Here is a 70780-nt window from a genome sequence, read left to right as displayed (position 1 = left end):
CCATCACACCTAAACACAGAGAACTTTAATGGAGCAATGGAGATGAGAATGTGGGGGAGAGAGATGCGATGGAGCCATGGAGAAGAGAATGTGGGGGAGAGAGACGCGATGGAGCCATGGAGAAGAGATGGCCCTGAAGATTTGGGTTGGATTTGAATTCAAATGGAGAAGAGAGGTATGGGTGAGAGGGCTGGAGAGAGGAAGAGAACAGGTGAGAAAGAAAGAAAAAAGAGAGAGAAGCAGGAGCGTAGCCAAGAATTTTTACATGGGGGGCCGATTTGAACCATGAAGGTTGAAATCGACTACAATGAGTATCATCGTTGTATGGATAGTCTATATTTTTAGGTTGATATGGACCTTCTTTAAGATAAGCTCGTCGGATTTCATCTTGTTTGTTTATAGGGAATTCACATATTTGTTTACGTGATCCTGAGTCATGATCTATCTCTTCAGATTGAATTCTTGAACATTTGGAGAGGTCAGGATGTTCATCAGGCATTGAAGTATCAACATTTGTTTCTACAGTCACAGGTGTCCTAATTTCTAAATTGCTAACATTTTTTTTCTTAAAGAATGCATCAATTGTTTTTTGTTTACTCATAATTTTTTTAACTTTAAGAATATGACTCAAAAATTAACCTAAAAAGAAGTTTAAAAAATAAAATTTTAATTAGAAATTTTTACTTAGTTATATAGATGTTGTTCATACTCAAGAAAAAACAAAATTTCCACTATAATTTAAAAATACAACCCATTTTTAATACAACTTTAATTAATAATAACCCCTTAAATAAAAACAAAAATTAAACATACAAGTATTGGTACACAACATAAACCAAACAATTTAACAACACCCACAGTCACATCCACAGCCACATGATATCTAACTAATCAAAAATATGTAATAAATCAAAACAATTTTACTTTAGAAACTTTGTCTTCACAAATTGCAAAGATAGGTCACCCATGTGGCAATGCCTACTGCCTCTACCTAACTGCCTCCAACTTTAGATCTTCTCTTCAAGATTCATCACAAACAATCTCCCCATGCCTTCAATCATGTATTTCTCTAAAAATTTATGAAAATATAAAGAGCATGTGAATATTTAGGTGTAGATAGTTGAGAAAATTAAAAAAAGATACTAAAAAGAGATGAATGTCTAATGCTTAAGAAAGAGAAGAAAACTCACAAATCACCAAATAGTCACCAAGTTTCAAAACTAAAACTGATGAAGAAATAAAAAATTGGTCAGGATTTTTTTTTTTCTTTTTCGAATTGTGAGTACAAAGGAGTGGAGTTTTGGAGGTTGGTAGGTAGGTAACAGTACCAGTGCAAATGAAAGTGTATCAAAGAAGACAAAACAAAAGAATAAGAAGTAAAGAAAGGGATTTTGTGGGTCAGTGGGTGGATTTTTTGAGATAAAGAGAAAGTGATGTTTTGTTTTTAGTGTTTGGATTTGAGCAGGCCAGCTTGTTTTATTTGGAGTACATAAGGTGATAAGGCCTAAAACTAAAACTGGGCTTGGGAGGATAGTTGAGAATTGTGCATAGGGGGCCAGCTGTCCAATATTGGGGGGGCCCAATTTTTTTTTTCTACCTACTCTAATGGAATTTTTTTTTTTTTTTTTTTTTTTTTTTTTTTTTGAAGATTTGGGTTGGATTTGAATTCAAATGGAGAAGAGAGGTATGGGTGAGAGGGCTGGAGAGAGGAAGAGAACAGGTGAGAAAGAAAGAAAAAAGAGAGAGAAGCAGGAGCGTAGCCAAGAATTTTTACATTGGGGGCCGATTTGAACCATGAAGGTTGAAATCGATTACGATGAGTATCATCGTTGTATGGATAGTCTATATTTTTAGGTTGATATGGACCTTCTTTAAGATAAGCTCGTCGGATTTCATCTTGTTTGTTTATAGGGAATTCACATATTTGTTTACGTGATCCTGAATCACGATCTATCTCTTCAGATTGAATTCTTGAACATTTGGAGAGGTCAGGGTGTTCATCAGGCATTGAAGTATCAACATTTGTTTCTACAACCACAGGTGTCCTAATTTCTGAATTGCTAACATCTTTTTTCTTAAAGAATGCATCAATTGTTTTTTGTTTGCTCATAATTCTTTTAACTTTAAGAGTATGACTCAAAAAATAACCTAAAAAGAAGTTTAAAAAATAAAATTTTAATTAGAAATTTTTACTTAGTTATATAGATGTTGTTCATACTCAAGAAAAAACAAAATTTCCACTATAATTTAAAAATACAACCCATTTTTAATACAACTTTAATTAATAATAACCCCTCAAATAAAAACAAAAATTAAACATACAAGTATTGGTATACAACATAAACCAAACAATTTAACAACACCCACAGTCACATCCACAGCCACATGATATCTAACTAATCAAAAATAGGTAATAAATCAAAACAATTTTACTTTAGAAACTTTGTCTTCACAAATTGCAAAGATAGGTCACCCATGTGGTAATGCCTACTGCCTCTACCTAACTGCCTCCAACTTTAGATCTTCTCTTCAAAATTCATTACAAACAATCTCCCCATGCCTTCAATCATGTATTTCTCTAAAAATTTATGAAAATATAAAGAGCATGTGAATATTTAGGTGTAGATAGTTGAGAAAATCAAAAAAAGATACTAAAAAGAGATGAATGTCTAATGCTTAAGAAAGAGAAGAAAATTCACCAATCACCAAGTAGTCACCAAGTTTCAAAACTAAAACTGATGAACAAAGAAAAAATTGGTCAGGATTTTTTTTTTTTTTCTTTTTCGAATTGTGAGTACAAAGGAGTGGAGTATTGGAGGTTGGTAGGTAGGCAACAGTACCAGTGCAAATGAAAGTGTATCAAAGAAGACAAAACAAAAGAATAAGAAGTAAAGAAAGAGATTTTGTGGGTCAGTGGGTGGATTTTTTGAGATAAAGAGAAAGTTATGTTTTGTTTTTAGTGTTTGGACTTGAGCAGACCAGCTTGTTTTATTTGGAGTACATAAGGTGATAAGGCCTAAAACTAAAACTGGGCTTGGGAGGATAGTTGAGAATTGTGCATGAGGGGCCAGCTGTCCAATATTGGGGGGGCCCAATTTTATTTTTTTTCTACCTACTCTAATGGAATTTTTTTTTTTTTTTTTGCGGGGGCCGGGGCCCTCCCAAGCCACTATGTGGCTCCGCCCTTGGAGAGAAGAGAGAGACTGGTGAAAGAGAGAAGAAATAAGAAAGAAGAATCCAGTGAAACAGAGAAGACAAGAGAGAAAGAAAAAAGATATTTTAATTGAAGAGTATTATAAAATTATTATTTTTATAAGATATGAGTTACAGTGTGCTGTTATAGATGGCAGCCCACTATAACTTAGTTGCTAAAAAAAATTAACAATAACACATTTGTTGTAGTGTACTTTTTTAGAATAAGATGCTAAAAAATAACATTTTTAACTTTAGAGAGCTTTAATGTGAATAATCTTCTAATTATGATTTTTCCAGAGTTTTTGAAAGTACAAAAGTGTCAAAACCGGATAAACCGATTTCTGTTGTCAATTCCTTAGCCAATGAACAATGATGAGTCTACCTTATTCAGTTCAAAAAAAAAAAAACAATGATGAGTCCAATGACCGGTTTTGGTCCAGTCCGGTTTTGAAGCAGTAGTTAGTGTTTAGCGGTTACATTGTGTAGTCTACTGAGGTCCACGTGGCTGATGAGGTTTAGAGGTTTTTTTTTTTTTTTTTTTTGGAGAGAAAGATTTAGAGAAAAGATAATTGTATTTTTTTTGCAAAGATATCTTAATCAAATTAAAGACATCTCTGTGGTAACCAGTGTTTCTTTATGCCAAGTAAAAAAAAAAAATTAAATTTTTATAAGATTTACGAGAAAATGAAATTGAATGGTTGTAACTTTTCTAAATTATTTAACACTATATATTAAATTTAAACTCCAATCATATTTTAGTTACATTCAGTTTATGATAAAAGGTCAATTGAAAATTACAGTAATATGCAGGTGCAGGTGTAGCTAGTGTCTTTTTTTCTTGGATCAGGTTATTCTCTTTGGAGACAGCATTTTCCCAATTCACAAGTCTTCTCTCATTCACATCATGTATCATTCTTTACCAGTTGTTCTCATTTGATTTTCTATTTATTTATTATTATTAATTTATTATATTTTGGAATGATTGACTGACTATGAAGCGAGAAGAACTACAAATAGTAACCTTTTCTTTCGAAGGCAATGGCATAACCTTTTTGCTCTTTCCACTTTTTACTTCCTTTATTCAATTTGATAAGCAACTCTGATCTTTGAGTCAAACTCAAGAACTACACCAAATGACAAAGGATGACTGCTCAGATGAAGTGTTGATTGAAAAATGAAAAATTTAATTGATAAGTGAAACAGTGGTCAGCATATTCAAGAACTCAATCCCCATTTGGGCTCTGGTACTAAAAGGTTTGTTGAATTCATCAATCTTCATCCTCTGAATCTTGAAATGTTACATAAAGGTTAGATAAGCAATGTATAACACCTCTCTTTGAAGAACTCAGGGGAACAACAAAAATGAAAGAAAGAAAGAAAGAAAAAAGAAAAAAAAAAAACTATTAGAAAACAATGAAACAATAAATGGGGTTTCCCTGCTATCTGTACACGCTCAAGGGACAAAATATATTGCTCTGATAGTTATATGGAGAAAGGCTTTGCATACACATCAAATGGTTCATTTGCAGTAAGCTGTGGTTCCTGTAGCATAATACAAGAAGAAAAAAGTTAGAACATACTAATCGAAAATCAGCATACCATTTCTTACTTCAGCATAAATGATAAAATATATAAGTAATACAAAAAGACAGAAAGGCATGTGATCAAATTTCAATTTATTAGATATAATTTGAGGGCATACAATTTGAATTTATCTAGCTATAGTGCATCTTTAAGGCCTTTTAATGAATATTACTGGAGAAAAGGGAGACAACATATGTCTTGTTGAAACTTAAGAATTAAAGGGTATTTCTTGGTGCAATGGAAAAGCATATACCATCCTACTACAATTTTGAGTACACTATCAGACATATTCAAAGAGATAAACAAACAATTGCTTTTCTAAAAATTCATACGCATAGATGAGTCATCATGCTTTCTAACATTTGGGTGTTGCATCACATGAAACTTCCTGAATGTATACGACATGCAGAAAATATAAGGCCTCAAATACCATGTTGGAATCATAGCAGTTGCATAGAAAGTTTGTTGATGGCATACATGCAGACCTTTTTTGAGTCAATTCCATGGGTTGGATGAGAGACCACTGGCTACATAATACTCAAAATGAAGAAACTCACTTCTTAGAAAGTTTGTTGATGGCAAAGATGCAAACTTTTTTGAGTCAATTTCATGTGTTGGATGAGAGAACACTGGCTACATAATACTCAAAATAAAGAAATTCACTACTTAGAGATGCAGAAAGACACCATAAATCACCTACTAAATTCTAAGGACCTAAACAATCATTCACCACCTTAGAAGTATTTTCAAGGGCACATCAGAAACTGTGGGTAAACAACATTTTGGCCATGACAGAGAAGAATTCATATGCTGTTTTTATCCAACAGGAGAGGAGTAATGTGAAGAACATAAGTTGACTTAAAATATCTCATATAAGTATATATAACTATGATAAAACATTGATAACAGAGATAGATGACTCAAATCTGCTTCCTTTTTAAAAATTCTTATATTATGGATGAGGCTTAAAGCTTGTATTGACTTTTAGTGTGTCAAACTCTCATTTCAATATACTCAGGTAGTCTACAATTCAACAATGAAGATTTTTATTTTCTTTGAGAGAGAGAGAGGAGAGAGAGCAAAATTTCTGCAAATTTATTTAGTTTAGACTTTAGCCTTGAAAATACTCTGCCACCCCCGAGTTAACTTTTTGGCTTGTAAAATTTAGACTTTTCAGAAGTTGATGAACTGTTTGTGCAATATTCTGAAGTAGAAATTCAGTTCTTATATTACGGTTGAGACTAAAAGCTTGTATTGAATTTTATTATGTCAAACTCTCATTTCAATATATTTAGGTAATCTACAATTCAACAAAGATGATTTTTATTTGTGTGTGGGAGAGAAAGAGAGCAAAATTTCAGTATATTTATTTAGTTTCGACTTTAGCCTTGAAAATCCCATGCCACCCCCAAGATGAGTTTCTGTCTTGTAAAATTTTTTACTTTTCAGAGGTTGATGAACTGTTTATGCTATATTCTGAACTAGAAATTCAGTTCTTGTCTGTTAGAGTCTCAATGGCTTGCACAAGGCTGCTGCAATTGAAGGTGTGGCCTTGCCTTGTTCCTCACAAGTACTGCTGGACTGAGAGTGAAGTCTTTGAAAGCATCAAGCTAGGTTTTAGTTAGCAGTATTCTAGGTTGTCTGGTATGTGCTGGCAGTAGGATCATATCATGATCAATTAGCCATGTGCTTATTGTAATTCCAGCATGTGTGTGATCAAGAATTGGCATGTGAATCGTTAAACTCAAGTTAGTTACTAACTGTTAGTTGTTATGGCAGTTACATTCAGCTAGCTCTTTAAAGATTGTACTTGCTGTAATGGAATGAACAACAAAGGAATAACCAATTTCACTCTTTCTAATCTTCTATACTTTTCTAATCTCTCTCATTTCTTAGGAGGCCTAGCTACCTCAAAAAAGCCACCCTAATCCCAAATCCTACAAGTTCTAAACCACTAAAATAGAAAATCCCTAACATTGTCTAAACAAGCATCTTCTGTATATAAAACTAGTTTTCAGTTTTTCCATGAATAAATGATGACAATATTAACTTAGTGAAAGACACAATGCAGACAAAAACCAAGATAACGATCAATGCTTATATTTTTATTTATAATTCAAATAACTAGAGAATTATAATCCTATATTTCCTCCCAATTTTTAGTGTTTTAGATTTATAGGCTAAACCATACTTTGGCCCTTGATATACTAAGGGTCCGTTTGGATACAGCTGAAAACTGAAAACTAAAAACTAAAAAACACTTAATCAAAATAATTTTTAAATGTGTGAATAATACCATGAGACCTATTTTTAATGAAAAAGTTGTTGAAAAGTGAAATTTGTGTGCACTGTTCACGGGAAAAGTCAAACATTCCGGCTCAAACAAAAAAAAAAAACCACCGAAACGCAAAACGTGTGTTTGGGAAGCGTGTTTTTCAGGAACTAAAAGTATAGTTTAGCCTTTTTTTTCCTCTAATTTTGTTCAGGCAGCATTTGCAGTTTGCACTATGTGCCAATGAAAAAAAATACACTAACATCAGCACAATTGTCTCTTTTCACAATACATGTGTCCAAATCAATGTGATTGCAATGACAACCATACCTGTCTCAACCCGCCACCACTCCCTCCTGTCAAAAGCATGGTGAGAAGAGATGTCACTACACCACCACCACCTAGATCGTCATCTGTGTTACGAATGGTTGAACGCATTGCATTTAGCATGGCTCCATATGTAGTTGCCTGTCCACGTTCAATGGCTTGGATGAAAGAATAAGTCATTGCACCAGTTGAAGTGATCCTTGATAGAGCCTGTCCACATAAAACATTAGCTCAGATCTTAAATCACCACTATATTTAACTTGAATGAATAAACTGATGCCCAAAACTTTACCGCAGTATCTGCTGAGGTCTGATCATCATCACATCCACTGAAAGATATGACCTCCCCACCACTTGTTCCTTTCCACACACCTGATCTAGGGCGATGGTCCTCCCATACATACCTCCCAGTCCTACATCCACACACACAGACAGATATATAAAGAAAGTGTAAGCAAGAAAGGACAATGAAAGGACATAGTAGAAAAACTAGACTAGTACGCATCAATGGATAATATACACTGGCAGGGACTTATTAAGGTTTTGGAAATTGTCTTGTAAACTTATCACAATGTATTATCAAAGCTATATAACATAATATTTTGTGTGACAATAATATCCACTGAAAAAAAAGGGACTCACCTATCCATTCTACATAGAAATGGTAAATCTAAAACAGTGCCACTATGGCAAGCATCTATGATTGCATGGAGCTTAACTCCACGAGGAAGAGGCCGGACAATGGTTTCATTGATCTCATCATCAACAATCATTCCCTGAGTTTTAAAATCTAAGGGGCAGATTGTTTCATCATATCCATCTATCTCATCTCCAGTGTAGTTCCTTTTCTGTGAACCATGACCAGAATAATGAAAAACCAAGGAGTCTCCTGGTTGACAACCTTGCACGAGCCAATACAGTGCCATTCTAATGTTGCTTTTAATGGGATGTCTATAAGGATCAGCTTCTTCTTCTGCAAAGTAACTTTCACAAGAAGACTCAGATTATGGCATGGAAGAAAAATACAGGGACATCAAAGAGTACCAAAAAAAAAAAAAAAAAAGGTTTAAAAGGACGGATCTTTTTAGATTGTGGCTCTACATATAATTATCTAGTAACTTGTAATCAATTAAAACTTTGTATGTTTACACTTAAAAAGCATTTCTAAAACACATTTGATAATTCAATAGTTACAACAACAGGGAGGGGGATTCGAACCCTGAATCCCTTTATAAAGGAGAGGGGACTATTGGTTCTAAATTGTTAATGCTAAAGTAAGGATTGAGTGATGGTCAGTTTGTTGGTTTTAGAAGAATAAGTTTTTGCCTTTAGGGAAATGTGGACCGCATCTGAATTCAGATGAAGATAAATGTGGGTTCAATTAACTCAATTGGTAAATTCTCTTGCCATCATATAATGAACTTGGGATCAAAATTAACTTTCCTATAGTCAGGTAGAAACGAGTTGCCCTTCTTGATGCTCTGATTAGAAACAAATGAGTGGGGACTGCTTATCAATTTTAATCAAAGAAAAAAGACACATAACATAATAGGTATACAATAAAATTGACAAAAATTTGAGACCAAACTCAGAAAAGACATAGCAAGTATTGCAAATAATGCATATGCGAGCAAATAAGCATTAGGACTTGTTCAGCAACAATCTGAATTCAGAAACAGGTGAATAAAACAACAGCAACGTATGAGCAAAAAGGAAAAAAGAAAGCTCTCTCTCTCTCTCTCAGCCCAAATAAGACAGCAGACAAAACAAAAACACAAAAAATCCAACATAAACAACGAAAAGGAGGATCAAAGATGAGGAAGAGAGTACCGTTGAGCATAAGAATGGAGGACTCAGGGAAGTTGAACTTGTTGACCAACAAGTACTTCATGCACTTAGCATCATTGATACAACCCTTCAGCTCATGCCGTGAGTTCTTATAAGATATCCCACAAATGACAGCACGCTTGCGGCCGTGCACGGCCGGAGGCGGCCCTCGTGGCGCGTGGTTGTAAGGAGACGGAGCACTGAAGGGTGGTGGTGGTAGTGGTGGTGCTGGGTAGTGCGGTTGGTGTTGATGGGTGGAGTAAAAACCTTGTGGTGGTGGAGGTGGTGGTGGTGGTGGTGGTGGTGGTGGTTGGAGGCTACGAGGGTCAGCTATGCGAGTCACAGCATGGCAAATAGCACACCGGATTGAATGAGCACCTGGTGGAAGCTCTAAAGCTCTACGGCAGTTTGAACAATCTACAAGCAACATGTTGCTTATGACGATGATGATGATGATCGAAAGAGAGTTTAGAGAGATCAAAGCTAGCTTTTGGTGGAGATCGAGTATATTTGTACTGTATGTTAATAACGATATATGAAAACTTGAAAAGTATAACTTCTTTTCATGAAATGAAAGGTAAAGAGAAGAAGAAAGAAAAGGGTAGGAAAGAGAGAGGAGATGATACAGACTTGTTTTTTTTTTTTCTTTTTTAAAGATAATATTAATGATACAGACTTGTTGACTTGTAGCTATTGGTCTGCGACGTATTAAAATAGTCTGCAAGTTGCAAACGTGGGAAACGGGATCCGGATCCTCTCCATTTCTCTTTGAAATGGAGAGCGTCCAGTACATGGCCAAGATTTCTTTAAAAAATATCAAGGGTCAGATATGTGCCACATCATTTAAAGAAATTGTCCGGTTGAGTTAAAGAAATTGAACCCCAGTTAAGTGTGGTGTTTACATTTAAATAATGTGGCAGATATCTGGCCCTTGATATTTTTTAAAGAAATCTAGGCCATGTACTGGACGCTCTCCATTTCATTTTGAAATATTTAGATGGGTTTGGTGAGAGAGACCGTGGTTTGTCTTTATCCGGTTGAGTTAAAGAAATTGAACCCCAGTTAAATGTGGTGTTTACATTTTAAATGATGTGACAGATATTTGGCCCTTAATATTTTTTAAAGAAATCTTGGCCATGTACTGGACGCTCTCCATTTCAAAGAGAAATGGAGAGGATCCGAACCACGGTGTAGAAATTTTGGATTTGGAAGAAAAGCCAAGGAAATTCATTAGCAAAGCAAACAACTCCACATCAACTACTACCCGTGAATGACACGGATTTATTTGTCCACACGCTTATGTTTTTGCACCAATTGATTATATTTATTTGTTTATGAAAATAGTATATAAATATATATAGATGATTATTCTTTTTGGTTTGGCAATTAAACATATCATAGGATGGTCCTATGCGGCTGCTCAAATTAGGCGTGCAATCTAACTTTCTAGGGGAGGGCTACATGGGTCCAAATTTTCTGTCTCACTTTTTCTATTCCACTCTATACTCCACCAATAAATATTTGCCACGTGTTTACCTAATTAATTAAATACTACTATTAATTAATAACTGTAATATTAATAAGTCAATAATGATAATATTTAATTAATTAGATGAACACGTGGCAATTATTTATTGGTAGAGTGTAGAGTAGAGCAAGAAAAATGGGACAGAAGATTTGGACTCTATTTTGATGATATGATTGTTAATTTGATAGCAGACAAGTCATTTAAATTAAAATATGATTGTTTTTTTTAGTAAACTTCTCTCTTTTCTTAAATTGTCATTATTGAATGAAAAATTCTAGAGACATAAATAATTTGACATATGATATCTGCTATGCGGCAGATTATTAATGGAAGGTAAAAATTAATGCCAATGGTGTATACAGATAAGAATAAAAAAAAAATTTGTCAACTCAACCGGTGTGAAAAATGTTGTAAAATTTTTTGTTGAGAGAAATTTATATTATGTTAGCTCTATTTTATATAGAAAAATGCTACGTCTATAATAATTTTACAATATTTTTACAACAAATCACATGTGGCTAGTTGTTATTGGTTCAAATTTGAAACTAACACTAAGATTACTTTTTTACCTCAACAATAACAACCAGTAACAAATTTACAGAAAAGACTTTCTTATTATAATTACGTAATTTATTGATACTATAACAAATTTACAACTAAGGGTGGTGTTATTTCCACACAAAATAAAAAGGGAAACAAATTCTAAAGTTGTTCACAACTTGTTATCATGGATTAAAAAAAAAGGAAAAATTTATCACTTACTTTACCTATCAAATGCAAGCTTTTAAAGTAAATGCTATAAAGATATTGATTCAATTATTTGGTATCCAGTTTCCAAATTGAAGAATGAAACATAGATTTTCTTTTTTTTCATAATTTTAGTTCACAATTTGCTAATTTTGTAGAATATTATTGGAGCAACATCACTTTCACATAAGCATACAATTAACACAAATTTTATTATGTATTAATTATAATATGCCACCTTGGCAATAATGAAAAAAATGAAAAATTTATTGTCACCAATCTGATTGTGTAAGATATCTAAATTTACATATACACTTTATAATTAAAATTGTTGGTGCCCGAGGACCGATGATGGATCTGAAAAGTTGCAGTATAATTGTGGGGATGTCACAGTCCACGGGCCCGAGGAAGAAAGCTGTCTGAGAAAAGGAAGAGATGAGTCAAGGTACTCTAAGGCATTCCAAGTGGGAGCGAGAATCTGAAGAGAGAGAGAGAGAGAGATAGTGGTCATAGGGGAAATTTCTAGTTTGGAGTAGCCTGTCCCCTCTGCATTAAATAGTGGGCAACAGCTTTATCAGCTGTATTGATGAGGAAGTGACCTGAACAGTGTGAGTCACAGTCAAAGTCACAGCTAAGCAAACTCATTCCACCACCTTCTTCAAAGGTAGAAAGGGACAAGTGTCATGAGAGAAGGGACAAGTGTCATAAGAGAAAGCTAGTTAAATAGGAATGGATGGTTGAGATATGAAGAAAGGAGAAGTATATAAGGAAATGGGGGTTTACAGCAAAAAAATGATCGAGAGAGAAGAGTAAAAAAGAAACAGGAAGAGCATGGAGAGAAGAGAGTGAACAGTGCAACTTTTTGTGTAATCTTAGCCTCCTTGTGCAAGCTTATAGAGGGATATATGCTCATCTATTCTATAAAATTAGCCTTTTCTTCTCTATTTTCATCCTTGGGCAGAGCCCTCTCTTGTTGTTCGTTTCTCTCTCTTACAAATTTTATTGATTTATTCCAAGGGGTTGAACTGTACAACTCACTATTCTAAGTGGGTTTAGGCTACAAGATCTTTTAGTCCTTACAATTGGCGCCGTTTATGGGAACAACAAGGTGTAGTGGATCCATCCTGAGTATTTATGGCTAGCGTAGGCCAGGATAGGGAGGAATCAGTTGGCTCCCCGAAGGAGAACCAGTTCGTTAACTTAGAGTGAAGGAGAGATAGGAAACATACTCCAAGTGTTGTGGTGGAGTCTTACCACATTAAGCATACTAATCGGGGTCATTCAAAGACTGGGAGTCATGCCTCGCATGATCAAGAGATACAAAAGTTGCAACAGGAAATAGATCGCCTGCGCAATAAGCTGAGGCATAGGGAATGTGAAAAAAGAAGGCTCTCCCCCCCTACCAAGTGATGGTTCTGGGGGAAGCAGGGACTGTTCGTACCGTCGTAGGTCTAGAACTCCATCTAGTGAGTCCTATTCAACTTCTTTGCGTAGGAACAAGTAGAAGAAGAGTAGTAATGACCGTTAGAAAAGGCCTTCCCACCATGGCATGGGGAATGATGCAATGAGTAAGACCCTATAGCAGATTTCTAAATCACCCTTCATTAGAAGGATTAACAAGGCTAAGCTTCCTCATCAATTTTCTCAGCCAACGTTTGCCATTTACAATGGGAGGACTGATCCCGTGGAACACATCAACCATTTTAATCAGAAGATAGCAATTCATGCCAATAGTGAGGCTCTAATGTGCAAAGTGTTCCCTTCTAATCTTGGACATGTGGCTATGCATTGGTTTGACGCCTTAGAAGAAGGATCAGTGGGATCTTTTGAGGAGCTAACAAGGGCTTTCAGGGCTAGATTCATAACATGCAGTAGGGTTCCCAAGCCGATAGATTCTTTGCTGTCTATGGAGATGAGGGAGGGGGAAACCCTCAAGACTTACTTAAACAGATACTGGAAAACATATAATGAGATTGATGGAAACTTTGAGGATGTGGCCGTGAGGACCTTCAAGGTTGGGCTCCTTGCTGAGCACAAGTTAAGGAAGTCATTGACGATGAAATCCGCCTTGAACATGCACCAACTTATGGATCACATAGATAAGTATGAGCGGGTGGAGGAGGACTAGACATAGGGAAAGGCAAGGCTAAAATGTTCTCTAGGATGAGGGATCCTTGAAGAGGAGGATACTAAGGTAATCACCCCCCAGAGGAGTTCCATAATCAAGCACCATCCGCTAGAGCTCAGTTGGTCAACTCATTGTTTAAAGTGCCAGTATATCACATACTGAAGAAAATTAAGAATGAGCCTTATTTTAAGTGGCCCAATAAGATAGGCCCACTCATCCAGAAGAAACCAAAACCTTTATTGCCACTGCCACCAAGACCGAGGACATACTACGGAGGATTGTAGAACCCTGCGAGATCACTTGAGCCAATTGGCAAGGGCAAGGAAGCTCAATTGGTTTTTACATCAGCCTATAGGACAGTTCGATCACTTAGGAGCTAAGTTTCACAAGAGTAGCTCCCCTCAGCCAGCACTGGGTACCATTAATGTGATCCTTGCTAAGCCAAGGAATAATGGGACCTTGAGCACTGGGGTTATGTCCGTGGGTGGGGGCTGTGACATGGAGGCTGGTGATCAGGCTCCCAAAAGAGACAGGGTAATGGTCACCTCTACCATGGGATTCTCTGAGAAGGATAAGCAAGGAACTCTCTAACCATATGATAATGCTTTAGTGGTTACTATTAGAATTTGGGGTTACGATGTGAAGAGAGTGCTAGTTGATCAGGGAAGCGAAGTAGATATCGTGTACCCTGATTTGTATAAGGGGTTAAACTTAAGGTCCGAGGACCTGGAAATGTTTGATTTACCGTTGATGGGTTTTGATGGCAGAATGGTGGTCCCCCAGAGAATGATAAAACTACCTATACAAGTTGGGGATGTGCAGGTGCAAGTTAATTTCATAGTAGTAGAAGCATTTCCCCCCTACACAACTATCCTGGCTAGACCCTGGCTTTACACTATGGGTGTTGTGCCCTTAACCTTACATCTGAAGGTCAAATATCCTACTCAAGGGAGAGTGGAAGAGTTGATGGGTGATTAGGCCATGGCTAGGCAGTGCTTGGTGTCAACAACAACACGATAGCCTTCAGGTCCTACTGCGGTGATTAAAGATCCAGTCCCATAGTAACTAAAGGGGCCTGTAAGGGGCAGCAAACCGAGGCATTAGAGGAATTATCCTAGGAGCTAGAAAAGGTAATAATAGGGCTGGATTAGGTGCAATATTTCCAAGTGGGATCCTAGTTGCCACCATTGGAAAAGGCAGAGTTGGTGAAATTTCTAGAGGCTAACATTGATGTCTTTGCATGGAATGCTTATGATGTTCCAAGAATTGACCTCGAGTTTATATGTCAACAACTGAATGTTAATCCCAAGGTCATGCCACATAAACAACCTCCTTGGTGATCATCCAAAGATCACGCCGAGGCAGTCAAGATAAAGGTAAACAAGTTGAAGCAGGCTGGGGCCATTAAGGAGATTTTCTATCTCGAGTGGTTGGCCAGTTAAGAAGAAAAATGGGAAGTGGCGAGTGTGCGTGGACTTCACTGACTTAAATAAAATCTGCCTAAAAGACCCTTTCCCCATTCCTAGAATTTACCAGCTGGTGGACGCCATGGTGGGACATCCTTAGATGAGTTTCCTGGATGCCTTTCAAGGTTACCATAGATACCACTGTCATTGTCTGGCCAGGAGAAAATGGCCTTTCGTGCTCCTAATGGGAACTATCATTATCGGGTGATGCCCTTCAGCCTTAAAAATGCGGGATCCACATATCAGAGAATAGTGACGCGAATGTTGGAATCGCAAATTGGGAGAAATATGGAAGCATACATTGATGACATGGTAGTTAAGAAGAAGCAGGTAGTAGAGTATTTGGCCAACTTGGTGGAGACTTTCTCGGCCCTGAGAGAGCATAAGTTACACCTAAACGCGTCCAAGTGTTCTCTTGGGATCAGCTTGGGCAAATTTTTGGGTTACATGATTACTCACCTCCGGATTGAGGTCAAACTCAAGCATATTAAGGTTATTAACGGTTTGCATCCTCCTTGGAATCCCAAGGAGGTGTAGAGGTTAACTGGGATGGCAGTAGCCTTAAATAGGTTCATCTCTTAGTATGCAGATAGGTGTTGTCCTTTTTTCTAGCTGCTTCACAAGTGGAAGGATTTTCGATGGACCGAGGTATGTATAACAACTTTAGAAGACCTCAAACAATACTTGTCCAATCCTTCTATACTTTCCAATCTTGAGAAGGAGGAAGTGTTGTATGTATACTTGGCAATCACAGACTATGTTGTTAGCCTCGTCCTGGTCAGAAACAAGGACGAAATTTAGAGGCCTGCCTATTACATAAGTAAATCTTTATAGGAGGCTGAGACGCGTTATCTACCTTTGGAGAAGGCGATGTTGGCTATAGTGTATGCCACCAGGAAACTTCCTCATTACTTTCAAGCCCACACCATTGTGGTACTCACCCAGTTCCCTTTGCAAGCTCTTTTGAGGAAATCAAATTATACTGGCAGGATTGCTAAATGAGGAACTAAGCTAGGAGCCTATGATGTCAAGTACATGCCTCGGACTGCCATAAAAGGACAGGTCCTAGCAGATTTTGTGGCGAAGGTCACCGAGGGTACCTTCGAGAAGGAGGAAGCAGTTATGGGGATATTGGTCATGTCGGCCATTGCTGTTCCCCTGTGGGAGGTTTATATAGATGGAGCATCTAATCAAAAAGGAACAGGAATAGGGATTATGTTGATCACTCTCAAAAAGCTGATAATGGAGAAATCGTTACGATTACGTTTCCTAGCCACCAATAATGAGGCCGAGTACGAGGCCCTGTTAGTAGGAGTAGCTATGGTCAAGTAGTTGGGAGGAAAAGTGGTTAAGTTGTATTCTGATTCTAGACTGGTCATGGGCCAAGTCAATGGAGACTTTGAAACTTGAGATGAGAGGATGCCGGGGTACCTTGCTAAGGTGCAGAGTGTCTGAGCTCAATTTAAGGGTTTTGTATTGAAGCAAATCCCTAAGGGATAGAACTCTCATGCAGATTCTTTGGCAATACTAGCCATTTCTCTAGGGTCAATTTTTCCTTGGGTTGTTGTTGTTAAAGACATGGATAGCTTAAGTCTCATAAGGGTATCCTCAATCGGGGTGTATAAACTCCATGTGAGGATGAGTTGGATGAACCCCATTATAACCTTTCTGAAGAAGGAGGTATTGCCTGAGGACAAGTGTGAGGTAAACAAGGTGCGTAGAAACGCTCCTTGCTATTGGCTATCTGAGGAGCAGAAGTTGTACAAGCATTCTTACTTAGGGTCATATTTGTTGTGCATACACCCTAAGTTTGTGGAGCCTTTGTTGGAAGAGCTACATGAGGGCATATATAGGAGTCATATAGGGGGTAGGTCGTTGGCGCATAAGGCCCTTACCTAAGGATACTAGTGGCCTAACATGTAAAGAACCTCCTATGATTATGGGAAGAAATGCGACTAATGTCAGAGGTATACACCAAATATTCATCAGCTAGGGGGAGTTCTGAATCCATTATCTAGCCCTTGGCCATTCGCTTAGTGGGGCTTTGATATAGTGGGACTATTTTCCCAAGCTATAGGGAACCGAAGATGGCTCCTCTTCGGCACGGACTACTTTACCAAATAGGTGGAAGCTGAGTCACTTGCTAATATCCGAGATGTGGATGCTAAAAAGTTCATCTGGAGGAACATTGTCACAAGGTTTAGAGTTCCTCACACACTAATCTCGGATAATAGTCTTCAATTTGACAGCAAAGTCTTTTGAAGATATTGTGGGGAGTTAGGGATTAGGAACAGGTATTCTACATCTACCTATCCTCAAGGGAATGGACAGGCTGAGGCCACCAACAAGATTATAGTGTCTAGGCTGAAGAAAAGATTGGACGATGCCAAAGGGAAATAGGTGGATGAACTTCCCCACATGTTGTGGACCTATCGTACCACAACCCAAAGATCAACAGGGGAGACTCCTTTTTCAATGACTTATAGGGCAGAGGCAGTAATCCTCCTTGAGTTCGGATTCCCAACTTTGAGAACTGATCAATTCAATGTTGAAGAGAATAACAGTTTACTCCAAGACAGCCTAGATGTGGCCGAGGAAAGAAGAGAAGTGGCAACGGTAAAGATGGCAAATTACCAACAGAAACTCAAGTAAAGGTATGATAAGGGGGTGAAGTCTAGGTCATTAGCTCTAGGAGACCTGGTCTCGAGGAAAATGGTGGGGATAGCAAAGAACCTTGTCTGGGGAAAATTAGGCCCTAACTGGGAAGGGCCATACAGGGTCACTTCCATTGCTGGCATTGGGGCTTATTATTTTGAAAATTTGGATGAAAATGTAATTCCTCACCCTTGGAATATAAACAATCTACGATGTTATTATCATTAATGATTTTCTTTGTAACTTATATCTTGAATGGTTGTGTCTTATTATGGATGTGTTTGTTGAAACAATTAGTCTGTTAAATATTCTAAGTATTAAACAGAACCTAGGTCTTGTCTGGCTCATTAGGTCACAAGCCTAGTATAAATTAATATTGCAAAAAATATATTCTAAGTGTTAAACAAGACCTAGGCCTTGTCTGGCTCCTCGGGTCACAAGCTTAGGGTAAATTAACATTACAGGAAATATTCTAAGTGTTAAACAGAACATAGGCCTTGTCTAGCTCCTCAGGTCACAAGCCTAAGGTAAATCAACATTTTGGGAAACGTTCTAAGTGTTGAGCATAAATTAAGTCTTAAGTATCTGCTCGAGTTTTGGGATTATTGCTAATGGGTTTGCTGTGAGATTCCAAGTCCAAATTAAGGTAAGTGTTGGTTGGAGTTTTTCCCAAGTTCTGTGGATCAATCTATTAATTGCAGTTCAAATCATTCCAGATTAGATAGAGGGATAAGGAAATTCTATGAATAATTTGTAGGTTAGTACGATGAAATTGTTATAAAGGGAAGATAGGAATGTAAGATATAAATTGACAAGTACGAATTGAATAGTTAAAAAAAGCAGTAAATAAATTCTAAATCCTTTTCCATGTCCACCACGTCAGCATGAGAAGGCTGCTCTAGCTCCTTGTCTTTGGTAAGGGCAGCAGAGGGAGTAGGGGCAGACTAGTCCGAAGAAGAAGGGGGAGCAGAGCTAGGATCTACTGGTAGCTGAGAAGGGGCGGGTGCCAAGCACAATGCAGGGGGGTAGTACACCTTATCAAAAGCTCGGAGCTCTAATTTGATGCTAACCCCAGCAGCACTCAAGGCCTGGCCCCACACTTCCAAGCAGAAGGCCTAAGCCACATCTCTGAGTTGGGCAGTAAGGCTTTCAGTTGGCTTGGTCATACCCGCATCATAGGTTGCCTATTCGGCCTAGGATTTCTCGGCCCCCTTAGCCTCCAATTGCTTCTTTGCTTGTTTTAGCTCTACCACCGTTAGAGCCATTTTATTCTCGGCCTTCTTCTTGGCCTCTAAGGCTTCAATTGCCTGTTTCTCATAGCCTTTGAGGGCGAATTCAGCATTTCTATAAGCCTTCTCCACTTCAGCCAATTGGGCAAGAATCTCCTTGAGCTTCTTGTCCGCATCCGTGTGGGCCTTCTCAGCAGCTTCTAACTTATTCTTGGCCTCTCTGGCCATGTTTAGGGAATGGTCCACCCATTCCTCAGCCATAAAAACAGCTTGGATGGCCTACCAAAAAAAAAAATATAAGTGTTGATTAAAGCTTTTACAAGTCAATGATGCAAACTCAGGAAAGAGATATACCTTGCCAAGGTCCTGTTTCAAAGTAAGGAAGACTTCGCGCTTCTTGAAAGACCTCAGCTCCGCCATGTCCTCGGGCAGACATAATGCCTTCTCTAGGCACTCTGCCGCTAAACCTGGGCTACCCCTTTGGGGGTTCCTTAGGTTAGCGTCATCAAGCACTAGATTACCCAAGCTAAGGGTGAATAGGGGTCTCCAGATGGCGGGCTTCTTTGATTAGTCCCTTGCATCCATGGCAGTCCCTGTTAAGGAGGTCTTTTTTTGTTGTCCCCTCCCTATCCAGGCTTTTTTGGCAGGGGGCTGGTGGGAGGACTAGGTAACCTCCCCTCTTTGGCACCTTCTAGGCCTTTGCTTCCTTGCACCCTCTTCCGTTTCTTATCAGCTGTCTCTGCAGAAGAGATGCGTGTTGGGGCAGGAATGGATGGCCAAGTCACCATGGGCACGGTTGGGGAGGAACCCCCAGCGTGGGTAGTAAGTAAGGCCAGTAGGTTCGGAGTCTTCTCTTCAAATCCCACGCCTTCTAGGAAGTTTTTAGCCTCTTGGTTAGCGCTGACTTGCTGGGTTTTTGAATTTGCGTGAAGTGTTGGGAGTGTCTTCAAGGTCTTCTTGTTGATAGAAGACCTAGAAGTCCTTGTCAGTGACTTCCTGGAGGGCAGTCTCGGATGTGGACTCCTTAGCTTCGTTGTCTTAGGGGAGAGGTGGTTCTTGGGAGTAAAGGAGCCAGGCAGCTAGAAGGGTTGGGATTTGGGCATCCTGAGTTCCTTCTGGAGGAGGCTCAGACAGCAGAAATCTTGGGATGGCTACGTCAATTAAAGCTAAGCGAGGATCCCTGGCTCTAATGACATTTTTTGGACTTTGAAAGCGTTTGGTGGAGGGCTTGTATCCAAGGATGACGTGAACTGCCCGAAGTTGGCCGTCCTTATGCAGGAAGATCTCTGACCTGAGGATCTGGTTCAAGTCTTTGAAATTTACCAAATATTTAACTAGAGCGGTATGATATTCATCTGCTAAGTAAAACAAGAGAATTTGTGAGTAAAACAAATAAAGGAAGAACTTTCATACTAATAAAGCCAAATAAAGATCCTATGTATGACTCCAGTCCTCGAGAACCCTACTTGGTTCCCCTTCCTGAGTGGGACAATGCATTCCATCGTGCCAGTCTCCTGAGACGATGAGGAAGTCTTCGTCCACACCTTTGCTTGAGTCAGGTAGGTTGGAGATTAATATAACGGCGAGGACCCTACACTTGATGTAGTATTTGGTCTTTTCCCCCTTTTTGGCAATTGTACACCCAGTTTATGTCATGCCGTGTGAGGTTAGTCCCCATCTTCCTATTTAGCATATCTACACACCCGAGGACCCTAAAAATGTTCAGGGAACACTAGGTGGGGGTTAGCCTATAGTTTATTAGGAAATCCCTAGTGACCCTTCCCATGGGAAGTTCCATCCCACCTTTAATGAAGGAAATCATAGGAATCACTATGGATCTGGGGGGGTCTGTGCAACACTAGCCACTCTCCGTATTCACAGTGCTAGATTTCAACACCGTCGGGGATCCTGTATTGTGTCCTAAAGACTGCCCTAGCCTCGGGATTGTCCACTAACTTAGCGTATCTACCCATGGAGTTTTGTGGTGTGAAATATTAAGCTTGCGAAAAAGTAAAAACAGGAGAATCAACACACCTATGAGTAAATGAGGTTTCTTCAACTCAAATCACCAGAACGTAAAAATGAGCCTCAGCCAGCCCTAAGTTCTCCTTTTATAGGAGTGAAAAAGTGGGCGGTAAATTTCCCGCCCATAAGTGAGGGGAGATGGGAACTGTTGGATCCTGATCGAACCGTAGAACGTGGGGGACAAGCAGCCACCTGACATCATAAATGTGAAATCATGGATTCTGAAGTGTCAGGAGTGTGTTGGAGACAGGTGAAAGGACGTTAACATGTGGGAACACGTAGGGCAAGTGCATAGTTTATCTGTGTGACTAAAACTTCACTTTTGTCTCAAAAACAATAGCGAATGTTTTAGGGGGCTGTTATTGGTGCCCGAGGAACGAGGATGGATCTAAAGAGTTGCAATATAATTGTGGGGATGTCACAATTCACGGGCCTGAGGAGGAAATCCGCCTGAGGAAAGGAAGAGATGAGTCAAGATACTCTAAGGCATTCCAAGTAGGAGTGAGAATCTGAAGAGAGAGAGAGAGAGAGTCAATGGTTATAGGGGAAATTTCTAGTTTAGAGTAGCCTGTCCCCTCCGCATTAAATGGTGGGCAACAGCTTTATCAGCTGTATTGATGAGGATGTGACTTGAACAGTGTAAGTCACATCTAAGCAAACTCCTTCCACCACCTTCTTCAAAGGTAGAAAGGGATAAGTGTCATGAAAGAAAACTAGTTAGGTAGGAATGGATGGTTGAGATATGAAGAAAGGAGAAGTATATAAGGAAATGAGGGTTTACAGAAAAAATGATTGAGAGAGAAGAGTCAAAAAGAAACAGGAAGAGCATTGAGAGAAGAGAGTGAACAATACAACTTTTTGTATAATCTTAGCATCATCAGGCAAGCTTGTGGAGGGGTATATGCTCATCTATTCTATAAAATCAGCCTTTCCTTCTCTATTTTCATCCTCGGGCAGAGCCATGACTTGTTGTTTGTTTCCCTCTGTTACAAATTTTATTGATTTGGGCCAACAGGTTGAATTGTACAATTCACTGTTATAAGTGGGCTTAGGCCGCAAGATCTTTTGGTCCTTACAAAAATCAACTGATAGCAAATACTAAATAAGAATGTTATAATTTAAAAATTAAAATTAAAATAGGAAAAAGTTTACCTTCCACCCGTTATGTGGCAATTGATAAAATTATCTGCATATAATTTTAATCACAAATCGCATGACTCACTAAATAAGCTATATGATTAAGAGATTAAATTATATAAGGATGTAATGTAAAACCCAAGTTTTATACCCTCCAATTTTAACATGCCACATCATCTTATTATATATTAAAGAATAAGCACAACCACACCCAATCAATTCTAATACCGATCTAAAAATTCAACCAAATTGAGAGTTTATTAAGATGTTATTAACTATGACAGGATATACTGAGTTTTAAGTAAAAAGCTAATATGATAATCTCTTATTAAATAGTGTAAACTAAAACATGAATTTTATACTCCATCCTTACCAAATTCAGAGTCTATAATTTTTTTTTTTTTTAGAATACGAAGTATTTTAACACATACACACACACACACGAAAGGAGAGGGAAAGTCTTGAAGAAACTAACAGTGATGTATATCCAAAATGACCTAACTCTTGTATACATAGTATAGACTTTAAACCTTTTTAACTGACACTCATTTTTTGATCTCAAATGTAGGATTAACCCACTGTTTTTTCTTTTGAGAATACTAAGTATTTTAACACACACACACACACATGGAAAGAGGGGAGAAGGTCTTAAAGAAAATGTATATCTAAAAGAGGTTAACTCTTAGATACACAGTATAATTCTATGATTAAATGTACATGTGGATAGTTTTATAAATCTTCACATAATGGGTTGAATGAGATTCATTTAAACCTAGCTTGGAGTAAAACTTTGTCCATTAAAATATAGCCATAAATATTAATGCATGTTTTTAAAGAAAAATGTAACTCCTTTGTAATTAATTATGAATTAATAAGGGTTGGATTTTTCATCTTGAGGTTTCAGAATTTGGATTTTACCCTTTGAAGTTTAAGGGTGTTTGGATTTTACACCCTTAAATTCTAAAATTTCAGGGTGTAAAATCCAAACACCTCCAAATTTAAATAGTGAAATCTAAATAACCCTAAAATTTAGGAGGTAAAATCCAAATTCTGAAATGTTAGGATGTAAAATCCAAACACTCCCAAACTTCAAGAGGTAAAATCCAAAATTCGAAATTTCAAGGTATAAAATCCAAACACCTCCAAACTTTAGTGGTATAATTTCCAATTTACCTGATTAATGATTTCACATGACTTGTCAATTCTCCAGATGAAAGAGGAAAAATGTAATCCCTTTGTAATTAATTGTGAATTGATAATTTCTCATGACTTGTCAATTCTCCAGATGAATTAAGGAAAAATGTAACTCCTTTGTAATTAATTATGAATTAATAATTTTCCATGACTTGTTAATTCTCCAGATGAAAGAGTACACTGCATTAATTTTCGAGATACAAAACTTATATATATATATATATATATTTTATACAATATAGAAATTCTACTCTAGTCTAATCTAAATGTATATGTGTGTAAACATCCCTCTTAGAGACTTGAACCTCGGCTCTTACCCCTCACTCTCCACTAGTACTTGTACTTATGGAATGACTATCATACCAAGGGTGTACGATGGTAGATACAAAACTTATATAAAATCCTTATATGGAACTTTTCCCAATTACTTTATTTGTGAATTGAATAAATACAGTTTGTGCACATTCAAAGCAAGTAGTATCAATTAGGAGTATTAGTCTATTTATTTATGCTATTAATAAAGACAAGTGTGACATCATGAACTATTGTTAAATACCATCATCATTGAAATATATTTGGAGTTCAATCTCTACTTACATAAAAAATTGATTGATATCTTGGTTTGATGATAAATAACTATCATAAAGAGTGGATACCATAGGTTGAAATTCTCTAAAAAAAATTGATGAAACTAATAATTCTCTACTACTTAATTGTTACACTTCAAAAGGATTTATTTAGTTTCTCAAAAACAAAGATTTATTTTTAAATTAAAAATGAAATTGTAGCCCATCTTTTTATCATATTACATGAAAATACTGACATATATACACACAATCAATTTGTGTGTATTTACTATTTTATCTCCTATATCAATTTGTCTATTCAAACCAGTAATGCAACTAAAACATAAGGATTTCCGTCAATTCTAAATTGAATAATTTTATTGTAAAAGGAAGATAGATTGTGTGTGGTAGATTCCAGCTAGCTTAATTAGGAAATTTTTTTATCACTGATTAAGTGTTTGTGAATTGAATTCAACATACCAATAAATTAAAAATAAGAATTTTAATCTGACAATAAAGAGTAATTATTATGGACTAGACAGTATATATTCAATTCAAATCCTATCATGTATGTGTGTGTGTTTTTCAATGGACCATTTTAATTCTTCCTTTTTTTTTTCTTTTTTTGGAGAAACAATAGATCATTTTGGTTAGATATATGATCTAAAACGCAGTGATAGTTTACAATCTGATTCACTGAAAAAAATTGTTTTGGGTTACTTAAAGATCAATTTGAAGTAAATTTTGTTTTGTTATACGTGGCAAGATAACATATATTAAAACATACTATAGATATAGTTTACATACATATATATATATATATATATATTGTTAGAAATTGGGTTGGTTTTGACCCAGCCCATAAACCATGGCCCATTGATTGTCCACATGGGTTATCTGATAAGTAAGTTTAACTTTAATCTGACTGATATTGATATGAGTTGTCAAGATCAGTAGTGGAGTAATTTAAACTTAGCAGTTGAATACTTTTAGGAATAACATATATCTGATAGTAGGTGAGTTCCACTGGTATTTAAAGTACTCCTATATCAAATGAAGAGTTACAGTGAATGAATATAAGTATAGTTTTTGAGTGCTCTCTCAAAATAAGTCATCTTTCTAAGATACCATTTACTGTTCTCTAGAACTTGGAGCGTGAAAATTAGGATAGACTCTAGTAGCCTCTCCGGCGACTTGAAGGTGTTCCACAAAGGAGATCCTGAAGAGTTAGTAAAGTAAGCGAAGAATAAGATCTGTCAATTTGGTGATCCGTAATCCACCAAAGGTATGTGTCTATATGATCCATGGTATTTTATTTAATACATATAATATATATATATATATATATATTTTATAACTTGACTGCTAGGGGAAAAAAAAGAGCTTCATTACCATTGTTTTCCCCTCTTCAAGGTCAAGAAGACCCACAACGAGAGGATGTGATTGGTTGGCTTGCTACCAATTAAGATCCATATTTTTCGGTTCTCTTTATGATAATACATATCTATATGTCACACCAATCTACATGTAATTAACACAATGCATAATTTTTTTTTCGTCATGTTAACTATTGGGAGTTTTCTAATTTTAATATTGGTTAATCCCATTGGCAATGGTTGTGATCAAATATCATGATTTGAAAATTTTTGCTCCAGCAAAAGTGTGTCTTGCTCAAACAATTGAGAAATGTCACCCAAATGAATCAATAATGGATTTTGATACTTCGCCTACACCTTGTTCGAGGCTTACTTGAGCGAAATTGTAGAAAATGTTGTCTAATCCTATTTGAACTAGAATTTCCCCTGTTTTTATTTTATTTTATTTATATTTTTTACCTATTTGTTCAACTATATAAAGCGCGATTGTTTTATGGAAAAAGTTAACTAATGCTCTAAGAGCATTAGTTTATAAAATATTTTAAAATTATTTTTTTATGAAAAAATAAAAAATAATTAATTTTTTGACAACTTTTAATATTTCTCATAAAAATAGTGTTAAAACTTTCTTAAAATAATTTATTAATAATTGTCTTAAAGGTACTCATTATCATGAACCTTGCTTTATTTAGAGAAAATACAATCTCACTTGTTAAAGGTACTCATTATCATGAACCTTGCTTTATTTAGAGAAAATACAATCTCACTTGCCCTATGTTAATAAGAGAGAAAATATTATATCTCTTCTCCTTATGCTTCATAAATTTTATTTATTTATTTATTTACTCACTCATTGGTCCCAAAGAGGCTGTGTTGGAGAGATTGATACCATGTAATTCTCTTTTTAGTGACGTTCACTACAACAAAATCTACAAGGAGGTTTCTTTTGAGTACAATAAATTAATTTTGTTGTGACATTATTTTTAATGGTGTCTCTTATTTTGGATGATTGCAGGGAGTTAGTCTCCTAATTTCACCAAATTCATTTTAAGCATTGATATTGCAAAGCTAATTTGTGTGGACAGTTCTACTAAGATGAGATCTAATTAAGATTTAAATTTTATTTTGTATGATAGTCCGCTTGTGGACTTGCATGGTATTATTTGCTAGACTTTTGTTTTGTTTTTGTTTTTTTTTTTTTTTCATCTAATTCGTTTATGTGGCGTTTGGTATAGGGTAATGTTTTAGGATTCCTATGAATGTTTAAAGATTCCCATATTTGGTTGCAAATCACGCTAGGGAATTAGATGCCAGGGGAATCTAGATTCCCCCCTTAAACCTATCTCAGTAAAAATGTGGATTCTCTTTAAAACAGGTGGGAATCTAGATTCCCAAGTTTAAAGGAAATTGTATTTTTTTATAAATTGACAATTTTAACCCTTTTTCCTTATCATTTAAGCAATTAAGATGAAATATAAAACAAATCATCAATATCTTTTCCCTTGTCTTTATCTTTTCCTACCAAAATAACATAAATAGGATAGACATCTCTATTGATATATTCTTTAACAAAGTTTTATTTAGGTTTCATGTGTGAAAAAAAAAAAAAGGGTTTGAAGGGGACTCTCTATTATTGCTAAGTATTCACTTTTGTTGTTGTGTGTATGTTGCTGAACAAATTATTAATGGATTTATTTTCATGGAAAATAAATAATTTTAATGAATTTGTCATAATTAATAGTTTATATTTGGTTTTTCATTATTTATTTAGAGGAAGATTTTTTTTTTTTTAAATAACTTGGTAGTTCACATTTAAATCTAAGGATATAATGAGAAAAATAAATAATTCATTTAAGATTCCTGGGAATAAACCAAACATTATCATCTCACATTCCTAGGAATCTTAAGAGATTCCTAATGAAACCAAACATAGAAATAGCTACATTCTTAGGAATGTGAATTCCCTTGTATCAAACACCACCTTAATAAATCTCCCTTTTCGGTTTCAAAAAAAAAAATGAATCTCCCTTTTTTTTTTTTTTTCATGGGATGAATCTCCCTTTTATCCAAAAAGAAAAAGAAAAAAAAGGACATTATCTTTAGTGGGGTCAACCACCACTATAAACTGTTATTGCGGAACCAAACCTGAAACCGCCACAGCAAAATTATGCAGACCTTGTACTTTCACTACTTTGTAGCAGCGGCAGCTCCATCGTTGCAATAGTATGTAGTGTCAGATTTTCCAGCCGCCACAATAGAATGGAGACAACTTAGAATATTTGCAGCGACGGTTTATGTGAACCGCCGCTATAACACTTTTTTTTTTTGAACGGCATCGTTTTCCACATTGTTTTTTTCCCGCTACATCTTTACCCTAATACTTTCATTTCCCTCCCAATTCCCAATTCCCATATACACGATCACACACGCTCTTTCTCTGTCTCTCTCTCTCACACACACACACACACACTCTCTCTCTCTCTCAGTACAGAAAGCTCGCTCTCTTGCTCGTGAGTTACATCTATTTTCTTTAATGAATTTTGCTGCTTCTATCTTTTGATGCTATTTTGTAACATTGTCTCTAGTCTCTACCATGCACTTAGATTTAGATTTATATATATATATATATGTATATATTATTGTTCCATAGTGATTATTAAATACTGTTTATGCAGCTATATAATTTTTTATTTCTTACATTTTATTACTCTTTTTGTGTTGTTAAATTCATAGAATTTTTTATGGATGGCTATGCTGTTCTTGATTTAGAGTTAGGCTTGAACCCAACTCCTCATTACTGTACTAGGATGCTACTACTTCACTGACATGGGTCTCAATCATAAGTAGCTGTCTTCTGAAAAGGGTATTTGGAATGACAAATTTTTTTTTTTTTTGGGGTTATTTTTTTATTATCAATGTTTAAGCATAATTGTTGTTAAAATAGATGCAAGTAAATTAAAAGGTTTAGAGAGAGAGGAGTAGAGAGCATATGAAGGGTTTGCGTGGTTTTGCCTGATGGCCTACGATCACAATGTAAAGCTCTTAGTGGCTACATTTTCTATTTTGAATTTGGTATTACAATAACCGGATAGTTGATATGCCTTGATTCAGAGCATAATAAAGGGTCTAGACGAAGAGATGTACACAATAAAACTTATAGGGCAGACACATTATTTGTCTGTTTGGGATCAGCTTATAAGCTTAATTTTTAGCTTTTAGCTTTTATATACAGTTTTTTAAATCTAATTTTTTCTCCCAAACAGACACTAAGTCATATGAAACATGTGCATGTGCTAACACTTACGACATTGGTTATGATTTATGTAACTGATTTGGAGTTTCTTTGACATAATTAACCTTGTAGATGCTAAAATTTGAACTATGATTTGCTCGTTACAATAATGAATAAACAAAGAATTCCCACCACTAAGACAAACTTAAATAATCATGAGTATGCATTTAAAGTGCATGAATATTGTGGCAATGTAAGAAAACTCAGGTAAAGGAGGGAAGTTTCTTGTTCTCCCACGATGGTTGTTATCTTAAAGGCTCACTATCTTGTTTGTTTTGTAATATATCCTTGATTGTCACTATAAACTAGTGGTTGCAATATGATCTGTTGCAATTGAAGTGCTAATTCTATTACTGGCTGCGAGTTTTTGTCTCTAGAAATTTATGGAGTTCCAAAGGTTCACATTCTTGGTTTGAGTTCTCACATTATAAAAAGTTAAAAACAAGAATGATTCTGTGGTTCTTTTATTGATTAATTTTTTTTTTTTTTTTGATTGCTTCAGTATATATTTTGCTAGGATTGAAACTCAGTCCTATAACTTTTTGCGTTACTATAAATTTCCATGTGCAATGCAAGACTTCTTAGACAAACTAAGTGGTGCTATCTTAAAGATGTGCACAAGGCAATAGAGATTTTTGAAGTGGCATTATTTGTGTCCACTGATCCAATTGTTATTTCTCTTGGTCCAAAGTCCAAACTTGGAGGTACATAGACCATTTTGTTAAGTCAAATGTTTTTCATTTGTTACAAAATGGCAGATTGTTATGTGGATAGATGGACTTCGCAACAAATATACCATTCAACCTTAATAAATGTCTTAGCACTCATCAATTTTTATTGATAAGTATGCCTTACTGCCTTAGCACTCATGATTAGGGATTTTGAACTAGCTTTAAGTACTAAATATAGCCTAGTACTCAAAATTAATAAATTAGTGCTGTTAGCGAAGTACAAATTTTACTACATAACTTACATAAATTAATGTGTCACCAATCAGTTATTCCTTTTGGGAATTGAATTGTAAAGTCTTGTTTGGATGGTAATTATAAAATGAGATTATTTTAGATGTGAATTAACAGTGAAATTGTAAAAACCGTCACTTACATAAGTTTGAATGCATAAATGTGAAACTAAATAATTGAAATAATGACTAACCCTTTATGTGCACTTTCAAGAAATTTGCATCTCAAAAAGTGACCAAGGATGGGATGATTTTATGTCCATGTGTAAATTGTGTGAACTCAGCTATGTTGACTCTAGATGTTGTACATGATCACATAATATCATTTGGATTTAGAAGAGTTATGAGACTTGGATTTTTCATGGGGAACAATTGTCTCCAACAACTTCTAGTGGAACTAATGCAAGTCATTTTCAAAAAATCTCTAATGAATGCAGTGATATTCATGCCATGTTGCATGATGTGTTTCCCGTGCAGGATATGGCATCAGAACCACGAGAAGAAGGTCCAAGTGCACAACAATCTATACAAGGTCCCAATGAAGATGCAAAATCGGTTGACAACTTGATGAAAGATGCTGAGCAGCCTGTATACAAAGGCTGCAAAAATTTTAGCATATTATCATTCATTAGGCAGTTGTACCACTTGAAGTGTCTTAATGGTTGGTGCAACGAGTCATTTACCATGTTGCTTCAACTTCTGCAAGATATGCTTCCTTCTGATGCTAAGGTGCCAAAAGACTATTATGAGTTTGAAAAGCTCGTTAAGGATTTAGGTCTGAGTAATGAGAAGAGTCATGCTTGTCCCAGTGGTTGTATGTTATTGGAGAAGGGGAATTCCAATGATGAAGCTTGTTCAGTGTGTGGCTTTTCAAAGTGGGCAACAGATAGGGATGATGTTCAGAGTGATACTAATGCTTTGTCCAACAAAAAAAAGAAGAAGGCTGCAAAGATCTTACATGGATCAACCTCTTCTAACAAAAGTGGCAGAATTAATAGTTCATTGCGAGGGATACAAATGAGTTCTGAAGAATACAGACAAAGGGAGGAAGAAGAGATATGTGAGCCGAAGGCTGGATTGTCTAATATAATGGAACAAATGGCTAGCTTCATTCAAGGAATGCAACAACAATCTCGGACTGGTTTCCAGGTTATTAATATTTGATAGTTTATAAATTAATTTAATCTATATTTTTAGTTATTCTTAATTTATTATTGAATATGTTTAGTACATTACCTTTTTTACTTCATCATTTAGGGCATAGACGTGGGTAGTGGTGCTCAGGATAAACAACATCCACACGCACAAGGATCATCAGTTGCTAGTCATGAAAATGAGCAGCAGGGTCAGATTTTTTTTCTTTATGTTCATCAGTAATTTGAAATGTACTTAATTTTAATATATATGAAGAAGTATTGGTGTATTATATATGCTTGTGTAATGACAACAATAGCTGAGGTATTCAAATTGATTTGTTTAGATATTGAAATGTGTTGGTGACATTGGGAGTGGCATGCATGTGATATGTTGTTTGTAGTTTTTATTTTGTTTGTAGGATGTTGAGAAGTACTGGTGACATTGGTTTTGCAATACTTGTGATCTGTACAGTCATATATGAAAGTAGAGATAATGATGCTACTATTCTCGGGTGAGATTGGATATGTATTTTGGCATGTTTAATTAATTTATACAAAAATAGTAATTTTAGATTTGTTGTTGTTGTTATTGCAGGTAATAAGACAATCTAGAGGAATGAAGATGGATCAGTCGAAGAACAAGTCTCTTTTATTCCCCTGTTATTGTAGATATTTAGTGGGGTGAATCAAATGTCGAACTTTTTGAACAAACAATTTGGAAATTGTTGTTAGTTATTATTAACTTAGTACACTGAAGTATCTTTTTTTTGAGAATCAAGTATCTTGATACTTGGAAAGTGTAATGCGACTTTATGGATTTCATTATTATAATATATGCTACTTTATGCTATTGTGATATGGATTTCATATATGTGATAATATGATTAATAAGAAATATATTTAGAAATCACATAAATATATATATATATATTCAGTTTGGGTTTAATAACTATGTATACAGTGATTGTATCAAAAAAAAAAACTTCGTATACAGTGATCAATCAAGATTTTAGTTTAAATACAATCGTTTTGGACCGGTTAGTGCTATTGTGATATGGATTTCAATTTGGAAATTGTTATTTGTTATTATTAACTTATTAGACTGAAATATCTTGATACTTGGAAAGTTTAATGCGACTTTATGGATTTCATTTTTTTTTTTAATATATGCCTACTTTATGCCATTGTGATATGGATTTCATATATATGATAATATGATTAATAAGAAATATATTTAGAAATCACATTAAAATATATATATATATATATCTATGCTATTATTTAAGGGATTTTTCCTATATATCTATACTATCATTTAATAACTATATATACAGTGATCAATCAAGAATTTTGTTTAAAAACAATAATTTTGGATCGGTTTAAAAACAATTGTTTTTGACCCATTACATAAATTATAATACATAGATCAACCCCTAAAACTTATTCTACAATTGTGCTCACAAAAACCATCCAAATTTGCCTGGTTCGACCTGCGTGACCGAATTTTTTTTCTAAATAACAACAAATATTAAAAAATTTAGTTAAGTGTCACGTTCTAAGAGAATGTAGAAAACTAGCATCTCGAGTATTTAAAACTCGAGTTCCAAGATAAAAATCGAGTTTTTAAGCCTCGATTTGTAAGCGGATAAGTGTGACGTGAAAATCGAGTTTTAAAGACTCGAGTTCCATAAACGCCGCTATAGAGCTTAAAAACGTCACTATAGGGCTTAAAAATGGAGTTATAAAAAATTTTTGCAGGAAAACGCCACTATAGGGCTTAAAAATGTCACTATAGGGCTTAAAAACGCCACTATAGGACTCCCAGAACCTGGTATGAACACTTATAAAAAAAATTTTGCAGGAAAACGCCGCTATATGGCTTTAAAACGTCACCATAGGACTCAAAAACGCCACTATAGGGGTGATCAAAATAAATTTTTTTTTTTGCATTGAACTCGATTTTCAAAAACTCGAGATCCATGTGGCATTTTCAGTCCAACAACACTCGCGAAGCGAGTCTTTAAGACTCGAGTTTTAAAATAGATCTCGAGTTTCTAAAACTCGAGATGCTATTTTTCTTAATTCTTCACAACTTTGCCTAACTTACTATATACTTCGTATTTGCGTTGTTAGTCTGCCCATTCCCCCTGTGTGACCCGTGGAAACCATTCGCAGGTCGCACCGTTATCAAGGGTCAACTCTCAACAAACTGGTCAGTCCCTTAGTTGGTCTTCCAAATCCAACCCCAAGCTTTTTTATTTTTTATTTTTTATTTAATTTTTTGTTTTAGACATGATTTTAAAAACCGGAAAGACCAAAGAATTGAAAAAGAAACTGCTTACCGGCAGTGGCAGTTCCAGGAATATTTTTTAGGGTAGTTATTACGAAATTTAAATTATATAAAATTTAATAAAAAGATAACCTGAATATATTAACATTACAAAAAAAAAAAAAAAAAAGGTATTACAATTTTTTTCTACTAACAAATTTTTTTTTTTTTTTTTTTTAACTTAAACGGCATCGTTTTCTACATTGTTTTTTTCCCGCTACATCTTTACCCTAGTGCTTTCATTTCCCTCCCAATTCCCAATTCCCATACACACGATCACACACACACTCTCTCACACACACAATTCTATATACACGATCACACACACACACACTCTCTCTCTCTCTCTCTCTCTCGCAGTACAGTAAGCTTGCTCTCTTACTCGTGAGTATCATCTATTTTCTTTAATGAATTTTGCTGCTTCTATCTTTTGATGCTATTTTGTAACATTGTCTCTAGTCTCTACTATGCACTTAGATTTAGATTTATATATATATATATATATTATTGTTCCATAGTAATTATTAAATACTGTTTATGTAGCTATATAATTTTTTATTTCTTACATTTTATTACTCTTTTTGTGTTGTTAAATTCATAGAATTTTTTATGGATGGCTATGCTTTTCTTGATTTAGAGTTAGGCTTGAACCCAATTCCTCATTACTGTACTAGGATGCTACTACTTCACTGACATGGGTCTCAATCGTAAGTAGTCTTTTGAAAAGGGTATTTGGAATGACAATTTTTTTTTTTTTTTGGGGTTATTTTTTTATTATCAATGTTTAAGCATAATTGTTGTTAAAATAGATGCAAGTAAATTCAAAGGTTTAGAGAGAGAGAGGAGTAGAGAGCATATGAAGGGTTTGCGTGGTTTTGCCTGATGGCCTACGATCACAATGTAAAGCTCTTAGTGGCTACATTTTCTATTTTGAATTTGGTATTACAGTAACCCAATACAAGGATAGTTGATATGCCTTGATTCAGAGCATAATAAAGGGTCTTGACTAAGATATGTTCACAATAAAGCTTATAGGGTAGACACATTATTTGTTTGTTTGACATCAGCTTATAAGCTTAAGATATGTACATAAACGTGTGCATGTGCTAACACTTAACGGCATTGGTTATGATTTATGTGACTGATTTGAAGTTTCTTTGACATAATTTGCCTTGTAGATGCTAAAATTTGAACTATGATTTGCTCATTACAATAATGAATAAACAAAGACTTCCCACCACTAATACAAACTTAAATAATCATGAGTATGCATTTAAAGTGCATGAATTTTGTGGCAATGTAAGAAAACTCAGGTAAAGGAGGGAAGTTTCTTGTTCTCCGACGATAGTTGTTATCTTTGAGGCTCACTATCTTGTTTGTTTTGTAATATATCCTTGATTGTCACTATAAACTAGTGATTGCAATATGATCTGTTGCAATTGAAGTGCTAATTCTATTACTGGCTGCGAGTTTTTGTCTCTAGCAATTTATGGAGTTCCAAAGGTTTACATTCTTGGTTTGAGTTCTCACATTATAAAAAGTTAAAAACAAGAATGATTCTGTGGTTCTTTTATTGATCATTTTTTTTTTTTGATTGCTTCAGTATATATTTTGCTAGGATTGAACTAAATGGACTCAGTCCTATAACTTTTTGCGTTACTATAAATTTCCATGTGCAATGCAAGACTTCTTAGACAAACTAAGTGGGGCTATCTTAAAGATGTGCACAAGGCAATAGAGATTTTTGAAGTGGCATTATTTGTGTCCACTAATCCAATTGTTATTTCTCTTGGTCCAAAGTCCAAACTTGGAGGTACATAGACCATTTTGTTAAGTCAAATGTTTTTCATTTGTTACAAAATGGCGGATTGTTATGTGGATAGATGGACTTCGCAACAAATATACCATTCAACCTTAATAAATGTCTTAGCACTCATCAATTTTTATTGATAAGTATGCCTTACTGCCTTAGCACTCATGATTAGGGATTTTGAACTAGGTTTTAGTACTAAATATAGCCTACTACTCAAAATTAATAAATTAGTGATGTTAGCAAAGTACAAATTTTACTACATAACTTATATAAATTAATGTGTCACCAATCAGTTAAATCATAGAAAAGTAATTTTGACATTAATTTATTATCTTATTAACATCAACCAATTACACCAATTGTCACATCAATTTTTAAATTTAGTGGTTTAGGTCTCTATTAGGAGTGTTGTTAGCTTTGTGTATATTTGTTTGCTCATGTCCTTTTGGGAATTGAATTGTAAAGTCTTGTTTGGATGGTAATTATAAAATGAGATTATTTTAGATGTGAATTAACAGTGAAATTGTAAAAACCGTCACTTACATAAGTTTGAATGCATAAATGTGAAACTAAATAATTGAAATAATGACTAACCCTTTATGTGCACTTTCAAGAAATTTGCATCTCAAAAAGTGACCAAGGATGGGATGATTTTATGTCCATGTGTAAATTGTGTGAACTCAGCTATGTTGACTCTAGATGTTGTACATGATCACATAATATCATTTGGAATTAGAAGAGTTATGAGACTTGGATTTTTCATGGGGAACAATTGTCTCCAACAACTTCTAGTGGAACTAATGCAAGTCATTTTCAAAAAATCTCTAATGAATGCAGTGATATTCATGCCATGTTGCATGATGTGTTTCCCGTGCAGGATATGGCATCAGAACCACGAGAAGAAGGTCCAAGTGTACAACAATCTATACAAGGTCCCAATGAAGATGCAAAATCAGTTGACAACTTGATGAAAGATGCTGAGCAGCCTGTATATAAAGGCTGCAAGAATTTTAGCATATTATCATTCATTAGGCAGTTGTACCACTTGAAATGTCTTAATGGTTGGTGCAACGAGTCATTTACCATGTTGCTTCAACTTCTGCAAGATATGCTTCCTTCTGATGCTAAGGTGCCAAAAGACTCTTATGAGTTTGAAAAGATCGTTAAGGATTTAGGTCTGAGCAATGAGAAGAGTCATGCTTGTCCCAGTGGTTGTATGTTATTGGAGAAGGGGAATTCCAATGATGAAGCTTGTTCAGTGTGTGGCTTTTCAAAGTGGGCAACAAATAGGGATGAAGTTCAGAGTGATACTAATGCTTTGTCCAACAAAAAAAAGAAGAAGGCTGCAAAGATCTTACATGGATCAACCTCTTCTAACAAAAGTGGCAGAAGTAATAGTTCATTGCGAGGGATACAAATGAGTTCTGAAGAATACAGACAAAGAGAGGAAGAAGAGATATGTGAGCCGAAGGCTGGGTTGTCTAATATAATGGAACAAATGGCTAGCTTCATTCAAGGAATGCAACAACAATCTCGGACTGGTTTCCAGGTTATTAATACTTGATAGTTTATAAATTAATTTAATCTATATTTTTAGTTATTCTTAATTTATTATTGAATATGTTTAGTACATTACCTTTTTTACTTCATCATTTAGGGCATAGACGTGGGTAGTGGTGCTCAGGATAAACAACATCCACACACACAAGGATCATCAGTTGCTAGTCATGAAAATGAGCAGCAGGGTAAGATTTTTTTTCTTTATGTTCATCAGTAATTTGAAATGTACTTAATTTTAATATATATGAAGAAGTATTGGTGTATTATATATGCTTGTGTAATGACAACAATAACTGAGGTATTCAAATTGATTTTTTTAGATATTGAAATGTGTTGGTGACATTGGGAGTGTTATGCATGTGATATGTTGTTTGTAGTTTATATTTTGTTTGTAGGATGTTGAGAAGTACTGGTGACATTGGTTTTGCAATACTTGTGATCTGTACAGTCATATATGAAAGTAGAGATAATGATGCTACTATTCTCGGGTGAGATTGGATATGTATTTTGGCATGTTTAATTAATTTATACAAAAATAGTAATTTTAGATTTTTTGTTGTTGTTGTTGCAGGTAATAAGACAATCTAGAGGAATGAAGATGGATCAGTCGAAGAACAAGTCTCTTTTATTCCCCTGTTATTGTAGATATTTAGTGGGGTGAATCAAATGTCGAACTTTTTGAACAAACAATTTGGAAATTGTTGTTAGTTATTATTAACTTAGTACACTGAAGTATCTTTTTTTTTGAGAATCAAGTATCTTGATACTTGGAAAGTGTAATGCGACTTTATGGATTTCATTATTATAATATATGCTACTTTATGCTATTGTGATATGGATTTCATATATGTGATAATATGATTAATAAGAAATATATTTAGAAATCACATAAATATATATATATATGTATTCAGTTTGGGTTTAATAACTATGTATACAGTGATTGTATCAAAAAAAAAAAACTTTGTATACAGTGATCAATCAAGATTTTAGTTTAAATACAATCGTTTTGGACCGGTTTGTGCTATTGTGATATGGGTTTCAATTTGGAAATTGTTATTTGTTATTATTAACTTATTAGACTGAAGTATCTTGATACTTGGAAAGTTTAATGCGACTTTATGGATTTCATTTTTTTTTAATATATGCCTACTTTATGCCATTGTGATATGGATTTCATATATATGATAATATGATTAATAAGAAATATATTTAGAAATCACATTAAAAAAAAAAAAATATATATATATATATATGTATATCTATGCTATTATTTAAGGGATTTTTCCTATATATCTATACTATCATTTAATAACTATATATACAGTGATCAATCAAGATTTTTGTTTAAAAACAATAATTTTGGATCGGTTTAAAAACAATTGTTTTTGACCCATTACATAAATTATAATACATAGATCAACCCCTAAAACTTATTCTACAATTGTGCTCACAAAAACCGTCCAAATTTGCCTGGTTCGACCTGTGTGACCCGTGGAAACCATTCGCAGGTCGCACCGTTATCAAGGGTCAACTCTCAACAAACTGGTCAGTCCCTTAGTTGGTCTTCCAAATCCAACCCCAAGCTTTTTTATTTTTTATTTTTTATTTAATTTTTTGTTTTAGACATGATTTTAAAAACCGGAAAGACCAAAGAACTGAAAAAGAAACTGCTTACCGGCAGTGGCAGTTCCAGGAATATTTTTTAGGGTAGTTACTAAGAAATTTAAATTATATAAAATTTAATAAAAAGATAACCTGAATATATTAACATTACAAAAAAAAAAAAAAAAAAAAAAAGGTATTACAATTTTTTTCTACTAACAAAGAGAAGAAGAAAAAGAAAATTGACTGATAAATGAAAAAGTGGGAATTGAGAGTGCTGAGATGAGAGTAATAAAGTAAAATAATTGAAAAAATAATAGAGAAGAGAAAGAAAAACTGATGATATTTGCTATAACTACGAGTTGAGTCATTAAGTAAAGCAAAATTATTGCAACTGTAAAGCCAAAAAAAGCATAATTACCAGCACTGCCAAGGAAAACTCATGAACTATAATATTATTCTTGAGTCCATTTTTCAAGGAAAAATGAAATTAAAGATTATTTTTATGTAATAGGTTGAAAGAGTTGCAAATTTGAAATTTTATTTTTATTTTTCTTTTTGAAGAGGGGTTTTTGTTGAATAATTTGTAAACTCATTTTTGTTTGGTTTAGTCTTTTTTTTTCCCCCCAGTTATTTTTGTTGTTATTTTGTTTATTTAAGGGGTTAAGGATTATGTTTGTGGGGACAAAATTATTTTTTGAGTAATGCTACATCTACAAAATTAGAATTAGTAACTGCTTTCCGCTTGATATATAAGATTTGTTGTGAAATTATTGTAAAAATGTTGTGAATGTAGCACTACTCTTATTTTTATTGAACCAAAATTCTTATAATTTTCAAGTTAAGGTAGTCAATATTTTTATCAGGGTGGTCCAAATAGGTTAATTTAGTGCGTGTGTGTGTGATATATATATATATATATTGCAAGTATATATATACATTTTTTGGCAAGTCAGGGTGCTTTTGTGACCACCTTGAGTTACAAGTAGCACTGCCCCTACTTACCGATTCTTTGGCTTAATTGGGGTTGAACCGATAGTTGAATTAATGATGTTATAATTAATATAATTTAAAAATTTTAAATACTTTTAATGTGAATTTTGAATTTTTATAAATTATATTATGAAAACATAGAAAAGAGATTTTTTTTTTTTTAATTTGTAACTGTTGAAAAAGTATAATTTGCTATTTAAGTTCTCTCTCTCTCTCTCTCTCTCTCTATATATATATTATAAATAATAGTAGTTTAATAGTTTAACTTTAAATTTTAAATTATAACTGTTTATTCAAAAAAAAAAAAAACTAAAATCAAAGGTCCAAAACATCAGAATAACTGGACAAGTCATTCCATTCCCAATGACACACATTTACTTTTCCCCCCTTAAATCTCTCCCCACATGTTACCACTTACCATCAGTTTAATCGCTGCACAGGTTCTTGGTTTTTTCAATTGAACTAGCATTTTTTTTTTTTAATACTTTTGTTTTAATTTTTTATGATAATCAAACTAGATTGGTGTTCGGTTTTTTTATTAGACCAACTAGTTTGGCCTGATTTTTAAAACCATAATTTTGAATTAATAAAAAAATGGATTGCTCTATTCCAAGTGATCTCTGAATTCTAGATTGGATGAGACACATTATAATGTATAATCTCAACTTGAGAGAGTCTTAAGTCTTTGGCTAGTTAATGTAAATCTCGGAAAAAGTTTGACCTTTGGAGCCATGGAAGCGATGAACCGGTTCAACCGCTACACCTATCTTACTTTAAAATGGTTTGATCACACTTCTTCAAACCCAAGAAAAGGAATCAAATAACAACCATCTTGATTGAGTTGATTCTTGACCCACAATTGAACCTCTCGACCGGTTAAACTTTACCCTTATCTTTTCACGAGCATTAGTATCACAATCATTAATCAATCAATATATATATATATATATATATAAAAGTAGAGATCTCATGCGAGAGAGCATGAGTTTCCACTAGGAATGGCAACGGGTCGGGTTTGGGCCGGGTTTTTGCATACCCGAACCCGGCCCGTTTAGTAAATTGATTTTTTTTTTTTCTGGAGCCCGGACCCGCCCCCGCCGGGCTCCACGGGCCCTGTTAAGCCCAACTAGAAAGATTTGAAACAAGCTCCAAACTCAACATCAAACACACGGCCAAACAAGCAAATCTCAAAAATCCCTTCTTTTCAAATCTCCATAGCCACACCCAATTAAATTTTTTTTTTTTAAAAATCCCATTTTTCAATCCTCAAACCCAGAAATAACCAATCCAGCGGAGGAGATTTCGGATCAAACAAAAAATAAAATATAAAGAAGAAGATAAAAAAAAACAAATGGAAAGAGAAGAGAGTCTTGGCCCTAAGTTCGAGATCAGAGAGAGAGATGAAGGTCTTCAGCCTTGGGTTTTAGAGGCGTGGCTTAGAGTGAGGCCGAGGAGTGACTGTGAGGCCGAGGCGTGGCTACGTGCTCTTGTGCGTGGCTGTGTGCTTGTGCGTGGCTGAGTGCTGCGTGCTCGTGCCGTGCGTGGCTGCGTGAGTGACAAAAAGATTGAGTTTGAGGGCGTGCGTGAGTGACAGAGAGGGAGATTGAGGACGTGAGTGATAGAGAGAGAGAGAGATTGAGGGCTAGGGAGAGGCGGCTGGGTCTGGGTTAGTGAATTAGGGAGTTAGGGTTTACAAGTTACAACTATATATATATATATATCAGGGGCATTTTAGTAATTTTATAGTAACCGGGTCATATCCGGGTTGGGTTTCAGGTCGGGTTCGAGTTGTATTAATAAAACCCTAACCCAACCCGACTCACTTCGGGTTTTTTTTTTTTTAAAAACCCATACCCGACCCTATTCTTTATCAGATCGGGTAAAATTCGACCCATTAGGGCCGAGCCGGGCCGGGTATCCGCAGGTTGGATCTAAATTGTCATCCCTAGTTTCTACCATGTGACGCACTCAATGAAGAGAATTGAGATACCTTTAAGCCATATTAGAGATAAGAACAAATTTAAAATTGGAGACTTTTTATTTCTTTTGGTTCAATGTTTCAAAACTAATTTTTGTTACATTTTGTATTCAATGTTTTAAGACTACTATTTATTTCATTTGGTTCAATGTTTCAAAACCTTCCATCTCTCACACATACAAAAAACTCTTTGCATTTTCATTCATCATTTTCACTTTTATTCCTTTATATACATATGTCCATAGCCTTTCATATCATCCTATCTCAAATACACTTAGAAAAAAAATGATGTCATTTAATTTCAACCTTTCAATGACACTTACATAACTCTAACGTTGCAATATCATTTGATTGTAACTCGTATGAGTAGGCTATGACCAAGAAAAGGGGCTTGCGTTTTTTATTCAATGACGGTAACTTACGGTTTTGATGTTGAAGTCAGACATTGTAGATTTTGTGAAGGTTACGATTAGCTTGGAGTCTTTGGGTGGTTGAGATTTTGGTTTGGGAAAGTTATAAATGTATTTTATTTTAGAACTAAACAAAAAGAAAAAGAAATATTCTAATTGATTATTTATGAAGTTAGTTTTGTGTGTATGTGTGTGTTAGAATTTATAACTTGTAGGTTTCTTTGTATGTAGCCATAGTGGTAAAAAAAAAATGCGATGGTGAAACAAGTATTTTTCACCTTTTTTTTAAGGATATAAAAGTCCAACTAAAGTCAATTGAATTTTGATAAATGAACATGTTTTTAGCAAATTCTCTTTGTTTAATCACATTCTCTTTATGTTGATACTTACAAATGATTTCCTTAATTCCATTGAGATAATTAATTGGGTGTTTATGATTAAGGTCTCCATATTTGGTTGTGAGAATAGAGTGATTGAGAAAATGTTTGGTAGATTGCTTAAATTTATGTAATTTTAGGATATAAAAGTATTTTATATTTTGAATTCTCATTTGTAGATTTCAAAATCATTTAATCAGTTTGAAAAACAAAATCTACTTTTAACGGTAAATATTATAATATATTATAATCTTACAATGTTATAAATTTTTTAAAAATAAATCAAGTTTCCAAGTATTTAACAATATTGTGGGTAAAACAAAATAAATATTAAGTATTATATGTAGATTTTAATATATATAAAAATGATTTCAAATGAAATTGTAAAGTAATCGGCTTATTGTGCGGGATATTATCTAGTTTAAACAATTACGAGTTTTCACTTCTCATTCAAAGTCCCAGTCCCAGTCCCAGTCAGTCACTGACTCGGCCTTGTCAAGTTCAATTTAAATTGCTCCTAAAAATAAAAATATAGATAGATTCTTCTATCCAAAAAAAAAAAAAACCTTTGATTATCTCAGCATTCGAACCAAAGCGATTTGAAGGGAACAGAGTTTAAAGTTAAGCGTTGAACCGGTCCGAACGTGACCGCTTATACCTCAAACTCCAAACAAAGGAAATGAAAAACCGTACCTCAACGCCCGGTCCAACCGCCTTGGCCGAGGCTCGAGCAGAAAAATGGTTCCAGTAACAACCGCTCTAATAATGCAGTCAATAAATCTTGTTAGTAAGGTCCACTTCAATTTGTTGAATTGAAGTAGTTGAACATAAATAGAGCACCTTGAATATTGCATGCACAAAGAGGCTTCAACACTTGCTTGCTCATTTACGCACATACAATATATACAAGCGCACGTACGGAACAACTAGATTTTCAATGATGCATGAAGAAGCAAAACGAAGAAAACTAGACTTACAATGATGTATAACAAGAAAGAAATTGAAATTCGTCATGGGCCAAGAAATGATGATCCTAAAACACGCACCCAAAAACAACTCCGAACTGTAAGTGGTTTTGCGAATTCGAGCAGTTTCTGGTGGATAGTCCTGTGACTCCTGTCCGGTTATTTACCTAGAAGAGAAACAAAATAATCTAGGAGAAGAGAATATATGCTTATGAAGCAAAGAACAATGAAGGAACAACAATGTTTGTAAAGTTGGAGCTCGCACTACTAACTTGGCAGTTCAGGAAGCATTAAAAAATGAGTCTTTCATCACATCATCATAATCACTGGAAGAAGCAAGAACTTGGAACAAATCCGCAACAAGAAGATGCGGAGTGGTCTAGCTATGTTAACTGATCTTCACTTTCTCCAACAGCAGGTAATTACTTTCCAGTTCATTGCTGTTCCCAAACCAAATCTAAATGTTGTTAATGTGGCTTCTCTTGCTACTATGATGCCAATTCACCACAGCTCGATCGGCTCAACCAGCAATTTTGTAAACCTGGGTTATTTGCCTTGGTCTTATGTTAAAGACAGTATTATTATTATTATTTTTTTTTTTTGAATTTCTTCATGAATTTAATTAGCGAATTCTAGGGAAAAAGAGAGATTACTACACTTCATTAATTAAATTCACTATTATGTGAGTGAAAAGATTATCATGTTATTATATCTCGGAATTGCTAATTTATAAATTAGTATGTTTAAGATTTGAGTGCATTATGAAGTTTGTATCCCACCAATGATTACTAGCTAGCTCTGAAGCATGAAGAATCTTAGGAATCATTTTGAGGGTTGTATTCCAAATAGATCTAGTTAGTATTAAAACATCACTTTGATTCTTAAAAAAATAAAAAATAGAAATTGTGGCAACTAGCAAGATTTGAAAGAGCACAGCCAATTCAAGATTTTTAACCAGAGACTACCTGTCCACGCCAATAACATAAATCTTCTCGTGAGGTCTTATCATATAAAATATCTAACAGCAAATGCTTTGGTGCAACCGTGCAAGCATATATTCTTCAGATCTTGCAAAGACACGAGATACTAAAATTTTTATGAGGCCCCTCAATGTGCGCATGAGAAACCAATATACTTAAATTTCTACAAATAACAACAAAGGCATTCTTCAAATCTTGTAAGGATATAAGCAAACAAACATTATGCAAATGAAAATTTCCATTGGTTTTATAATACATGTTTTGCAAGGAAAAGCTAAAGTACACCTCCTTCTTTACATTACATGGCACAGACCTTCAACTACTACACATTTCGCTGATCAGAAACAAAAGGGATCAGACATTCAAAATGATATAGATGGTTGCTTTTTGATACCTCTAACAACCAAAAGAGTTTCAAATCTCGCACCCTACAGTGTTTATGTACAGATCAATATGGCGCAAGAAAAGCTCCATCATATTTTTAGTTACTTGCTGGGATGTTTTGACATTGTCAATGAGGATTGACTGCAGCAAAAACGTTTTTCTTCATCAATCTCCAGAGGAGTCTGAAGAATCAGATCTGAGCTCTACCATCTCCGCAATGACCTTTGGCTCCTGCTTTAATAATCGTTCCTGTTCTGATGGTTTCTTAAGAAGCTCTATTTTGTCTAAATATTGAAATAATGTTCATAAAAGAACTGGTTAAGGTCCACTCCAATTTGATAAAAAGAAAAAAGCACCTTGAAACATGCACAAAGAGGCTTAAACACTTGCTTGCTCATTTACGCAAGTGTAAGTGCACTCAACAATTAGATTTTCAATGATGCATGCAGAAACAAAACAAGAAAAAGAGAATACGATGATGAATGAATAAACGAAATTGAAATGTTCTTAAGTTAAGGTAACCAAAAAATTGGCATTTCCCAATTCATAGAAGGTCTGATTAGATGGACAGGTTGAATTCAACACTCTAACCTACATAGCGGGAGAAGATAGCATAACATTAACTAAATAAAAAAAATTTAGATCACATGGGAAATCCCATTTTCCTTTAAAGAATATGAATTTTCAGCTCGTTCAAGAGTGCTTCCCTAGTTTATAATGGATGAGTATTTGAAGTACAACAATCTGTTGTTACAGATTCATTGATATTTGGCATACATTACTAGTTCTGACTTATAAGTTATAACATAGCTTACTCCATGAAAGGATATTCTGCTCTCCAGCCCTTCTCATTTGCCCGATCAATGCATTTTTGTAATTTGACAAGCTCCATCTCAATCCACTAACAAAAGTATTTCCAAACAATTCAGGAAAGATGACATGAATGAAGAGACAGTAATAACTGTAGATGATTATAGTACCTAATCCTTTTTTTTTTTTTTTTGCCAGGGGGTGGGGTGAAGTATAGTACTCTTTAGGAATAATAGAATGTATTTTGAGATGTAAAAAATAGCATAATCAGGATCATTTACATGTTTTGTTATATCCTCATGCAGACTCCTTGCCTTCTGTTCGAGCTCCACCTATCAAATCATACATATGGGTTTAAGACCTTTCAAATTCCAACTGTCTAAGAAAAAACAGAATTTATGCATGAAAGAACTTACAACAGTAGGTTTCTTTAGAAGGCCATTTTCAACCATTTGTTGCAAATCTTCACATTCTTCCTGCAAAAAAGTACCATGCATTAAAGAAAACAATGTTGTTTGGGAAGAGGGTGCTGCTCATATGAATGGAGCAATTAAGAAGATAAAAAATGGCAGGGCAAATTTGCAATATCCAGTACATATGGTCACGAGGTATTCATATTTTATTAATGTAAATGTGATAAATCAGGTAGTTGATGAAGAATTTTACTTCTTGATGAGTTACATACACGAACACATCTTTGTGCATCTATGCATGCTTACATTCACATTTTTGCATTGTGTGTAAGGGTCCGTTGGTCGGGAGGATGAAAAGGTGAAATGATAAAAATGCAGAGAGGATAAAAAAGTGAGAAGATAGAAAAAATTTTAGTTTCTCTCATTTGTGTTTGGTTGGAAGGATGGAAAAGTGGATGAATGAAAAACTTTTTTGTTTTGTTGAAAATAAAGTTTGCATAAATTGACAATCATGTCCCTATTAAATAAAATAAAAGGTAACACATTATATTTTTTTTTTTTTTAATTATGTATAGATAGACACTAATTAAAGTATATATAAAAAAGCATAACAAAATGTTTTCAAAAAAAAAAAAAAAAGAGAACAAACAAAAAAACCAACCAAAATTAATGAGAAAATAAACATATGAGCACCAAAAAAAAAAAAAAAAAAAGCTACACAAAAGAAAAGAAGAAAAAAATAATAAAAAATGAAAACCATCACGTCAGTAACAAAGAAAAAAAAATGAAGGAAAAAAAAAAATGAAGTCAACACATAAGTAACAAAGGAAGAAAAAATGAAAGGAAAAAAATAAAAAGTCAACACATTAGAGACATGAAGGTAAATTTTAAGGGTATTTTTGGAAACTCATTTCATGAGTTTCTTCCTCTCAGTTTTCTCTCTATTTTGGAGGAAAAACATTTTGGTGGCTCAAGAGAAAAAACACCTAGGTCTCACCATTTATTTTCCTTCCTCCTCACCCAACCAAACACACTCTAAAAAATTTTTCCTTCTTATTTTCTCTTCAAAGTTTTCCATCCTCCCTATTTCACCTCCAAACAAACACACCTTAAAGGTCTATCAATGTAAATATTGGGGAAATTAAAGGAATGTTTTTTTATTGGTAAGTTATACATCTCACCCTATGGGTTTTGTTCATTAGTCACTTGGGATGCATGAGCGCGGCAAAACGCTTGCCGCATCCGCGTTCGACGCGGGAGGGACGCCGCTGCCTGCGCGTCGGTGCCGAGTCCAGCTTTTTTAAAAAGAAACAAAATTGCAAGAGATTCTTCAATTCATTCAAATTCATTCAATCTTTAAAAAGAAACAAAATAGCTCCTGCATACATTGAGGATTTGGTATATGTGCATTCTAATCTTAGACTCTTGTCAAGGCGTAATGAGGAGTATGTAAATACAGCAACAAAGATGTGGGATATTGCAAGAGATTCTTGGAATGAGAGCGACATACATGGAGGAGATGGAATTCTTGAGAATGCCGCCCTTACACTTAATGAGCCAGAGTTAGAGGTCATAGTTATTAGGAATGTTAGCACTAGTGTTACTACTAGTGAAAGTGAAGTTCGAAGTAAAGCTATTAATCTTGAAGATGATGATGGTGGTATTTGATTGTCTTGTTGATTATCTTTTATTTTGTTTTAGTTTCAAACTTGTGAGTTGTATTCTAATTTCCGAACATCATGGAATGTTTTAGTTTCAAACTTGTGGGTTGTATTTAATTTATGAATATCATGTTTTAGTTATTATTTACTATTGCTCTTAAATTTGGTATATGTTTATATAATGTGAAAAAGTATATTTAGCAATATATTAAAAATATAAATAAAAACATTTTTAGAAATTTTTTAATCACCGCACCCCGCCGCACCTGTGTCCAACTTTTTCAAAAATTCCCGAGTCCCGCACCCGCACCCAGAAACGCACCCGTGCTTCGTAGTTCATCACAACAAGTCAATAAGGGCTACATTATTACTAAGGGTCATTAAGGACTTAAGCTATTCACAACAGGAAAACATCATATTGAACCGCCATAAAGATTTGATTAGAACTTATTAGGAATCTGTTGGAGCTAAAATAGCAGGCATCAAGATAACAAAAACCAAGCCCACTCTAATCTAAATTTTAGTGTCAGCAACTCCAAAAGATATCCTAAATACTGGCAAACATTCTGTCTGAAAATTTATCCTATCAAGGCAATACAAAGAAAAATAGATATGTCAATTTGCAAGTCCAGTAAAAGAATCCTTAAAGATATCCAAAGAAAGTAATAAAGTATGAAATTATTAGATTAACAATGTATTAGTTTAAACTAAGTCCAATATTTTGTTAAATGGAATTCTTTGGTGTATATTTCAGTTGAAAATAAAATCCTACTAAGGCTTTTTGGAGGACAAAAAGGGAGCCTCATGACAATTATGATGAATCCAAACAGAAAACTGACAGTGAGACAGCAGTATGTTAACTCAAGATCAATCTGCTCTCCTACTATTGTGAAATTAATAGATATTCCCTAACGTACAAAATTGAAATCTCTCAACTTTGTGCTTGTTTAAGCATGCTTGCATGCAAAACATAAGAGGTAACTTTCTCTCTCTCCCTGACGTTTATTTTAGGGATGCATAAGCATATGTCTAAAAAACAAATCTGATAAGTGATAAGGAGGCCAGTATGCCATTGTCAGCAAGAATTTGTGATAAAATTAGTGTGGATCAAGAGATCAATAACAAGCAAATCCAACCATCAGAAGACACCATGTCCTAGAAGAACCTAATCAACCAACCTAAAAATTCAAAACACAACTCCTAGAAATTTGTTCTTTATTTTTCTGATTGTAGTCAATGTGATCAACACTAAGCCAGCAAGAGTTACATTTAAGTTTAAGCAGCTCAAATGACGCATGTGAAGAGTGACAGAAAAACAACAATATTTGATTTTAAAATAGGATTTTACAAATCATATCATAACTTTAAGAAAGATTACTTCCAAACAGTTCTGTTACCTTAGTGAAGTCACAGTCAGAAAGCACAGCGATGTTAAGGTCTATTGGCATATTAGAGACTTGCAGTAGAACTTCACTTGCGATTTTCTTTATGCCTAACGGGATAAAGAGAAAAACATAACTTAATATAAAAGAAAACAGAAACTTGAAAGAGAACACTTTTTGATGAAACTTTATTAAAATGACTTGAAGAACATATTACTGCATCATCAAATAAAGAAAAAAGAGATTTACTTTAAAGAGAATCTAAACAGTCCAAAGTACATAGAAACCACTATTTTATCTGCCGTTATCAAAAAATTGCTAAGACTAAATTGCCTGCTACAATTACCTCCAACTTGTAAGAGTTGATGAGACGTATGTCGCTGATAATCTGTGGGGTCTGTTTTTGTTCTCACAAAACTTCCCACCACCTTGCAATCAAAACTTTCAGGCTGCTTCAGTAGCCTTTCCACCAAGCTCTTCCTTAAGTAGACAAGTTTGATATTTTCAGCAACCATAGATGCAAAACCGCTCTCTTTCAAAGTACGATTCACTTCCTCTTCCTGAAATGTTCTGTTTGAGCTCAATGTTTTCTGTTTCTTAAATGCTGCTGTAATATTTTCGTTCTTTTTCTCTCCCAAAATGATTTCATCTTCATCCTCACTTTCATCGTCTTCTGATTGCCCCAAGTTAGCAACAAAATGGATGTCCAGGAGACTATATATTTGGTTCTTATCCACTGATTTCCTTCTGAAAAGAGAATACAGCATTGGGTCACAAAGTATCCTCCTCTTCTTTTTTGGGTGAAAAAGGTTTTTCTCTTGAATATATCCAGAGATGATAGTCTCCACATCATATTGTGATAATTGTTTGGTTGTATCTTTACCAATGGATGTGAGGAACTTAATGAGAGGGCTTGATCCCCATCCTATAAATTCTATTGCTTTAGACACCTTCTTTTTTTCTATTGCCTTCTCAGAGATTATCAGTTTTTTACATTCTTTGGCCTTGCCTATTTTAACTGAATTGGACCAGCGTCCTCTCTTCTTTAACCGGGCATCTGCAGAATACACATTGTCGACAGTCAAGCCTTCTCTTCCCTTTATTATATCCCAATATTCCTTAAATAGACCTTCATATGTCTCTCGGTCATTGAAATCCACCTTTTCCTGCAATCATAAGAAACAAACATCAAAACAAGCATATGCTACCCAAACTAAAAAAAGGGGGAATGAAAATTTTAAAGAAAAAAAGCCCCTCAAAATGAACAACTACACAACAAGAGGTAATTAACTTACAATGCAGTTTTTCTCCCCTTTTTTCCTCTTGTTTTTCTAATTTCATCGATGAATTATCCTTATCCCTCAAATAAACATGTAATTATTTTGCAGTGAAATAAATACATGCAATTAGATGGTTAATACACTCACTTTTCTTCCCTTTCTTTATGATTTACTAAGCTGACAGCACTATATTCTATAATGTGTCATCAATCATGAGGTAAGGTACAAGCAGCCATAATGTTGGGGAAGAGCAATGCCTAAGGAGTCCACTAAAAGTGTGTTGATACACATGTTGGGATACCACTCACCAACCCAAAAGCATAAGCCAAAAGGTTATGCCCAATATGTATATCATCTACTCACTTTCTTTACTTTTTCCTCTGTGTGGGACTCAACACTCACACATGCACTCACAACACAAACATTCTGGGACTACATATGGTGGGGGTCTGTATTAAAAACTAAGAAAACAAAAGGCACAAAGACAAATTAAAACTGTAGAGAGATAACATCCAGGTGGTATTGGTATAGAACATATTGCAATAATAAGACTTCCAGAACTTTCTAATGGAAGTTGTAAAATTCCTATACATACCCCATCAGAATCATAATCCGCATTTTGTTCAGCAAGAAGAAGAAGCTCCAAACAGTTGTCACAGAATACTTTCTTCCCTTTAACAGGTGCAAACTCAACTTCACCAATGCAGCATCCACATACCGCATTTGGACAGCAAACACAATAAAATTTTGCCGTGTTTTGGCATATTAAGCAAGAATGCCTATCTGAAACATAAATCTTTATAATTATTTAATCTGGTGTATATAAATCTCCAATGCAAAACAAACATGAAGAGGAAAATTAATGGCAGAACTTTGATGTCGATTGCAAGGTCAGAACTTTGATTGCTGTAATTATATAGCTTCCTGGCAGTATATTGTTTATACTTGCAAAGAGTTATTTATGAAAACAAACCATTTTGCTTATCAATTCTTGGGCATGTAACTGTATAGGACAGGCCTTTTGCCTTCTCAAGAGCTTTCCAGAGAAGTTTAGGGTATGATTTTGAGTGAGTCCTCTGGTTGGACCTTTCAGAGAAATAGAGTTCCCCCTTTAACGTTGTGTTCTCTTGATTATAAAGCATTCTGACAGATTATTAACAAGTGGACTAAATATCATCACGATAGTTATGATTGACTTACTGCAATTCCAGGGCTCTTCATTCTCCATGAATGAATCATCCTTTCCCACACATTCTGGATGATAAACTTTTAGGCAATCCCTGAAATCGAGTAAATACGTTCCCAGAATAAGGTAGATAAAATCCTAATTTGGTGCACAGAGAAATGCTAAATTTAGTTGTAAAAAACCTTGAACAGATGCACAAAGCACACATGAGTGTTTTGGAGGCATGGATCTAAGAATTGATCACCCCTACCAACTGTAAACCCTCAATCTTCTTATAAAATGTAGTTGCAATAATTAAAAACGCTATATCATTAAAATCACAAAAGTATATGCTTAGCATCTACAAGCAGATATGGAAAAAATTCAAGTGTACATGCTCATTTATACAAGAGATTGACAAACAACATGCTTCATTAAGAGTCACATTCTTTAATGCAGAAGATAAAATAGCAAAGTCAATAAAATGGGGCCTCACTATTAGAATTCAAGACTCGCTTTTATCCTCAATCATCTTTAATAGCTGTGAAACCTTTGCGCCCCCACGAAGGTTACAAAATCAGCAGACTTGATAGAAAGTGAGGCACTTTCAAAATCAGTGGGAATGTGGACCAAAAGGATATTTCTAAACTGGAGATTATTTGCTACTTATAAAAAAGAAAATAATTTAAACTGTATATAGATAGAGAAACTCCACAAACATGATCCATCTATGAGCCCCAAAATACTTATTTAAACTGACATTTGACCTTTTCCAAGGACAGAATCCACAAAGAACTTCTACAAAAGATCCCTCCAATTGCTTTCCCAGATATGCTTTTTCTACATATCCTTAACAGTCGATAATACCAATGAATAGAGAGCTCCTTCCTTGAGTGTTCATTGATCAACACTAAAATTGATAATTTTTTTTGGAGACAGTTGATGTATCACTTCATATGTTATTAGCTACAAAAATACCTAAAACATCAGTCCAAATTTTACAATAAAAAGTGCCAACAATCAAGTATCAGTAAGGAAGGACTGATGTTTGGCACTTTTATAAGCAAAAAAATCATAGTCAATGAAAAAAATTTTCGAAGTCAAGGGAAAATAACACAAAATCTGGAAATCATTTTCCACCATTCCCTTGTGTCCTCACCTCATCTCCTATATTCCTATGTGCCACTAACACCACTGCCATCACTACCACCAATCCACCTCGACCATTGCCTCCATCACCACCACCATCTTGCATACATTTAATATTAATGATTTTCTGTACAAGCCAAACGTTATAAAATATTCCTAAGAACATTTTCAAATCCGTAACCAAACACAGGAAAACAAGTCATTTTTTCCGGAAAATGTTTTCCATTGCAAACTTTTTCTCTGAAAAAAATATTATGTGGAAACAAAGGGAGTGCACAAGTACATGAACAGCCAAAGCCAGACCTACACTTACAATCTCGACTTTTTGGTCAACAGGTATCCTTTTCCTGAATTTCAATTTTTTATGATTCAGACCATAGCAATAAAAAAGGGGAAAATGACAACAAAAGGAGTTTTTTTTTTTTTTTGGATTTTTTTTTTTTTCTAAATTTTAGTGTCAGCAACTCCAAAAGATATCCTAAATACTGGCAAACATTCTGTCTGAAAATTTATCCTATCAAGGCAATACAAAGAAAAATAGATATGTCAATTTGCAAGTCCAGTAAAAGAATCCTTAAAGATATCCAAAGAAAGTAATAAAGTATGAAATTATTAGATTAACAATGTATTAGTTTAAACTAAGTCCAATATTTTGTTAAATGGAATTCTTTGGTGTATATTTCAGTTGAAAATAAAATCCTACTAAGGCTTTTTGGAGGACAAAAAGGGAGCCTCATGACAATTATGATGAATCCAAACAGAAAACTGACAGTGAGACAGCAGTATGTTAACTCAAGATCAATCTGCTCTCCTACTATTGTGAAATTAATAGATATTCCCTAACATACAAAATTGAAATCTCTCAACTTTGTGCTTGTTTAAGCATGCTTGCATGCAAAACATAAGAGGTAACTTTCTCTCTCTCCCTGACGTTTATTTTAGGGATGCATAAGCATATGTCTAAAAAACAAATCTGATAAGTGATAAGGAGGCCAGTATGCCATTGTCAGCAAGAATTTGTGATAAAATTAGTGTGGATCAAGAGATCAATAACAAGCAAATCCAACCATCAGAAGACACCATGTCCTAGAAGAACCTAATCAACCAACCTAAAAATTCAAAACACAACTCCTAGAAATTTGTTCTTTATTTTTCTGATTGTAGTCAATGTGATCAACACTAAGCCAGCAAGAGTTACATTTAAGTTTAAGCAGCTCAAATGACGCATGTGAAGAGTGACAGAAAAACAACAATATTTGATTTTAAAATAGGATTTTACAAATCATATCATAACTTTAAGAAAGATTACTTCCAAACAGTTCTGTTACCTTAGTGAAGTCACAGTCAGAAAGCACAGCGATGTTAAGGTCTATTGGCATATTAGAGACTTGCAGTAGAACTTCACTTGCGATTTTCTTTATGCCTAACGGGATAAAGAGAAAAACATAACTTAATATAAAAGAAAACAGAAACTTGAAAGAGAACACTTTTTGATGAAACTTTATTAAAATGACTTGAAGAACATATTACTGCATCATCAAATAAAGAAAAAAGAGATTTACTTTAAAGAGAATCTAAACAGTCCAAAGTACATAGAAACCACTATTTTATCTGCCGTTATCAAAAAATTGCTAAGACTAAATTGCCTGCTACAATTACCTCCAACTTGTAAGAGTTGATGAGACGTATGTCGCTGATAATCTGTGGGGTCTGTTTTTGTTCTCACAAAACTTCCCACCACCTTGCAATCAAAACTTTCAGGCTGCTTCAGTAGCCTTTCCACCAAGCTCTTCCTTAAGTAGACAAGTTTGATATTTTCAGCAACCATAGATGCAAAACCGCTCTCTTTCAAAGTACGATTCACTTCCTCTTCCTGAAATGTTCTGTTTGAGCTCAATGTTTTCTGTTTCTTAAATGCTGCTGTAATATTTTCGTTCTTTTTCTGTCCCAAAATGATTTCATCTTCATCCTCACTTTCATCGTCTTCTGATTGCTCCAAGTTAGCAACAAAATGGATGTCCAGGAGACTATATATTTGGTTCTTATCCACTGATTTCCTTCTGAAAAGAGAATACAGCATTGGGTCACAAAGTATCCTCCTCTTCTTTTTTGGGTGAAAAAGGTTTTTCTCTTGAATATATCCAGAGATGATAGTCTCCACATCATATTGTGATAATTGTTTGGTTGTATCTTTACCAATGGATGTGAGGAACTTAATGAGAGGGCTTGATCCCCATCCTATAAATTCTATTGCTTTAGACACCTTCTTTTTTTCTATTGCCTTCTCAGAGATTATCAGTTTTTTACATTCTTTGGCCTTGCCTATTTTAACTGAATTGGACCAGCGTCCTCTCTTCTTTAACCGGGCATCTGCAGAATACACATTGTCGACAGTCAAGCCTTCTCTTCCCTTTATTATATCCCAATATTCCTTAAATAGACCTTCATATGTCTCTCGGTCATTGAAATCCACCTTTTCCTGCAATCATAAGAAACAAACATCAAAACAAGCATATGCTACCCAAACTAAAAAAAGGGGGAATGAAAATTTTAAAGAAAAAAAGCCCCTCAAAATGAACAACTACACAACAAGAGGTAATTAACTTACAATGCAGTTTTTCTCCCCTTTTTTCCTCTTGTTTTTCTAATTTCATCGATGAATTATCCTTATCCCTCAAATAAACATGTAATTATTTTGCAGTGAAATAAATACATGCAATTAGATGGTTAATACACTCACTTTTCTTCCCTTTCTTTATGATTTACTAAGCTGACAGCACTATATTCTATAATGTGTCATCAATCATGAGGTAAGGTACAAGCAGCCATAATGTTGGGGAAGAGCAATGCCTAAGGAGTCCACTAAAAGTGTGTTGATACACATGTTGGGATACCACTCACCAACCCAAAAGCATAAGCCAAAAGGTTATGCCCAATATGTATATCATCTACTCACTTTCGTTACTTTTTCCTCTGTGTGGGACTCAACACTCACACATGCACTCACAACACAAACATTCTGGGACTACATATGGTGGGGGTCTGTATTAAAAACTAAGAAAACAAAAGGCACAAAGACAAATTAAAACTGTAGAGAGATAACATCCAGGTGGTATTGGTATAGAACATATTGCAATAATAAGACTTCCAGAACTTTCTAATGGAAGTTGTAAAATTCCTATACATACCCCATCAGAATCATAATCCGCATTTTGTTCAGCAAGAAGAAGAAGCTCCAAACAGTTGTCACAGAATACTTTCTTCCCTTTAACAGGTGCAAACTCAACTTCACCAATGCAGCATCCACATACCGCATTTGGACAGCAAACACAATAAAATTTTGCCGTGTTTTGGCATATTAAGCAAGAATGCCTATCTGAAACATAAATCTTTATAATTATTTAATCTGGTGTATATAAATCTCCAATGCAAAACAAACATGAAGAGGAAAATTAATGGCAGAACTTTGATGTCGATTGCAAGGTCAGAACTTTGATTGCTGTAATTATATAGCTTCCTGGCAGTATATTGTTTATACTTGCAAAGAGTTATTTATGAAAACAAACCATTTTGCTTATCAATTCTTGGGCATGTAACTGTATAGGACAGGCCTTTTGCCTTCTCAAGAGCTTTCCAGAGAAGTTTAGGGTATGATTTTGAGTGAGTCCTCTGGTTGGACCTTTCAGAGAAATAGAGTTCCCCCTTTAACGTTGTGTTCTCTTGATTATAAAGCATTCTGACAGATTATTAACAAGTGGACTAAATATCATCACGATAGTTATGATTGACTTACTGCAATTCCAGGGCTCTTCATTCTCCATGAATGAATCATCCTTTCCCACACATTCTGGATGATAAACTTTTAGGCAATCCCTGAAATCGAGTAAATACGTTCCCAGAATAAGGTAGATAAAATCCTAATTTGGTGCACAGAGAAATGCTAAATTTAGTTGTAAAAAACCTTGAACAGATGCACAAAGCACACATGAGTGTTTTGGAGGCATGGATCTAAGAATTGATCACCCCTACCAACTGTAAACCCTCAATCTTCTTATAAAATGTAGTTGCAATAATTAAAAACGCTATATCATTAAAATCACAAAAGTATATGCTTAGCATCTACAAGCAGATATGGAAAAAATTCAAGTGTACATGCTCATTTATACAAGAGATTGACAAACAACATGCTTCATTAAGAGTCACATTCTTTAATGCAGAAGATAAAATAGCAAAGTCAATAAAATGGGGCCTCACTATTAGAATTCAAGACTCGCTTTTATCCTCAATCATCTTTAATAGCTGTGAAACCTTTGCGCCCCCACGAAGGTTACAAAATCAGCAGACTTGATAGAAAGTGAGGCACTTTCAAAATCAGTGGGAATGTGGACCAAAAGGATATTTCTAAACTGGAGATTATTTGCTACTTATAAAAAAGAAAATAATTTAAACTGTATATAGATAGAGAAACTCCACAAACATGATCCATCTATGAGCCCCAAAATACTTATTTAAACTGACATTTGACCTTTTCCAAGGACAGAATCCACAAAGAACTTCTACAAAAGATCCCTCCAATTGCTTTCCCAGATATGCTTTTTCTACATATCCTTAACAGTCGATAATACCAATGAATAGAGAGCTCCTTCCTTGAGTGTTCATTGATCAACACTAAAATTGATAATTTTTTTTGGAGACAGTTGATGTATCACTTCATATGTTATTAGCTACAAAAATACCTAAAACATCAGTCCAAATTTTACAATAAAAAGTGCCAACAATCAAGTATCAGTAAGGAAGGACTGATGTTTGGCACTTTTATAAGCAAAAAAATCATAGTCAATGAAAAAAATTTTCGAAGTCAAGGGAAAATAACACAAAATCTGGAAATCATTTTCCACCATTCCCTTGTGTCCTCACCTCATCTCCTATATTCCTATGTGCCACTAACACCACTGCCATCACTACCACCAATCCACCTCGACCATTGCCTCCATCACCACCACCATCTTGCATACATTTAATATTAATGATTTTCTGTACAAGCCAAACGTTATAAAATATTCCTAAGAACATTTTCAAATCCGTAACCAAACACAGGAAAACAAGTCATTTTTTCCGGAAAATGTTTTCCATTGCAAACTTTTTCTCTGAAAAAAATATTATGTGGAAACAAAGGGAGTGCACAAGTACATGAACAGCCAAAGCCAGACCTACACTTACAATCTCGACTTTTTGGTCAACAGGTATCCTTTTCCTGAATTTCAATTTTTTATGATTCAGACCATAGCAATAAAAAAGGGGAAAATGACAACAAAAGGAGTTTTTTTTTTTTTTTTTGGATTTTTTTTTTGAATTTTTAAGGGTGCTTTCAGAAAGAAAACCAATTTCTTACAGAATCTTGTACTAGAATCTTTTACAAAACGCCAAAAGTAGGTTCCCCTCTTGTCCTGTCCTTTCCATGCTACAAAAACATTCTTACTATATACTCAAACGTTATAAAATATTCCTAAGAACATTTTCAAATCCGTAACCAAACACAGGAAAACAAGTCATTTTTTCCGGAAAATGTTTTCCATTGCAAACTTTTTCTCTGAAAAAAATATTATGTGGAAACAAAGGGAGTGCACAAGTACATGAACAGCCAAAGCCAGACCTACACTTACAATCTCGACTTTTTGGTCAACAGGTATCCTTTTCCTGAATTTCAATTTTTTATGATTCAGACCATAGCAATAAAAAAGGGGAAAATGACAACAAAAGGAGTTTTTTTTTTTTTTTTTGGATTTTTTTTTTTTGAATTTTTAAGGGTGCTTTCAGAAAGAAAACCAATTTCTTACAGAATCTTGTACTAGAATCTTTTACAAAACGCCAAAAGTAGGTTCCCCTCTTGTCCTGTCCTTTCCATGCTACAAAAACATTCTTACTATATACTATTCCCAAGAATACATCAACAACAAAACAGAGCCAAACAGAAATTGAAGCACATGCAAAGCCAGGCCAATGAGTTAAGAACTACATTTTCAAAGACCAACCACAATTAAAAGACCAAAATACCCTTGATCCCAAGGAAAGATAATGAATGTTGTCTATTTTCATCAGAATAAAAAAAAAACACTGACTCACCCACACTTCAAGAATGAATTACTGAGCAAGTCAACTCACCTGTAGTCACAGATCATTAGTTTTCCACCATCTTTGCACTCAAAACACCAGTCTTCTGAATCCCTGTCTTTGATTATCTTTTTGTGCTTCCTTTGCTTCTTCATGATGCTTATGTCTAAAAAAATTTCTAATAAAAATTGAAAACTTACAAACTATTTCTTGAACTAAAACCCAGAATAAAAAACCCACTAAAACTTTGATCACTGGTTAAAAAAATTATAAATAAAATGCAAGTACTTTCACTCGGTCTTCAACAAAGCTATGATCAAGAACTACCATTACATAGACAGAAGGATATATTACTGCTTAAAGCATAGCCCAGCAAGGTTTAAAAAAAAAAACACACACACACACACACAAATACCCAGTACAGAATTGAAAAAAAGAAAAAAAATACTATTAACACCCACTAGAGAAAATTGATTTTTGAAGAAACTGGCCCAGACCCAAAATGGGGTTCAGGAGCAAAACATAACTAAAAGCATTGTTTAACCCTAAGAATTACATGAGGGGAAAAAAAAATTAACCTGGCTCTTCTTTTTGGGGATTGGTTTAGATTACGGTAACATGCATGGTTTAGACAGCAGAGAAGTCTAAACAATTGTTGAAACTTTATTGCATATTCCACTGGTGCTCTTATTTATATCATGTCACATAGTGCTTTGTTTGATTATGTTGGAAAAAACTCGTTAAATATGTACTAACTTAGATTGCATTGGCTTTGGCATTTTCTTCTCGTCCGCACAAATCTCTCGTCACTGTTCTACCGTCACTCCGGAGAAATAATCTTGTGCATTAACTTGCGCACCTGTTGCATGCTACCTCGTCCCATATGTGATGTGTACAACAGTACAGGACACCTTGTTCCACGGGTTCCTTTCAACTTTCGTATTCAACCAGCCAAGCACATAGTTGTTTGTTCTAGAAGGCCGACATGTATTGTCGCAACTATAATAAGTTGTGAGTAATTTCATATCACTTTTATATAGGTTTATATAGGTTTGTCATATATTTTTTATTATGAGTCATACTAATGAGTATTCTTATAATTCTCATTAATAATTTATTTTAAAAAAAATTTTAATATTTATCAAAATATTAATTAATATAAAAATTTTATTTAAATAAATTCTCAACAAATGCTTGCTTATTAAGATTTTTTTATTATTATTTATAATTTGTAACGTAGAAATTATTAAAAAAAATTGATTATAAATTTCCTCGTAATTGTCTAAAATCTCTGAATATTTTATTACAAATTTATTGGGTGTTTTTTGGGATTTGGATTGGGTTAACCTCAATCAAAATGAGATTTGACAGGAGGAGCTATTATTTTGTGCGTGGTATGAAGTGCCTCTCTCACAAACATGTGGGCTCCACACATGCATGTGGGAAGGCACTCCATGAAGAAAATTTTCCCTGCTAGAAGGGACATAACACTTAACTTACATGCAATTCTATCACATCCATTGTTTTTGTACTAAAAAAAAAATTACATGTGATTGCAGGCAATTATTATTAGGGAAGATACCAATTGGATTTTTGAAATGACGGAAGTCTGACCCTAGATTTTTTTTATTTGATCATAAGTGATGTAGTTATCAGAATCCATAATTTTATAAGTGCAACTAATTATATTCGTTATCATATCAATTAATTGTAAGTCTTTTGTATTAAAATTTCGTTAGAGCATTTACATCAGTCTATTCATTTTACATATCTATTTTTATACTAAAAACTTACTTTTTCTATTTTACACCTCTATTTTTACAAAATCTCCACATCAGTTTATCTATTTTACAAGATTTTTTAATAAAATATTCATTATTCTCAATTTTTTTTATTATTTCTCTCAACTACCTATTTACATACACGTTTTCTCCCTCTCACTCTCTCTGCCCATTTTTCTGATTTGTTGTTGTCTCTCTCTACTCATCTCTCTCTTTATCTCCAGCTCTATATCGGTCAAATCTCCACAGCTTCACTCCTCAAACAAGACTCAATCTCCAAACAAAACCCATCTCTATACCCAGTCAGATCTTCAGCAAGCACCGATCGGTCAAATCTCCAGCAAGCACCGATCGGTCATCTCTCTCTTTATCTCCATCTCTATACCGATCAAATCTCCATAGACAACTTCACTTCTCAAACAAGACCCAATCTCCAAACAAAACCCAACTCTATACCCGGTCAGATCTCCAGCAAGCACCGATCGGTCAGATCTCCAGCAAGCACCAATCTCCAGCAAGACCCACTCCCTCTTGGTCAAGCACCAATCAAGCAACTGCAGCGCAAGCACCGATCAAGCAACTGTAACGTGAGTTTGTCTGTGTGGGTTTATCTATGTGTGGGTGTGTGTGTATTGATTTGTCTATGTGGATATGTTTGTGTGTGGGTGTGTTTGTGTTTGTGTGCATCTGAGGAGAAGAAGATGAGGAGCTGAGTTTGTTGTGCACAGAGAAGAGAGAGAAAAATTGGTGCGAATCGAAATTAATAAAATAATAAATACATGAGCTACAGTAACCGTGTATCTACAGTAACCGTGTATATATACACGGTTACTGTAACTCATGGATAAATATACATGATTATACAAGATTTTGGAAGCACTAATGTGGAGTAATTTTGAGACAAAATGTGTAAAAATGGTAGTTTTTTCTACTATACAAGATTTTCCATCCATTGATGTAGATGCTCTTAGAGAGATAAAAGTTTTGTAACTCAACTAGTATCTCATAATACTTCAAAAAAAGATGTTTAAGGTTCAAATCTCCCTTCCTCAATTATCAAATTGTCAAAAAATAAAAAAGAATCATAGAAGTTTGCCTATCAAATTAAATTAGCTTTGTATGAATTTTTTGATCTTTTTCATCATATAATAAAAAATAAGAAATATGAAACTCTAGTTGTCTTTCATTTAATTGATCACCCAATATTTCTAAATTAGATCCCAACCCCATCATATTTGTATTTTGAAAAACCGAAATAAATTCCAATTTTCCTATATATCTTATTTTAAAAACCCAATAATATTTGCTACTTTCATATTTATAATTGGAATGGATATTATTGGGAACATTGATAATATAAAAGTCTTCATATGACCTAGTTATATTCGGGATACAACCTTACTTAAAATTTTAGAACTTTTTTTATGATAAATTTTGATAACATCACTACAAAAATCTGGGTCTATAGCCGCGTTTAGAAAACGCGGCTATAGACCCTAAAAACGCGGCTATAGGATATAGCCGCGTTTCTTATAGCCGCGTTTACAAACACGGCTTAAGTACCGCAGCAACAGACCTATGGCTGCGTTTTTGAAAAACGCGGCTATAGGTCACACCTATAGCCGCGTTTTTCAAAAACACGGCTACAAGTTAGACCTGAAGCCGCGTTTATAAGCTGGTAGGATAAATTAGGGCCTATAGCTGCGTTTTTAAAAACGCGGCTATAGCCCGCTTTGAGCTGCGTTTAAAACGCGGCTATAGGTTTTCCTAAAAACAAAAAAAAAAATCTCTTCTTTTTGGGGATTGGTTTAGATTACGGTAACATGCATGGTTTAGACAGCAGAGAAGTCTAAACAATTGTTGAAACTTTATTGCATATTCCACTGGTGCTCTTATTTATATCATGTCACATAGTGCTTTGTTTGATTATGTTGGAAAAAACTCGTTAAATATGTACTAACTTAGATTGCATTGGCTTTGGCATTTTCTTCTCGCCCGCACAAATCTCTCGTCACTGTTCTACCGTCACTCCGGAGAAATAATCTTGTGCATTAACTTGCGCACCTGTTGCATGCTACCTCGTCCCATATGTGATGTGTACAACAGTACAGGACACCTTTTCCACGGGTTCATTTCAACTTTCGCATTCAACCAGCCAAGCACATAGTTGTTTGTTCTAGAAGGCCGACATGTATTTTCGCAACTATAATAAATTTTGAGTAATTTCGTATCACTTTTATATAGGTTTATCATATATTTTTTATTATGGGTCATGTTAATAAGTGCTCTTATAATTTTTGTTAATAATTTATTTTAGAAAAAATTTTGATACTACATTTATAAGAAATAAAAAAAATTATCAAAATATTAATTACTATAAAAATTTTATTTAAATAAATTCTCAACAAATGCTTGCTTATTAAGATTTTTTTATTATTATTTATAATTTGTAACGTAAAAATTATTAAAAAAAATTGATTATAAATTTCCTCGTAATTGTCTAAAATCTCTGAATATTTTATTACAAATTTATTGGGTGTTTTTTGGGATTTGGATTGGGTTAACCTCAATCAAAATGAGATTTGACAGGAGGAGCTATTATTTTGTGCGTCGTATGAAGTGCCTCTCTCACAGACATGTGGGCTCCACACATGCATGTGGGAAGGCACTCCATGAAGAAAATTTTCCCTGCTACAAGGGACATAACACTTAACTTACATGCAATTCTATCACATCCATTGTTTTTGTACTAAAAAAAAAAATTTACATGTGATTGCAGGCAATTATTATTAGGAAGATACCAATTGGATTTTTGAAATGACGGAAGTCCGACCCTAGATTTTTTTTATTTGATCATAAGTGACGTAGTTATTAGAATCCATAATTTTATAAGTGTAACTAATTATATTTGTTATCATATCAATTAATTGTAAGTCTTTTGTATTAAAATTTTGTTAGAGCATCCACATCAGTCCATTCATTTTACATATCTATTTTTATACTAAAAACCTACTTTTTTTTTTTTTTATTTTACACCTCTATTTTTACAAAATCTTCACATTAGTTTATCTATTTTACAAGATTTTTTAATAAAATATTCATTATTCTCAATTTTTTTATTATTTCTCTTAACTACCTATTTACATATGCGCGCTCTCTCTCTCTCTCTCACTCTCTCTACCCATTTTTCTGATTTGTTGCTATCTTTCTCTACTCATTTTTCTCTTTATCTCTAGCTCTATATCGATCAAATCTCCACAGCTTCACTCCTCAAACAAGACCCAATCTCCAAACAAAACCCATCTCTATTCCCAGTCAGATCTTCAGCAAGCACCGATCGGTCAAATCTCCAGCAAGCACCGATCGGTCATCTCTCTCTTTATCTCCATCTCTATACCGATCAGATCTCCATAGACAGCTTCACTTCTCAAACAAGACCCAATCTCCAAAAAAAACTCAATCTCCAAACAAAACCCAACTCTATACCCGGTCAGATCTCTAGCAAGCACCGATCGGTCAGATCTCCAGCAAGCACCAATCTCCAGCAAGACCCACTCCCTCTTGGTCAAGCACCGATCAAGCAACTGCAGCGCAAGCACCGATCAAGCAACTGTAACGCGGGTTTGTCTATGTGGGTTTATTTATGTGCGGGTGTGTTTGTGTATTGATTTGTCTATGTGGATGTGTTTGTGTGTGGGTGTGTTTGTGTTTGTGTTTGTGTGCATCTGAGGAGAAAAAGATGAGGAGCTGAGTTTGTTGTGCACAGAGAAGAGAGAGAAAAATTGGTGCAAACCGAAATTAATAAAATAATAAATACATGAGCTACAGTAACCGTGTATCTACAATAACCGTGTATATATACATGGTTACTGTAACTCATGGATAAATATACATGATTATACAAGATTTTGGAAGCACTAATGTGGAGTAATTTTGAGACAAAATGTGTAAAAATTGTAGTTTTTTCTATTATACAAGATTTTTCATCCATTGATGTGGATGCTCTTAGAGAGGTAAAAGTTTTGTAACTCAACTAGTATCTCATAATACTTCAAAAAAAGATGTTTAAGGTTCAAATCTCCCTTCCTCAATTATCAAATTGTCAAAAAATAAAAAAGAATCATAGAAGTTTGCCTATCAAATTAAATTAGCTTTGTATGAATTTTTTGATCTTTTTCATCATATAATAAAAAATAAGAAATATGAAACTCTAGTTGTCTTTCATTTAATTGATCACCCAATATTTCTAAATTAGATCCCAACCCCATCATATTTGTATTTTGAAAAACCGAAATAAATTCCAATTTTCCTATATATCTTATTTTAAAAACCCAATAATATTTTAATACTTCAAAAAAAGATGTTTAAGGTTCAAATCTCCCTTCCTCAATTATCAAATTGTCAAAAAATAAAAAAGAATCATAGAAGTTTGCCTATCAAATTAAATTAGCTTTGTATGAATTTTTTGATCTTTTTCATCATATAATAAAAAATAAGAAATATGAAACTCTAGTTGTCTTTCATTTAATTGATCACCCAATATTTCTAAATTAGATCCCAACCCCATCATATTTGTATTTTGAAAAACCGAAATAAATTCCAATTTTCCTATATATCTTATTTTAAAAACCCAATAATATTTACTACTTTCATATTTATAATTGGAATGGATATTATTGAGAACATTGATAATATAAAAGTCTTCATATGACCTAGTTATATTCGGGATACAACCTTACTTAAAATTTTAGAACTTTTTTTAAGATAAATTTTGATAACATATTCCAGGGTTTTGGTTAATGTTAATCAGGTTCAAGATTTTTTAAAATTTGCTAATTTGAACCCTAAAATCAACTTAGTTCCTAAACACTCTCAACTTTACCTTTTTTCTTTCTTTTTTTTTTTTTTATTGCAAATTTGGTCCAGTATTTTTAATTTGAATAATAAAGCTCATAAACTTTATGCTTTTAACCAATCAAGCATTTTGTTAGTATTTTCGGTTAATACTTATCAGATTAATTAGTCTAATGGTGTGCTAGATTCTCAAAAAAAGTCTAATGGCGTACTTATGGTTTATGCCATATCACTTCTAATTTGAAATGTCATTATTATTATGCATATATATCACATGATTAATAGGGATGGTAATGGACTAATGGGTTCGTTAATTTGCCAAATATTTTAATATTACTTTTTTTATAATAATAATTCGATAGGTACAATACAACAATGGGTAGGGAGATATATTTGAACTTAGTTTTCAAAAATATTAGAATATTCAAGCATAACATAAAAATTCAGTTGTCACCAACAATATTTCCCTTCAGTCCTTAATCCGTATAGCTCATCCTGGCATGAACTCAAAAGTTCTTCGCTAAGATTCCACCCCTATTACGATCACAAGTTCTAGGCATTTGTTGTACGAGTATCTTTTTTTTTTTTTTTGCAAATGTATTTTGTAAAATATTGATAAAGAATGACGTGGGATTTTTTTTTTTTCTTTGTTCAATCAAGGTGCAAGTTACACCATTCCATCATCGTGTGATCTAAAAGACATTCTACAATAATATTATTAGGGTTTAGGACTATTCACTTTAAACATCTATTTTAGCAACCGCAAAAATAATAGCTTAATTTGATGTAATTTAATAAGCAATTGAAAGATCTGTACTAAATGTATCATTTGGATTATTTCTTTTTCCTATGTGTTTATTACTTTAGTTTGTTAGGTATGCAATGTGAGTGAAAGTTTTATAGGGAAATATATAATATACATAATTTTTTTCAAATTGAAATATTTAACTTCTCAAATGGGGTAATATTCCAACATTTATAATTTTATTTGTTTTAATAATTTATTATGATGAGTAATTATTTAATACACCAAAAGCATAATGACATAATACTTATTCTTCTTATTAATAATGATTAGCTGATCTTATTAATTAAAATGAAAAGTTAACCGGTACTTTAAGGGTATTGATTTAAGAATTATGTTTAAAAACTTTTTATATGGAAAAAAAAAATAATTAAAATTTTTGACATCTTTTTATATTTTTAATGAAAGTGGCATTAAAACTTTCATAAAATTATCTATTAACATAAGTTTTAAAGACATCCGTTAACAGAACTCTTAATTAAATTTAGAGTGAGACAATTCACATAAGCAATATACACCGACTCTAATAATAACTAACAAATTTCAAATTGTTTTAGCTTCCATTTGTTCTGTGGTAAGTAATTCTCAATACTATTTCAAATTACCAAATCGTTAACCATTAGTTTGAAATCATCCTATTACAAATCGAAAAATAAAGTATAAAACAAAAACGACTTTAATTTGCATGAGCGATCCTGCGCATTCATGCCAGCTAGCTTTGATTGTACGATATTACTCCCTAAACAATGAAGCTACACATTTGGACGAGGAAGCAACCACGAGGAACCCTTGATAAAGCCAAGGGAGAGGAATGGTTTAGCTTCAGCATCACTCAACTGCTTGGCGAACTTGGCTCGTTTAGCAGGGTCTGCACCTGGTCCGGTGCACTTGTTTTCTGCAAAGAAAACAGTGCTGCAATGCCAATAATCACTGTGTTAGATTCAATGATTAAATTTACAATTTTCGACCAATTTAAATTTTTGAGATAATCGATAATTTGTCATAGTATATACATTCCGTACACACTTCAGGATTTTAGCCCATGTGACCGGCAATGTGTGTGTGGTGAGTGTGCAATAGTGAATATCTAATAATCATTATCCTGTTGAATACTATTAACTGAAAACAAATAGAAAAAAGATGGCTCAACCTGTCACGTTCGGGGTGGATGTTGTCGCTCCATCCAAGAGGATTAACTTCGTCGCTCATGTCGGTGTAGGAAAAGACCACTCTTGACCTCGCCCTCCATGCTCTGCCTAAGTATGTACTATGTCCAGTGCCACTAATATGGCAATGTATAAATGAGTATCCAGTAGTTTCCGAGGAAAAGTCCCTTGCATGTGCTGTGATGAACGAGACTTCATTACCTTGCCCGAGTACGTATAACTGAGTGTTCTGCATGCACCCAAAAAATATTTGTCCATTATTATTCTTTTTATCACCAAGATTGACAATAAATAAATAAATAAAACAAACAATATAAGACTCAATGAAAATTTCAAAATTGTTGATGTGATAATAATTTATTTCATGATTAAGATTTTATTTATTGAAATTTTAAATGACGTAATAGTTTGCACATTTTTAAATTTGTAATATTTAATCTAAATCATTAAACTATTTTTTTTTTTTAATAAAAGTTGTGTTAGCAAGAGTGTCCATATAAAAATGATGTTATACAAACTTAATAAACTATGAAATATTTTTGCCATTGAACTTTAGGTTAAACGGCACATGCATGCTTCTAATTAAAATGTCTGATTCGAATCTTTATGCCCTTTTGAAATGTATAGAAAAATATGTGAAATAATTTGTGTCACTAACATGATAACTAGAAAAGTTTGGACATACCAAATAAATAGAGGTTCCACTTCCAAAAATGAAATCAACGGTGCCTTCAATGTAGCAGTCCTTGAAGAAATGGTTGCCCCTGTCATCACAGACAGTGTCTTGATATCCTTTTATTTTGCAGTTAAAGAAGGCTGCCTTGTCGCCAGAGATCCTCAATGCAGCTGCCTGAGCTCCGGATTGCCCATGAGGCCTTGGTGCAGAGTTCTGTAATAAGAAATCCACAACATGTTATCAAAGATATGTATAGGGCGTTTATACCCTTGTACTCGTTTTCTTGTGTATGTTCTTTCTATTTTTATGTGTTAAAATGTTAACATTTCTACGTCAATTATAGATATTGATGTGAAATATTGTACATAAACAAGTGTAAAAACATACACATGCACACATAAAGTTCAAGTAAAACACAAAAAATATAAAAATGAACGAGTTTGTAGAAGCACACACATATATATATGCACCTGAATAATAAGATTTGCGGCAACAAAGTAATTAGATTCCACAATCAAACTGGCACTATCTACAGTTCCATATTTCGCAGCTGTGCCATCATATGTCAAAGTTGGCATGCTTTTAGGGTTTCCAAGTAAAGTAACAAACGGCTGGGTGCGTTCAATTTTTATTTTCTCTTTGTATACTCCATGTCCAATATGCACAATGACACGTTTGGTATTCCTAGCCGGAATACTTTTAATGGCGTCAGTGATGGTGGTGAAATCTCCTCCTCCATTTATATTAACCTTGATGATTTTAACACCTTCCTCAGCTTGAACAAGTTCTGAGTCTAGAGAACCCTTACGCTGCTGAAACGGCTTCACATTGTTTTGAAACCAATTGCTTATTTGTGAACTGTCACGGGGAACTAGGGTGTTATCATCCGCGATGACAAAGGTAGAAACAAGGAGAAATGTCACCAAAGCAGCATGTACGGCAATGCATGATACCATTTTTCCAGCCATGTTTGTATTTGATTGCTTTTTTTGTGAAGATAAGCTAGTGTATGTTTAATTTATAAGCCTCAGTTGAGGTAAGAGAATCTTAAATACATGTGAGACTTAGAGAGTTCCTCGCTTTCTTTTGTGGTTTTAGTTAGAAATTTCCTGTCTTATACATATGTAACATGTATGCACCAGGAATCTGAATCCTTAAGATGGAAAGTGGGCAAAAATAACAAGGGATTATTGTGAGATAATTACGTACACACTCCTAAACCATTGGATCGATATCCCAAGGTCTTATATTGTACGGACTACGCTGTCTTCACATAAAAGAGGTAATATGTATATATATAGCTACCTAATCTTTATACCTAAAATAATAACGGTTGTTAGGCTAGGGACGGAACCAGTGGGGGCCCGGCCTCCCTGGGTCCAATTTTTTTTTTTTTTGGTTATAATATTTTTCACTTTTGTAGTTAGCCACTTTTCCACAACCTTAGTTTCCATTTTTCCACAACCTTAGTTTCCATTTTTCCACAACAAGCTTAATTAGCCTCATCCAAATAGTAATTATCCAACAAAAAAATTTAACAAAAACAATAAAAATATTCACAATGGTGATTGTATTTTAACAAAAAAAAAAATTATTTTATCACAAAAGAGTCAAAAAATTATGTGTTGTTGGAGAAGTTAAAGCTAAATTTTTTGCAATTACAATAAACTAGTATAAATATTAGTTGACTATAGCAAGTTGTTAAAAATAAAATACAATACTTTATTAAGATTATATCTTTTCCTTCAATTAAAAAACTCAAGTTCTCTCGCTTCCTTTATTATTTCAATGAATTGTTTTTATTATTTTAAATGAAGTTATTAAAAAAAATCGAACAATTGATATTGAGTATATTGTAAAGTGAGGTGGTAAAATAGATAAAATATTTTTTGAGGTGCTAAAAGCTAAAATTTTTAGCACCATCAATGTGAATGCTCTAACTTCAACAAAAAAAAAATCCTAGCCAGCCTAGTATTAAAAAAGGACACTATTTTGTTTTTGTTTGTCTTTGTTGGTAAATGATTGCATCTTAATGTATTTAGAAACAACAATTTTGAGTATTTATAATTTTTTAATACTATATAGATGCTTATTTGATTTTTATTTTATTTTATACTTCGGCCCCTGCTAGTGTAAAATCCTGGGTCAGTTCCTGTCATTAGGTATCTCAGATCTCCACCAAGTTGGGATAATATTCACAAGTTAGGTAGTCATAACACAACGTAAATTTAACTGTTGTAGAGCCTGATCAACTATATTAATACAAAAGATAATATTACTTGAAGCATATCTGACTTTTAGCTATTTGGTGAAATGATGGATTTATTCAAATCATAGGTTTCAAACACAAAATGACATTTGACTAAAAGGATATGGACCAAATTGACACAATTGAAAGGTTAGGGACCAAATTGAAATATAGTGTAAATGATAGAGACTATTTATGTAGTTTACCCTAAATAATAATTGATTGACATGAATATTGATGTTAATGTCAAAAACATATACACTACAAAAAACTCATCCTACCCTAGCACTTTTCAAAACTACTGTAATAGGTCACCCTATAGGAGTGCTTTTAGAAACTGCTGGTATAGGTTGACCTATTACGGCAATTCAAAACCAGCACTTTCTAAACTGCAGCTATAGGAGTCCTATAGCTACGGTTTGCGAAATTGCTAGTATAGGTAGACCTACTACAGCGTTTCCAAACAACCGCTATAGGCTAAAATTATCAAAAAAAAAAAAATTATTATTTTCTTTTTTGTGAAGAGCCTATTCGGCGGTTTTAAAACTGTTACTTTAGGGTTCTTCATATGTAAAACCTATTCCAGCACTTTTAAAAGCATTGGAATAGGGTTTGCTCTTCTTCTTTTGTAAATGACGTTTGCTCTTCTTCTTGTGTAAATGACCTATAACAACGCTTCTGAAAGTGCTGGAATAGGTTTTGCTCTTCTTCTTTTGTAAATGATCTATTCTAGCGCTTTTAAAAGCACTGGAATAGGGTTTACTCTTCTTCTTATGTAAATAACCTATTATAGTGCTGTAATAGGATCTGCTCTTCTTGTTGTGTAAATGACCTATTACAGTGCTTTTAAAAGCACTATAATAGGGTTTGCTCTTCTTCTTTTCTAAATGACATATTACAATGCTTTTAAAAGCGTTGTAATAGGATCTGCTCTTCTTCTTGTGTAAATGACATATTACAACACTTTTAAAAACACTGTAATAGGGTTTGCTCTGCTTCTTTTGTAAATGATCTATTCCAACGCTTTTAAAAGCGCTGGGATAGGGGTTGCTCTTCTTCTTATGTAAATGACCTATTACAATGCTTTTAAAAGTGTTGTACTAGGGTCTGCTCTTCTTCTTTTGTAAATGACCTAGGGTCTGCTCTATAAGGTATACAATTAGATTACTTGACTTTTGGTTGTGATAATTGTTATATAAAGTTATGAGTTGCATTCTTATTGTGTTATTTAGCAACGTTG

The 70780-nt window shown here is 34.3% G+C and overlaps 6 protein-coding genes across 10 annotated transcripts; 2 read left to right on the top strand and 4 right to left on the bottom strand.

Annotated features, from left to right (window-relative positions):
* Positions 1-4437: 4437 nt before the first annotated feature.
* LOC112039675 (metacaspase-1-like) lies at positions 4438-9787 on the bottom strand. Its single transcript, XM_065767428.1, has 5 exons — positions 9209-9787; positions 8021-8351; positions 7671-7791; positions 7382-7588; positions 4438-4737 (listed from the first exon to the last, which is right to left on the bottom strand). The coding sequence occupies exons 1-5, from the start codon at positions 9633-9635 to the stop codon at positions 4678-4680; spliced, it is 1146 nt and encodes a 381-aa protein (XP_065623500.1). The 5' UTR covers positions 9636-9787; the 3' UTR covers positions 4438-4677.
* A 17815-nt stretch (positions 9788-27602) lies between these two features.
* LOC112039628 (uncharacterized) lies at positions 27603-31495 on the top strand. 3 transcript variants are annotated; one of them, XR_010626598.1, is made up of 5 exons: positions 27603-27766; positions 29947-30658; positions 30767-30854; positions 31065-31157; positions 31241-31495. XR_010626598.1 is itself a non-coding variant. In XM_065767429.1 (4 exons), the coding sequence occupies exons 2-4, from the start codon at positions 29960-29962 to the stop codon at positions 31255-31257; spliced, it is 804 nt and encodes a 267-aa protein (XP_065623501.1). In that variant the 5' UTR covers positions 27610-27766; positions 29947-29959; the 3' UTR covers positions 31258-31495. The 3 variants fall into 3 exon arrangements, 2 of the variants coding, with proteins under 2 accessions (XP_065623501.1, XP_023928279.2); XM_065767429.1 differs by lacking the exon at positions 31065-31157 and having other exon boundaries at positions 27610-27766; XM_024072511.2 differs by lacking the exon at positions 31065-31157 and having other exon boundaries at positions 27613-27766; positions 29987-30658.
* Positions 31496-33229: 1734 nt separating this feature from the next.
* On the top strand, positions 33230-37174 carry LOC112000999 (uncharacterized). The gene is made up of 4 exons (XM_024033167.2): positions 33230-33358; positions 35665-36336; positions 36445-36532; positions 36919-37174. The coding sequence occupies exons 2-4, from the start codon at positions 35668-35670 to the stop codon at positions 36933-36935; spliced, it is 774 nt and encodes a 257-aa protein (XP_023888935.1). The 5' UTR covers positions 33230-33358; positions 35665-35667; the 3' UTR covers positions 36936-37174.
* A 6701-nt stretch (positions 37175-43875) lies between these two features.
* Positions 43876-51016, bottom strand: LOC112039630 (uncharacterized protein At5g08430). Of its 2 annotated transcripts, none has more exons than XM_065767432.1 (8): positions 50786-51016; positions 50181-50368; positions 48652-49471; positions 48321-48415; positions 45266-45325; positions 45131-45181; positions 44855-44940; positions 43876-44323 (listed from the first exon to the last, which is right to left on the bottom strand). In XM_065767432.1, the coding sequence occupies exons 1-8, from the start codon at positions 50811-50813 to the stop codon at positions 44305-44307; spliced, it is 1347 nt and encodes a 448-aa protein (XP_065623504.1). In that variant the 5' UTR covers positions 50814-51016; the 3' UTR covers positions 43876-44304. The 2 variants fall into 2 exon arrangements, with proteins under 2 accessions (XP_065623504.1, XP_065623503.1); XM_065767431.1 differs by having other exon boundaries at positions 43876-44340; positions 44870-44940; positions 50786-51001.
* A 2163-nt stretch (positions 51017-53179) lies between these two features.
* On the bottom strand, positions 53180-58716 carry LOC112000992 (zinc finger CCCH domain-containing protein 44). 2 transcript variants are annotated; one of them, XM_065767434.1, is made up of 6 exons: positions 58589-58716; positions 58062-58188; positions 55693-55772; positions 55088-55275; positions 53559-54378; positions 53180-53322 (listed from the first exon to the last, which is right to left on the bottom strand). In XM_065767434.1, exons 2-6 carry the CDS (start codon positions 58163-58165, stop codon positions 53195-53197), a joined length of 1320 nt encoding a protein of 439 aa, XP_065623506.1. In that variant the 5' UTR covers positions 58166-58188; positions 58589-58716; the 3' UTR covers positions 53180-53194. The 2 variants fall into 2 exon arrangements, with proteins under 2 accessions (XP_065623506.1, XP_065623507.1); XM_065767435.1 differs by having other exon boundaries at positions 58062-58176; positions 58589-58705.
* Positions 58717-66042: 7326 nt separating this feature from the next.
* LOC112001000 (probable pectinesterase 48) lies at positions 66043-68298 on the bottom strand. The gene is made up of 4 exons (XM_024033168.2): positions 67763-68298; positions 67302-67505; positions 66601-66845; positions 66043-66362 (listed from the first exon to the last, which is right to left on the bottom strand). Exons 1-4 carry the CDS (start codon positions 68258-68260, stop codon positions 66203-66205), a joined length of 1107 nt encoding a protein of 368 aa, XP_023888936.2. The 5' UTR covers positions 68261-68298; the 3' UTR covers positions 66043-66202.
* Positions 68299-70780: the final 2482 nt, after the last annotated feature.

The sequence above is a fragment of the Quercus suber genome, unplaced genomic scaffold (genome assembly GCF_002906115.3).
Source record: "Quercus suber isolate HL8 unplaced genomic scaffold, Cork oak 2.0 scaffold_805, whole genome shotgun sequence".
Classification (NCBI taxonomy): domain Eukaryota; kingdom Viridiplantae; phylum Streptophyta; class Magnoliopsida; order Fagales; family Fagaceae; genus Quercus; species Quercus suber.
Note: the sequence above shows the minus strand (reverse complement) of the source record. Positions and strands in the feature narration are given on the sequence as shown.

What these genes read in the sequence shown, in the direction of transcription:
- LOC112039628 (XM_065767429.1), top strand. Translation starts at nt 29,960, where the DNA reads ATGTTGCATGATGTGTTTCCCGTGCAGGATATGGCATCAGAACCACGA. An exon ending in AATCTCGGACTGGTTTCCAG is followed by an intron (nt 30,659 to 30,766) that starts GTTATTAATATT and finishes TTCATCATTTAG; the next exon opens with GGCATAGACGTGGGTAGTGG.
- LOC112000992 (XM_065767434.1), bottom strand. Translation starts at nt 58,165, where the DNA reads ATGAAGAAGCAAAGGAAGCACAAAAAGATAATCAAAGACAGGGATTCA. An exon ending in CGGATTATGATTCTGATGGG is followed by an intron (nt 54,379 to 55,087) that starts GTATGTATAGGA and finishes TTATGATTGCAG; the next exon opens with GAAAAGGTGGATTTCAATGA. An exon ending in TCAACTCTTACAAGTTGGAG is followed by an intron (nt 53,323 to 53,558) that starts GTAATTGTAGCA and finishes TTATCCCGTTAG; the next exon opens with GCATAAAGAAAATCGCAAGT.
- LOC112039630 (XM_065767431.1), bottom strand. Translation starts at nt 50,813, where the DNA reads ATGGAGAATGAAGAGCCCTGGAATTGCA. An exon ending in TGAAGAGCCCTGGAATTGCA is followed by an intron (nt 50,369 to 50,785) that starts GTAAGTCAATCA and finishes TTTATGTTTCAG; the next exon opens with ATAGGCATTCTTGCTTAATA. An exon ending in TCAACTCTTACAAGTTGGAG is followed by an intron (nt 48,416 to 48,651) that starts GTAATTGTAGCA and finishes TTATCCCGTTAG; the next exon opens with GCATAAAGAAAATCGCAAGT.
- LOC112001000 (XM_024033168.2), bottom strand. Translation starts at nt 68,260, where the DNA reads ATGGCTGGAAAAATGGTATCATGCATTGCCGTACATGCTGCTTTGGTG. An exon ending in CCGCAAATCTTATTATTCAG is followed by an intron (nt 67,506 to 67,762) that starts GTGCATATATAT and finishes TTCTTATTACAG; the next exon opens with AACTCTGCACCAAGGCCTCA. An exon ending in ATCCACCCCGAACGTGACAG is followed by an intron (nt 66,363 to 66,600) that starts GTTGAGCCATCT and finishes TTGGCATTGCAG; the next exon opens with CACTGTTTTCTTTGCAGAAA.
- LOC112000999 (XM_024033167.2), top strand. Translation starts at nt 35,668, where the DNA reads ATGGCATCAGAACCACGAGAAGAAGGTCCAAGTGTACAACAATCTATA. An exon ending in AATCTCGGACTGGTTTCCAG is followed by an intron (nt 36,337 to 36,444) that starts GTTATTAATACT and finishes TTCATCATTTAG; the next exon opens with GGCATAGACGTGGGTAGTGG.
- LOC112039675 (XM_065767428.1), bottom strand. Translation starts at nt 9,635, where the DNA reads ATGTTGCTTGTAGATTGTTCAAACTGCCGTAGAGCTTTAGAGCTTCCA. An exon ending in TTTCTATGTAGAATGGATAG is followed by an intron (nt 7,792 to 8,020) that starts GTGAGTCCCTTT and finishes GTGTGGATGTAG; the next exon opens with GACTGGGAGGTATGTATGGG. An exon ending in GTGGTGGCGGGTTGAGACAG is followed by an intron (nt 4,738 to 7,381) that starts GTATGGTTGTCA and finishes ATTATGCTACAG; the next exon opens with GAACCACAGCTTACTGCAAA.